This window comes from Telmatherina bonti (genome assembly GCF_933228915.1).
Source record: "Telmatherina bonti genome assembly, chromosome: 8".
NCBI classification, from domain to species: domain Eukaryota; kingdom Metazoa; phylum Chordata; class Actinopteri; order Atheriniformes; family Telmatherinidae; genus Telmatherina; species Telmatherina bonti.
Genome location: NC_136626.1, coordinates 39,593,223 through 39,664,629, shown reverse-complemented (window position 1 = coordinate 39,664,629; position 71,407 = coordinate 39,593,223). Strand labels below are relative to the sequence as shown.

Below are 71,407 nucleotides of genomic sequence, written 5' to 3'. Positions count from 1 at the left end.
GTCGAACGGAACAGCTGTTGCAAGAAGAAGTCGAAGGAAAAAGCCTTTCCCCTCTGATGGAAATGCCAAAGGCGACGGCGGGAAGGTAAAGCCTGACTGTTGGTTCAGCGGAGTTTGTGTGGGTTCAGACCAGCTTGCAGAGAGTGTTGACAACGGAGTTCTCTACCTGAACCCTCACACACCAAACTGGTCTCTGGTGGAAAGGTTCGCTGGGCTTTCACCGCCAGGAGAAGCAGAGAAAGATGATGAAGAAGTCTACGGCAGAGCTTTGCTGCATTGCACTAAACACTGGGAGAGCAACATGGATGACCGTAAGGATACGCTGCTGGATGCTTTGCAGCAGACAGGAGGAAGCCATGTCCCAGCCAATCAGAAAACATCAAATATCAACCAGCTCAAATTTGAGGAGTATTCTCCAAATGAGTTTGGGATTATGATTAAAAAGGAGAGTGGAGAGCGTCCGCCTGTGAAGAATTCACTTCAGAAGCCTGAAACTGACAAAGTGCCTCGACTTCTAGTTGCGATGAAGAAACGGAGTGCGGTCAATGTCGAGGACCGTCCCTTCAAATGTCCACACTGCCATTGGGCTTTCAAGAAGCTCTGCAACCTGCAGAGTCATCTGCAAACACACAGTGGCTTGAAGCCACATGTGTGTGATGTATGTGGGAAGGCTTACTCCCACCAGGGTACGCTGCAGCAACACAAGCGCCTCCACACGGGTGAGAGGCCGTATCACTGCCCCTTCTGTGTGAAAACATACATCTGGTCCTCAGATTACCGCAAGCACATCCGCACACACACTGGTGAGAAGCCCTACATCTGCGCCACCTGCGGTAAGGATTTCATCCGCTCCTCTGACCTCCGGAAGCATGAAAGGAACATGCACACCAATGACAAGCCATTCCCATGCACACACTGCGGCAAAACCTTCAACAAAGCCCTGGCCCTGAAGCGCCATGAGCGAAAGCACCTGGGAGAACGGCCCTTCTCCTGCTCGGACTGCGGAAAGTGTTTCGCCCTGGCCAGCCGCATGGCCGAGCACCAGAAGATCCACAGAGGAGTGCGGCCATATATCTGCTCTGTGTGCTCTAAAAGTTTCACCAAATCCTCCAACCTGACGGAGCACGAGGCCATTCACAGTGGCGTGCGGCCCTACAAGTGCTCCGAGTGCGGCGTGGCGTTTGCCATGGTTTCCCGCCTGGTTCGCCACCAGCTCGTCCACAACAAACAGAAGCTTCACAGCTGCACGGTGTGCAGCAAGAACTTCACCCACATGGCACAGCTGCAGGTGCACCAGGAGCACAGCTGCTCCGGGAGGATCTTCGTCTGCGTGCAGTGTGACAAGTCGTTCCAGTGTGCTTCGAAGCTAGCACAGCATGTGTTAAAACACAGCGAGAAAAGCGTGTGAAGGTTTTTAAACTCACGTATTCCCGGTGATGGAGGTGAAATGCAGCTCAGGAATATTTCATTAGTCCACATTCTGGCCGAGCAGGCCATGTATGTGAACATATACTGTGTGATGGAGGGTAAGGTGGTGCCAAGCCGGTGCTGAGTTCTCGACCAGCGCAGCATTGATACTGGAGCGGACCGGTCCAAGGTGGGATACGAGGCCCGGAGGTAAAAACCGGAACAACAGAGCATGCAGGCGAGGCTCACCACTTCTGTCCCAGTTAGTCTGACTGGCCAACAGACTGGGACGCGGTTCCCACTTCAGGACAGGTGTTTCTAAAGCTCATTACTTCCTAATGCCCGATTTCTACACACAGAATGAAATCTCTGCTCTGGCATCAACTCGATGACAGGCGAGGTGTGCAGTTCAGATGCAGGCAGCATTTTGTTCTAGATGACGTCTCAGCTGCTATCCCACCCGATGGGTGACTAGCTCGAATCCCACAAAGATGCTGGTGCAGAACGTCGCCTGACAAGAAACAAAATGGAAGGTGTGGGAGTGCCCTCATTTAGCAGGATCAAAGCCACGTTGCATCACTGACTGTACATATAAACTTTCAGATCAGGCCGTGAAACAACAGATCATCAGAACTCAGCTGCGTTCCATCATCTCTCCTGAACATGAACAAACCAGTCCAGTTCAAACTGGTTTTTCCTCTTCATCTTGTTGCATCTTTGTTGTTTTATGTACTTTCCACTCAGTAAATCGAGCTGAAACAATCTGTGACTTTTAAAGCTTCTCGTGACTAAACTCTCATGGCATGTTTGGTTTTATGCAGACGTGATCATGTGACCACGTAAAAATGTGACCACGTGATCATGTGACCACGTGATCATGTGACCACATGATCATGTGACCACATGATCATGTGAACATGTGATGACATGAACATATGACCACGTGAACATGTGAACATGTGACCACGTGACCATGTTCACATGTGACCACGTGACCATGTGAACATGTGATCATGTGACCACGTGATCATGTGACCACATGATCATGTGAACATGTGATGACATGAACATATGACCACGTGAACATGTGAACATGTGACCACGTGACCATGTTCACATGTGACCACGTGACCATGTGAACATGTGATCATGTGACCACGTGAAAATGTGACCACGTGATTATGTGACCACGTGATCATTAGAACACGTGATCATTAGAACACGTGATCATGTGACCAAGTGATCATGTGACCACATGATCATGTGACTACGTGATCATGTGACCACGTGATCATTAGAACACGTGATCATTAGAACACGTGATCATGTGACCACGTCACCGTAAATGTTTGTGTCAATAAACGCTTTTTACAAAGTGCTTTAAAGAGTCGCCCCAATATGAAGGATGGTTTTCAGTGTGACAATATGGACCGTTAATAAATCTGTCCACGCTGCTGATGCTGAGGCTGATCCCCGGCGAACACAGCTGCTGTGTCTTTGGGTGTGTGTGTGTGTGTGGGTGTGTGTGTGTGTGTGTTGGGTTTCCTGCTCGGTGTCCCGCTCACAGCTTCTGCAAACTAATCGTAAAAGGAGACGTCAGCTGCCATGTTGTCACTTCAGTGAGAGGCCCAGACTGGAATCACAGCTATGTGCTGGCAAAGATCTATCCATTCAACATGTCTTCAGCATTTTCTGTTGCCACGGCAACTGATAATGAATCAACAACCATGTGGAAGACCAAACTTTATAGGAGTTTAGATTCTTGTGGGGTACAACCGCTGATGTGGACGTTTGATGAGCTGGGAAACGAGGAGCATCCAGGAGTCTTTACAAGGTGGAGCGACAATGAGAAGGCTGAGGGGGGGGGGGGGGGGGGGGATCTACTGGGAAGTGCAGGGTTTACTGGCTGTCAGCCTGAGCGTCTTTCCTGGCCCCTCCTCCTCGGAACATGTGGCATCATCAATCATGGCCGACATGAGAACTTCTAGAAACTTTAGAACAGTTTGTAAATAATTCCAGCATTTATTCCCATTACTCCCATTATTCCCATTACTCTCATTATTCCCATTACTCCCATTATTCCCATTATTCCCATTACTCCCATTATTCCCATTATTCCCATTACTCCCATTATTCCCATTTCTCCCATTACTCTCATTATTCCCATTATTCCCATTACTCCCATTATTCCCATTATTCCCATTACTCCCATTATTCCCATTATTCCCATTACTCCCATTATTCCCATTTCTCCCATTACTCTCATTATTCCCATTACTCCCATTATTCCCATTATTCCCATTACTCTCATTATTCCCATTACTCCCATTATTCCCATTATTCCCATTACTCCCATTATTCCCATTACTCCCATTATTCCCATTACTCTCATTATTCCCATTACTCCCATTATTCCCATTACTCTCATTATTCCCATTACTCTCATTACTCCCATTATTCCCATTACTCCCATTATTCCCATTACTCCCATTACTCCCATTATTCCCATTACTCCCATTATTCCCATTATTCCCATTACTCCCATTATTCCCATTACTCCCATTATTCCCCAGTTGTTTCATCGAAATGTGACGGAGCTGGTGTTCACCTCCGTGTCGGCAAGAGACGACCCCTCCAACTCCCTCCGGCGGGACGGAGGGAGTTGGAGGGGGATGGTGGAACGGCAGGGGATGGTGGGGGATGGCGGGGGATGGCGGGAGCTGGAAGAGTTTAAAGGGGCGCCCCCCTAAAAAAGACTGTTGCGAGTAAGCAACAGTCTTTTTTAGACTGTTGACACGTCCTGCTGCTTCCTGCTTCATCAGGATCCTGCAACACATTTCATAACTGGGAGGATTTTTCATCATATCTGGGAGAAAGTTTCATCTCAGAACGTACCTGTCAGAGAGCTGCTGGTCCTCCAGCTGCTGCCCTGAACGAACGAACGAACGAACGAACGAACGAACGAACGAACGAATTACTGAATCAATGAATGAACTAACAAATCAATGATGAATGAATGACAATGGAAATGAAGACGTTAGATCAGGGGCGCCCAAGTCCAGTCCTGGAGATCTCCCATCCTGCAGCCTTTAGATGCAACCCCTGTCCAGCACAGCTGAGTCAAACAGCTGAATTCCTCTTCTGCATGTCGTCCAGCTCTGCAGAGGTCAGCTGACGAGACACTCATTAGATTCAGGTGTGTTGGAGAAGGGTTGCACCTAAAAACAGCAGGATGGTGGATTTCGAGGACCGAACTTGGGCACCCCTGCGTTAAATCAACCCGGGAATGACAGCACTAAACCATCACTGGCTGGACACTGTGGTCAGTCACACACAAGACTCTGCAGTCTCTCTAGTTAAAGGTGAGGTTTAACCTTGACGGGACCTTACAGCCTGAGCCGGACCTGAAGGTCCTGAAGGTTCCCTCTGGATGCCCTTGGCTTTGGATCTGAACCAGCCGCTGAACCATGCCGTGTCGCTCTGTTTGCAGATGAAGGTAAAGCCTTCATCTGCAAACAGGTTGAAGATTCTGTGGTTTTCATTTTAAATTAAGGGGGGGGGGGGGGGGGGGGGGGGCACCCACCTGCTTAGAGTGAAGCTGCGACTCATACAGACCCCCCCACAGTCGGAAGGAGGACTTTGGGCATCTTTTCAGCAGTTTTGCGGAGAAATGCAGAAACAAAGAAAGATTTAAGAAAGATTTGAATGATGTCATCATGACATCACATCTCACCGTTCTCACTTCAGAAGACACGTCGGCGTCTGTGGGAGATAAAAAAGCAACGTTACACTGGAGCCGCCTGGTTGCAGAAATATCACTGACAAGCTTTTGTCAATATGGCATCTTTTCCTCATGCTGCTGACGTCACATTACCAGGAGCATAATTCGACACGGCGCGTTTGACTTCAGCGCTATCCGTGTTACGACCAGTGGCGGTTTGGCTGGACGCCTCTGTGTGCGCTGGGGGAACTTCCACAGTCGTTCCTGGCATGGTGGGACAGGTGGCACGTGTCCTGGACAGACATTACAGAACATGTGAAGGTTTCCATTGGAGAGAAATGAATATGTTTTATACTTCGTAAACGGGTCAAAACAAGGAGCTTGAGCTCTTTAGATGTCCAGATATGCTAAATAACGCAGGGACTCTGCAGAGCGGACAGAGTTTGGGAGATCATTCCACCATCGTGGCACAACAGAGGAAAAGAGTCTGGCTGGTGATTTAGTCCCACGTTGTGGTGGTAACACTTTCACTGGTGGAACGTAGCTGTGGAGAGGGAGTGTAGGTCTGGATTAGGGAGTGAAGGTAGACGGGAGCCGTTTGAGTTGTTGTTTTGTAAGCCAGAAGCAAAGCTTTGAATTTGATGCGTGCAGCGACTGTAAATTAGTGAAGTGTGATTAGCAGCGGAGTGACATGAGCCTGTTTGGGTTGGTTGAAGACCAGATGTGCTGCTGGTTCTGGATCATCTGCAGAGGTTTAACCAGCATGCAGGCAGACCTGCCAGTAGGGAACTGCAGTAATCGATGTGTGAGATGACCAGAGCCTGAACCAGAAGCTAGGTCGTGTTTCTGTCAGGTACGTCTGATTCTCTTGATGTTGTAGAGAGCATATCGACAGGTACGGGCAACCGAGGCAACATGGACCTTAAAGGTCAGCTGGTCCTACATGTATGTCTACACATGTTTAACTGTAGATAAATGAGTTTACAGTTTACAAAATATATCTGCTAACAAGAGGAACCATTGCTAACATGTCAACCTTGGTGGGTTTTTTCTGCAAAGTCAAACAGCTAATTCTAGTTGGTTTATGAGATCAGATACATTTTTGTTTTCTTTTGTTTGTGTTTTTTCTGAAGTATCAGGCAAAACAAAAGCATCCTGGTAGCGTCTATGTCGGTTTTCCAACTTTGTCAGCTTGGTTAAGACATCCTTACCAGTTCTGACCTCACAGAATTACACGGTAGCGGTAGAGAGCTGCTTTGCTTCAGGCGATAAGAATTCTGGGAAAAGTATGCTTTCAGCCAGCTCTGTTACTGCTGATGAGGCTGATGTTACAGCTTCTTTATTTGCACAATATATGAAAAACATATTGTACTCATCTATGTAGCTTCAGGTTTATGAACTGTGCTCAATAGATATTAAATAAAAGCAAACACAAGTCATGTTTCAGAGGGCTCAACGTTCAAAGATCTGAATATCGTACCAGTCCTGAGCGCCGCTGTCGCTGAAACACAACGCTGGCATTTCATCAGGCCGTCCACTGCCGGGGTTCAGAAGGCTGTCTTGGTCTTCACAGCCTCCATAATAAAGGAGTTCCGGCTCTGGATGCTGGACATCACAGGATAAATCATCTATATCAGATTCTGGGGATATAAAAAGATGGATTTGTCACATAGAATAATACAAGAAACATGTAGAAAGAAGCCATGAAGACACCACCTGACGTGAAGAAAAGATTCACCTGGACACATTCTGCTGACCTGACGGGCCAAATCTCTGCTGACGGCAGCCGGTCGGTGTGTTTCAGAGAAGTCAAAGCTCCCCGCATGAACATATAAACAATAATAAATAATATTATTTAATAAATAAGGATAATAAATAAGAACAAATAAATAATTGAGTTCACGAAGCTCAGAAAAATAATTAAATTTAATAAAAAGTTTTATTTGTTTCACAAATTTAATCACGGTTTAAACTAAAACACATTTACAATGAAAACATCTTTTCTATTATGGATAAAAAATGGAAACACATTTAAATTTACATTTTTACATTTCATATGTGCCCAAGTGTAAATAAAGAGTGTTCAGCTACAAGCAGCTGTTTCACATGGCAACTGACAGGAAACCAGGTTCAGCTGGGAGCCAGAAAAAACTGGGAGGGTTGGGAAAGGAAACGTACAGGTTGGCAGAGGAAGATGTCAAAACGTCAGGACAGAAAACTGATTAACGAGACTGAAAACAGAAAATGTCCAAGAACAATGAAAAGCAGGCATGTGGTTTTGGTCCAATGAGGGCAGAAAGATAAGCGAGTAAAGACAAGCTCTGCATTTCCTCCATCACTGATGATCGGATTGTTTGTATCCAGTCTCAGAGCGCCATTTTAGCCCTGAGAACTTGTGAATGTAGTCTGACTGTAAAACTTTAGAATCAACTTTCTCCAGTGTGACACTCCAGATGTTTCCGACCTGCAGAGGAGGAGTTTGGAGATTCTGTAGAGGCTAGACAGAAGTGCACAGACGTTCCAGGGGCAGATGGATGTTTCAGCTTTGTTTGACCACAAGAAGAAGCTGATTAAGTGGTATCGTTTGGACACAGCGGCAGGAGCAGGGCTTACGGGGGGCTGGGAGGTCAGCCCGCATGTAGGTGTAACGTCTTCTCTTCCTTCCCTCCAAAGCTCCGCATCACCAGCCTACTAATCCCCAGTCTGCAGCCTGATACCGAACACCTGTGTACCGGTGCATCCTTTTCACCTGTTCACAGCCCTACATCACAGCCTGCCATCTCAGCGTGGGTTCACTGCGGACCAGCCAGCACGCTCCACAGATCCTTGTTGCTCTTCTTTTTGTGGATAAACTGCCACTACTCGCACCTGCATCCTTCTGCGTTCTCTCTGACATGGCAGTAGGACTTGGAGGAGTTGTACCCCTACAGTGGTTTGAGGAAGAAAACTGGTTTCCTCCATATTAATGCTCAGAGAGTATTTATTCACTCTAATGAAAACGCTGAGTCATGGTTGCAAAAAAAAAAAAAAAAAAAAAAAAAAAAACTTTACAAGACCAAGACTAGTCATGTCGTAAGTGTACAATATAGCGCTGATTTTGTCTCTGTGTGTATTGTGGGTAAAACTCTTCACCAACCGTCCACCAACGTCATCATCAGTCACTAGTCAGCAGATAGATGAATCATTTTTCTGGACCAACGTAACATAAGAGGAACTTCATAGAAGCAGAAAAGTTGAGTGACAAAGAGAAAAGGAAAGAAGCAGCAAGGAAAAGTTACAAAAGCTGGACACATTTTGTTTGTTGTCCTGGAGATGAACCCGACATGTTGGCAGTGATGCAGACCCGCCAAACCTGCCGGCACAGCCAGGGAGGAGCCAGGTTCATTTCAGGTAGCAATGCTAACAATCACCAAACACACTATTTTAGCTCAGCCACCTAGCTTATTTCCTTTATTTCTATCTTGGTAGTTTTTAAGTCAGGGACTCAGAAGTTGCTAGCTGTTTCAGGATAGATCCAGAACTGGTGGCTGACCAGCATCCCACCTCTTCACCTGTGCTGGACACTGGGAATGAAAGCAGCAGCAGGTCTCCTCCCACTACAGGTGGCAGGCAGACCGTGGATGATGAAAACCCTCCTCTGGCATGTTTTCTGACTGATTGGCCCAATTTTGCTGAAAACATCCAGGACGCTAACATTAAAAGATACATCCTTAAGATGGGTCCATGCAGACCCAAAGGTCCATTTCCCACTGATAAGGACAATCAGTGTTTTTCAGAAAGTTATTCCACCTCCACCACTAAAGTTGGGATGAAACTTCCCTGTAGCTGGATGTGCTATTCCCCCAAATTAGACTGCTGTTACTGCTGTTAGAAATGCCCCGTATTACAACAATGCATGGGTAAATGGTATAAAAGACTGGAAACATGTTTCTGCCAAAGTTGAGAAGCATGAATGTACACAAATACATCTTGGTGCATGCTTGGTCTATGAGCAGTGGAAACTCAGCAGCACAATAGAAGCTGAACTGGAGAGGAGGGTGTATGATGCAGCCTTGTTTTGGAGCCAACTGGAGTGCATTGTGAACGTCACTCCTACTCTGGCTTCACGCAATCTGCCGTTCAGGAGAGACAGGGAAGTTCTAGGTCAGGGACATGCTGGCATCTTTTGTTAATAATGGAGTTATTAGCTCATTATGACCCTGTTTTGAAAACGCTAATCAACTTTCTGAAGACAGCCGCCTCACCGATGCAGAGAGCGACTTTCAGGTTGTTGACGTTATCATCCAGGAACTGTCCCAAAGATTCACCAGCTTAAATGGAACTGTGAATTTGAGGCAGTTCACCCCAACACAGAGCTGCAAGCAGGAGATGAGGAGTTACACCACGCTGCCCGGCAGCTTAGAGAGCACTAGTCAGGACATCGGCCCCAGCTTCCCTGGCCGGCTGCTTTGCTTTAGAACGTCTTTCAGGAACCAGATAGCAAAGCAAAAGTCTTTTGTAGATCTGGCAAAAAATGCTCCTTGTCAGCCACGTTCAGTGAGGTTCGCAGCGCCCTCCTATTTTTGACTCTTCCCGTCACTATTGGAACCTCTGAGCGCTCATTCTCCAAGTTAAAACTGATTTAAAAAACCCCTTGAGGAGCTCAGTGGGACAGCAGAGTGGACCGACCATGTTGTCCATAGAGAAGGAGAGGGCAAAGAAAAAGGACATGCAGAGCATCGTGGACGAGTCGGTGCAGCGCTTGTCGTGTGGCCTTCAGATGGTGGTGAGGAGACCTAAAGTAGGCTACTTCATACCTTTATGCTGAAACTGTGTTTGTGATGATGTGTGCCACTAAACGTTATATTCAGCTTCCCGATTCAGGCTTGGTTCCGTTAAAGTGGTTGTCAAAGCAATGCAGTCGCTATCCGTGACATCTCGGTTTGTTGCTTCATGTCCGTTTGATGGACTTCAAAATGACCGAGTGACTCTCCGTGGTGCTGAAGCTTGGAAGCCCCGCTGTTGGGGGCATGTGTGTGTAAAATGATGTTATCATAGCAGGCCGGCCCGGTTCGGATCTGTTCCGCTAGTGCACAGCGGGTATCTTCTACAGCTGATGCACCACATTGTTTCCAAACAAATGGATTTTTACTTTAGGCTTTAAATGAAGGTGAAATTTTGGTAAACAAGGTGGATGAAGAATTTGTTTCATGACTTTATGTTGTGGATATAATTCGGGACGTCATCTCAGCAGACATGCAAAAGTATGTAATTTCCTTTAAGAGTTCAGTTTGGAACCATTTATTTACAAATGCTTGTATTTTTTATCATTTTGTTGCAATTAATGATTCATCGACACGTCTCTAAGATATCTCCATAAATGTGTGATTGATCAAGTCAAGCAATGTCTTCTAAAGGTCCTTTTATGGCACTAGTACTGTTGTAGGGCTGCTCAGACACTAAAAGTCTGAGGGAGACACTTTTAATGAGGGAGATTTGTAGTCATGATTGATCTCTTCGCAGTGCTCGTCGGAGTCTTTCTAAGACGATTGACAAATACGGTCCCTGGAGCTGAACTTGGAGCAGCAGAGATGTTGTTCAGGTGGACGCAGAAGGAGCTTGCCGTAAGCTCAGCTGATGTTCAGGATCAAAAAGCATCTCAACGACGAGACGCCATGTTAATAAGCTGAGAATCTAGACGTTGATGAAGGCTGATTTTATTACATTTCTACAGCGCCTCACATCGATTCCATTATTACCTATAACCCTTTCTTCGTATTAGACTGATGTGGAGAAGTGATGGAGGCATCTCCTCTCATGTCACCTGCAAGCTGTGGTGTCTTGAACGAAGACGTTGCAGCCATTCTGGTTCCGAACCAGCTCCACCAAGGCCAGCTTCTCTGAACTGATTATCCCAGTATCTGAGTCTGTCTGACAGCTGCAGGACAAAAGTTGCGTGATGCATTTCATTGACAGTCAGTCAAATGGTGACAGGTATGTTCCCTACCTTAACAAGCTCTGCTGTCAGTACAGAGCACGGCTTGTTCTGTCTGAGGACAGCCTCTCCTACCACCTCACAGTAATGGAAGGCCGAAGTCCAGCAGACGGCTGGCATACAGGAACTTATACACCTGACCGACAACAGCACATCAGTAGCATCATACACTGACTTTAAGTTAACATGAAAATTTCCAATTATTCAACCCAATTTAGCTTTACATAACAAAGGGGGGCGGGGGACATCAGAGCAGAACCTTTCAATCCCAGTCAGCATGCAGACGAGACGTTTCCACGGAAACGAGACGTTTCCACGGAGACATGACGTTTCCATGCAGACGAGACGTTTCCATGCAGATATAATTTTTCCATGTAATTTCCACATAGTTTTATGGAAACTGTCTGTAGATCTGGCAGAAGTGTAACTGTTGAACCAAGATGAAGGACCGATATAATTTCTCTGGCGAGTTTGGACTACCTGAAAGGACGGCATTGAAAAGAGTTTTCCTGTGAGTGTCTGGCTGTACTCGAACAGCTCCGTATACTGGATGGCAGGATTACAGGCAAAGCGCTGAAACCATTGTCTGCAGCAGAAGAAGCAGGATGAGGAGACATCCAGGTGTTTCAGTCATAAGTAGAGCTGCTTTAATGAGGAATGACAGGAAGTTGGAGGCTCAGCTCACCTGTGACTGCTGCCAAGAAGCACCAGTCTGTCTGCCGTCTGCGTGAACACCCCGAAGGGAATGCTGGCTGTCAAGTAACACAGATGAGCAGCATGTATGAGGCCTCTGGAGGCTGCAGAAGAAGAGCAACACCAAACATCAGCTTGTGTGTCTGAGAGTGACAACCTGTCAGTCAGTGCATCGTACCGAGAGAGTCTCCCATGGTGACGATGGCCTTCTGCTGTATGGCTGCATTTCCTGTCTCATTGGAGAGAATCACAGCCAGATGGAGCCTCCAATCTCCCCATTTTTCATTCCCATAGCTCTCTGCACATAATATCATTATCACAATCCCTCCTGGCTAACACTGAGAGTCCTGTAAGATTATTTCCAGTCCAATAATGTGATCCAGGACCACAGGTGTATAAAGTAGAAGTCCTGCCATGTTTTTGGATCTACCTGTGCATGTAGAACAGTTGTTTTCACCGAGCGGCAACCTCCGGTGATTACTAGTGAAGCCTACATAGAACTGCGTAAAACTGCAGTTCCCCCTTCATCCACTAGGGGCTGCAAAACAGAGCAAATCCCCATAGACTCCCATGTTAAAAAAACCAACTTCACAGCAGAAATAAACATGTTTACAGCAGGAATAAACATGTTTACAGCAGGAATAAACATGTTTACAGCAGAAATAAACATGTTTACAGCAGAAGTAAACATGTTTACAGCAGGAATAAACATGTTTAAGACAGAAATAAATATGTTTACAGCAGAAATAAACATGTTTACAGCAGGAATAAACATGTTTACAGCAGAAATAAACATGTTTAAGGCAGAAATAAACATGTTTACAGCAGGAATAAACATGTTTACAGCAGAAATAAACATGTTTACAGCAGAAGTAAACATGTTTACAGCAGGAATAAACATGTTTACAGCAGAAATAAACATGTTTACAGCAGAAGTAAACATGTTTACAGCAGGAATAAACATGTTTAAGGCAGAAATAAACATGTTTACAGCAGGAATAAACATGTTTACAGCAGGAATAAACATGTTTAAGGCAGAAATAAACATGTTTACAGCAGGAATAAACATGTTTACAGCAGAAATAAACATGTTTACAGCAGAAGTAAACATGTTTACAGCAGGAATAAACATGTTTAAGGCAGAAATAAACATGTTTACAGCAGGAATAAACATGTTTACAGCAGGAATAAACATGTTTAAGGCAGAAATAAACATGTTTACAGCAGGAATAAACATGTTTAAGGCAGAAATAAACATGTTTACAGCAGAAATAAACATGTTTACAGCAGGAATAAACATGTTTACAGCAGAAATAAACATGTTTACAGCAGGAATAAACATGTTTAAGGCAGAAATAAACATGTTTACAGCAGGAATAAACATGTTTAAGGCAGAAATAAACATGTTTACAGCAGGAATAAACATGTTTAAGGCAGAAATAAACATGTTTACAGCAGGAATAAACATGTTTACAGCAGAAGTAAACATGTTTACAGCAGGAATAAACATGTTTAAGGCAGAAATAAACATGTTTACAGCAGAAATAAACATGTTTACAGCAGGAATAAACATGTTTACAGCAGGAATAAACATGTTTAAGGCAGAAATAAACATGTTTACAGCAGAAATAAACATGTTTACAGCAGGAATAAATATGTTTACAGCAGGCATAAACATGTTTACAGCAGGAATAAACATGTTTACAGCAGGAATAAACATGTTTAAGGCAGAAATAAACATGTTTACAGCAGAAATAAACATGTTTACAGCAGGAATAAATATGTTTACAGCAGGTATAAACATGTTTACAGCAGGAATAAACATGTTTACAGCAGGAATAAACATGTTTAAGGCAGAAATAAACATGTTTACAGCAGAAATAAACATGTTTACAGCAGGAATAAACATGTTTACAGCCTGGTTCAAAAATCCATTTTAGGTTTAATAGGTCAGGTTTTCCTTCATGACAACTGTGGGGGGAGTGAATTTTTTTCTAACTCGCCCGTTTAAAAGTAATTTAGTCTCGAAGTTCGGCATATTTAGGGGCGTGTCCTTTTGATTGATAGGTACCTGATCTCCCGCTTCAAGTCAGAAGAACGTAGAACAACCGCGGTTTTTAGCCGGTTAACAACTTGACTTAGCTTTAGCTCGCTTACCTCCGTTAGCTGGTTAGCTCCTGTTATCTCCGGGTTAGCTCGGTTAGCTCTTAGCTACAGAAAGCTCAGAGTTTGCTCGATGTCAATCATCCACCATGACGCTCACAGCCCCCCTCTCAGCTCCACCTCTTTGCCCATATTTGTATTTTCCGGGCGAGATGACACGCATGCCCCTGCCAAGATGGCGATGGTAGGAACCGCCCACCGAGCTTCAATTCAGCTCTTCAGAAACCTACGGGTGACGTCACGGAGGCTCCGCCCATCTTTTATATACAGTCTATGGTTTTCACCAACAGGCTCGTCTACCTGCAGTGGAGCTGAACTGGTTTAGTGATGGTTGGAAAGAGCTGTCAGAGAGCTTCTACTTCTACTTTATACACCTCTGTCCAGAACAGGTGTTACTTTCATTTGTTCGGGATGTGTTACCATAGAAACAGTGGGGATCCTCCCAGACAGCAGCTGGAAGAGAGTCTGAAGGGGATCGTTGACCATTAGCTGGCTTGTAAACCTGCCAACAGAACACTATGTGTCATGTCACATCTTAACCAAGGCCAGTCGCAGGACCAGCATCCTAAAACAGAAACCATCCTATTTAAAGAGCTTCCCTGTACAGAAGTGGCATGCCACACTGACGGCTCAAATTCTGCGCCGCTTGTCAATCACTGATCTTTATCAGGTATCAGCCAGTCCTCCGCAGACTTTCCTTCACCGGCAACCTGACATATGCTCCTGATTCGCCAGCCAGCCAGCCAGCCAGGACTCTTGACGACATATTAAAACCTGGTGTCTATCAGGACCAGCAGGGTCCACATAGCAGCGATCCGTCTCCGTCAGACCACAGCGTCTACATTTAGTCACTTTTTCACACATTAGTGCTGCAACAGAGTTGTGTTCCGTCTCCCAGCTGTCGCGCTTCTCACCTGTTTAGGACGGTGGTGTATGACCTGTTGCCCATTTTGATGGACAGAAACAGAGAGTGTCCTCACAATCCGCTGCTCATCGCTGCCTCCAGGGCCTCCTGGAAAGCCCATGGACCATCCTGTTATATCCTGTTTACCTGCTTCCTGTGTGGAAAACTCCAGCAAGTTGTTTCAGTTTCATGAGACTGGTCACATAAACGGGTTCCTATCGCTGGGGTTATATACGGTGGCCCTGAAGGGTCCCAGGAAAACAAAAGCTACAACAATAATAACATAAATAAAATCATTTGAATAAAGGTTTATTCATTTCAGCATACCCTCTTATAATAGTGTTAACTGTGACATGTAAACCGTAACAGGGCTGTGTCTGAATGTGCACACTATTCCCTGAAAATATTCTATTTACTTTAATGTTTCTGTGTTGCATATCTATTCAATAAAACAATTAATAAACGCAGTAGGCTATCTATAGTTTCTCGCCGTTCGATAAGCTTGCCGCCTTCATTGCAGCATTTTGAGTTCCTGTCTCCATTCATTGTGATCTATTTAACCGTCCAGAGACTGTCGATGCTCACTAATGTCCAGTTTACGCTGTAATCTATCACATACAGTATTTGACTTTCTGGACATTGGGATGAGGCCGATGTAGCGCAATATTCTAGTACATTTTCACATTCTAGCCAAATCATTTTTAAGCTATCAAAAATAAGACCAGTCCGGGAAAAAGAAGACGTCGCCCTGAAGTCAGTAAAGGTCTGTTTTTTGTTCACCATTTTGCCAAAACCAAAATTTTCTGTTTCTGGGTACTTTATCGTGGCACAACATGCTGAGACGGTCAGTTTGGTCAAAGTAAATACCCACATGCAATAACTCTATTTACTTATCACAGTTGACACAATAATTATGGCGAATACACAATCCATTTTATTCATTTTTATTTTTATCTTTTTTTTTCCCCTATCGGTGGTTTATTCATGTGGTAGATGGCTCATTGTGTTGTGTTGTGGCTAAATGTGTTGTGGCTAGGGATAAAATCAAATCCAACTTTATTTCTACAACATTTTTCATACAAAAGTGTGTCAAAGTGCTTAACATAAAAAACAGTTTAACACCTAAAAACACAAACACACATACACACACACACAGACTGGGGCAGGCTTGGGTCCACACCACAGCCAAATGGCTGCAGTGTAGACCCCCCACCAAAACCTCCACTAGGAAGACCCCCGCCACACAGACCCCAAAGGTGCGGACCATTAAACTGTTCCAAAGGCGAAGATCACAAAACTTTTTCAAAGGCGATGACAATAAAAATGTTCAAAAGTTGAGAACCACAAAACTGTTCCAAAGGCGTGGACCATAAAACTGTTCCAAAGGCAGGACCATAAAACTGTTCCAAAGGTGAAACCATAAAACTGTTTTAAAAGCGGGACCATAAAACTGTTCCTAAGGTAAGAACTGTAAAAGTGTTACAAAGGTAAGAACTATAAAACTGTTCCAAAGGCAAGGACCATAAAACTTTTCCAAACGCGAGGACCATAAAACTGTTTCAAAAGCGGGACCATAAAACTGTTCCAAAGGCAGGACCATAAAACTGTTCCATAGGTGAGGACCATAAAACTGTTTCAAAGGCTTTGTACCATGAAACTGTTCCAAAGGCGAGGACCATGAAACGTTTCCAAAGGCAAAGACCAAAAAACTGTTCCGAAGGTGAGGACCATAAAACTGGTCCAAAGGTGAAACCATAAAACTGTTTTAAAAGCGGGACCATAAAACTGTTCCAAAGGCGGCGACCATAAAACTGTTCCAAAGGTGCGGACCATAAAACTGTTCCAAAGCCGAGGACCATAAAACTGTTCCAAAGGTGCGGACCATAAAACTGTTCCAAAGCCGAGGACCATAAAACTGTTCCAAAGGAGAAGATCGCAAAACTTTTCCAAAGGCGATGACAATGAAAATGTTCAAAAGTTGAGAAACACAAAACTGTTCAAAAGGCGAGGACCATAAAACTGTTGCAAAGGTGAGGACCATAAAACTGTTCCAACGGCAAGGACCATAAAACAACTGTTCCAAAGACAAGGACCATGAAACTGTTCCAAATGTGAAGACCATAAAACTGTTCCAAAGGTGATGACAATAAAAATGTTCAAAAGTTGAGAACCATAAAACAGTTCCAAAGGCGAGGACCATAACACTGTTCCAAAAGGCGGGGACCATGACACAACTGTTCCAAAGGTGAGTAACATAAAACAGTTCCAAAGGCAGGACCATTAAACTGTTCCATATGTGAGGACCATAAAACTGTTCCAAGGGCGAAGACCATAAAACTGTTCCAAAGGCCGAACCATAAAACTACTGTTCCAAAGGGGAGAACCATAAAACTGGTCAAAAGGCGAGGACCATAAAACTGTTTCAATGGTGCGGACCATAAAACTGTTACAAAGCCGAGGACCATAAAACTGTTCCAAAGGCAAAGATCAGAAAACTTTGCCAAAGGCGATGACAATAAAAATGTTCAAATGTTGAGAACCACAAAACTTTTCCAAAGGTGAGGACCATAAAACTGTTCCATATGTGAAGACTATAAAACTGTTACAAGGGCGAAGACCATTAAACTGTTCCAAAGGGAGGACCATAAAACTGTTACAAAGGTAAGAACCATAAAACTGTTCCAAAGGCACGGACCATAAAACTGTTTCAAAGGTGCGGACCATAAAACTGTTACAAAGCCGAGGACCAAAAAACTGTTCCAAAGGCAAAGATAACAAAACTTTTCCAAAGGCGATGACAATGAAAATGTTCAAAAGTTGAGAACCACAAAACATTTCCAAAGGTGAGGGCCATAAAACAGTTTTAAAAGCGGGACCATAAAACCGTTCCAAAGGTGAGGACCATAAAACTGTTTCAAAGGTAAGAACTATAAAATTGTTCCAAAGGTGAGGACCATAAAACTGTTCCAAAGGTAAGAACTATAAAATTGTTCCAAAGGTGAGGACCATAAAACTTTTCCAAACGCGAGGACCATAAAACTGTTCCAAAGGCTGAAACACAAAACTGTTCCAAAGGCCGAACCATAAAACTACTGTTCCAAAGGTGAGAACCATAAAACTGTTCAAAGTCAGGACCATAAATCTGTTCAAAAGGCTTTGTACCATAAAACTACTGTTCCAAAGGCGAGGACCATAAAACATTTCTGAAAGCAGGACCGTAAAACTGTTCCATATGTGAGGACCATAAAAACTGTTCCAAAGGTGAGAACCATAAAACTGTTCAAAGGCAGGACCATAAATCTGTTCCAGAGGCGAGGACCATAAAACTGTTACAAAGGTAAGAACTATAAAACTGTTCCAAAGGCGAGGACCATAAAACAACTGTTCTAAAGACAAGGACCATGAAATTGTTCCAAATGCAAGGACCATATAACTGTTCCAAAGGTGATGACAATAAAAATGTTCAAAAGTTGAGAACAGTAAAACAGTTCCAAAGGCAAGGACCATAAGACTGTTCCAAAGGTGAGGACCATAAAACTGTTCCGAAGGCGAGGACCATAAAACCGTTCCAAAGGCAAGGAGCATAAAACTGTTGCAAAGGCGAGGACCATAAAACTGTTTCAAAGAGAAGAACCATAAAACTGTCCCAAAGAGTAGCACCTTAAAGATTTCCCCAAGGGGAGGACCATAAAACCGGAAAGCGGTCTCGCTGTATGTTTTAGTTCCAACTTTTGGTATATTTAAAAGGTCGGTCCCAGAAGACCTCAGTGTCTGTTGTGGCCTATTGTGTTGTGTTGCTGCTTATTATGTGGTGTTGCTTATTGTGTTGTGTTGCTGCTCATTGTGTCATGTTGCTTATTGTCTCGTGTTGCTGCTAATTTTGTCATGTTGCTGCTAATTGTGTCGTGTTGCTGCTTATTGTGTCGTCTTGCGGCTTATTGTGCCATGTTAATGCAAATTGTGTCGTGTTGCGGCTTATTGTCTCGTGTTGCTTATTGTGTCGTGTTGCTGCTTATTGTGTCGTCTTGCTGCTTATTGTGCCATGTTAATGCTTATTGTGTCGTGTTGCGGCTTATTGTCTCGTGTTGCTTATTGTGTCGTGTTGCTGCTTATTGTCTCGTGTTGCTTATTGTGTCGTGTTGCTGCTTATTGTGTCGTCTTGCTGCTTATTGTGCCATGTTAATGCTTATTGTGTCGTGTTGCGGCTTATTGTCTCGTGTTGCTTATTGTGTCGTGTTTCTGCTTATTGTGTCCTGTTGCTGCTTATTGTGTCGTGTTGCAGCTTATTTTGTCGTGTTGCTGCTTATTGTGTCGTGTTGTTGCTTATTGAGTGATGTTGCAGCTTATTGTGTCGTGTTGCTGCTTTTTGTGTCGTGTTGTTTCTTATTAAGTGATGTTGCTTAGTGTTTTGTGTTGCTTATTGTGTCGTGTTGCTGCTCGTTGTGTCGTGTTGTCGCTCGTTGTGACGTGTTGCTGCTTAGTGTGTCGTGTTGTTGCCATTTGTGTCGTGTTGTGGCTTATTTTCTCGTGTCGCTGCTTATTGTGTCACATTGCGACTTATTGTTTCGTGTTGTTGCTTATTGTCTCATGTTACTTTTTGTGTCGTGTTGCTGCTTATTGTGTTGTGTTGCTGCTTATTGTGTCGTTTTGCTGCTTATTGTTTCGTGTTGCTGCTTATTGTGTCGTGTTACTTTTTGTCTCGTGTTGCTCGTTGTGTCGTGTTGTCGCTCGTTGTGACGTGTTGCTGCTTATTGTGTCGTGTTGCTGTTTATTGTTCCGTGTTGCTGCTTATTGGGTCGTGTTGTTGCTTAGTGTGTCGTGTTGCCGCTAATTGTGTCGTGTTGCTGTTTATTGCTTCGTGTTTCTTATTGTGACATGTTGCTGCTAATTGTGTTGTGTTGCTGCTTATTGTGTGGTTTTGCTGCTTATTGTGTCGCGTTGCAGCTCATTGTGTCGTGGTGCTGCTTATTTTGTCAATTTGCTTATTGTCTCGTGTTGCTTGTTGTGTCGTGTTGTTGCTTATTGTGTCGTGTTGCTGCTTATTGTGTCGTGTTGCTTCTTATTGTGTCATGTTGCTTATTGTCTCGTGTTGCGCACTATTGTCTTGTGTTGTTGCTTATTGTGTCGTGTTGTTGCGTATTGTGTCGTGTTGTTGCTTATTGTGTTGCTGCTTATTGTGTCGTCTTGTTACTTATTGGGTCTTGTTGTTGCTTAGTGTGTCGTGTTGCTTCTAATTGTGTCGTGTTGCTGTTTATTGCTCCGTGTTTCTTATCGTGTCGTGTTGCTGCTTATTGTGTCGTGTTGCTGCTTATTGTGGCGTGTTGTTGCTTTTTCTGTTGTGTTGCTTATTGTCTCTTGTTGCGCAATCTTGTCTCGTGTTGTTGCTTATTGTGTCGTGTTCCTGCTTATTGTTTCGTGTTGTTGCTTATTGTCTTGTGTTGCTGTTTATTGTGTCGTGTTGTTGCTTATTGTCTCGTGTTGCTTATTAGATCGTGTTGCTGCTTATTGTCTCGTGTTGTTCCTTATTTTGTCATGTTGCTCATTGTCTCGTGTTGCACACTATTGTCTTGTGTTGTTGCTTATTGTGTCGTGTTGTTGCTTATTGTGTCGTGTTGCTGCTTATTGTCTCGTGTTGCTTATTGTGTCGGGTTGCTGCTTATTGTCTCGTGTTGCTGCTTATTGTGTCGTGTTGCTGCTTTTTGTGTCGTGTTGTTTCTTGTTGACTCGTATTGCTGCTTATTGTGTCTTGTTGTTCATTATTGTGTCGTGTTGTTGCTTATCGTCTCGTGTTGTTAATTATTGTGTCGTATTGCTGCTAATTGTGTCGTGTTGCTGTTTATTGCTTCGTGTTTCTTATTGTGTCATGTTGCTGCTAATTGTGTCATATTGCTGTTTATTGCTTCGTGTTGCTGCTTATTGTGTCGCGTTGCAGCTTATTGTGTCGTGTTGTTGCTTATTGTGTTGTGTTGCTGCTTATTGTGGCATGTTGTTGCTTTTTTTGTTGTGTTGCTTATTGTCTCGTGTTGCGCAATATTGTCTCGTGTTGTTGCTCATTGTGTCGTGTTCCTGCTTATTGTTTCGTGTTGTTGCTCATTGTGTTGTGTTGCTGCTTATTGTGTCGTGTTGTTGCTTATTGTCTCTTGTTGCTTATTGTATCGTGTTGCTGCTTATTGTCTCGTGTTGTTCCTTATTTTGTCTTGTTGCTTATTGTCTCGTGTTGCGCACTATTGTCTTGTGTTGTTGCTTATTGTGTCGTGTTGTTGCATATTGTGTCGTGTTGTTGCTTATTGTGTTGCTGCTTATTGTGTCGTCATGTTGCTTATTGGGTTTTGTTGTTGCTTAGTGTGTCGTGTTGCTTCTAATTGTGTGGTGTTGCTGTTTAGTGCTTCGTGTTTCTTATCGTGTCGTGTTGCTGCTTATTGTGTCGTGTTGCGGCTTATTGTGTCGTGTTGTTGCTTATTGTCTCATGTTGCTTATTGTGTCGTGTTGCTGCTTATTGTGGCGTGTTGTTGCTTTTTCTGTTGTGTTGCTTATTGTCTCTTGTTGCGCAATCTTGTCTCGTGTTGTTGCTTATTGTGTCGTGTTCCTGCTTATTGTTTCGTGTTGTTGCTTATTGTGTTGTGTTGCTTCATATTGTGTCGTGTTGTTGCTTATGTGTTGCTGCTTATTGTGTCGTCTTGTTGCTTATTGGGTCGTGTTGTTGCTTAGTGTGTCGTGTTGCTTCTAATTGTGTCGTTTTTCTGTTTATTGCCTCGTGTTTCTTATCGTGTCGTATTGCTGCTAATTGTGTTGTGTTGCAGCTTATTGTGTCGTGTTGCTGCTTATTGTGTCGTGTTGCGGCTTATTGTGTTGTGTTGTTGCTTATTGTCTCATGTTGCTTATTGTGTCGTGTTGCTGCTTATTGTGGCGTGTTGTTGCTTTTTCTGTTGTGTTGCTTATTGTCTCATGTTGCTTATTGTGTCGTGTTGCTGCTTATTGTGGCGTGTTGTTGCTTTTTCTGTTGTGTTGCTTATTGTCTCTTGTTGCGCAATCTTGTCTCGTGTTGTTGCTTATTGTGTCGTGTTCCTGCTTATTGTTTCGTGTTGTTGCTTATTGTGTTGTGTTGCTTCATATTGTGTCGTGTTGTTGCTTATGTGTTGCTGCTTATTGTGTCGTCTTGTTGCTTATTGGGTCGTGTTGTTGCTTAGTGTGTGGTGTTGCTTCTAATTGTGTCGTTTTTCTGTTTATTGCCTCGTGTTTCTTATCGTGTCGTATTGCTGCTAATTGTGTTGTGTTGCAGCTTATTGTGTCGTGTTGCTGCTTATTGTGTCGTGTTGCGGCTTATTGTGTTGTGTTGTTGCTTATTGTCTCATGTTGCTTATTGTGTCGTGTTGCTGCTTATTGTGGCGTGTTGTTGCTTTTTCTGTTGTGTTGCTTATTGTCTCTTGTTGCGCAATCTTGTCTCGTGTTGTTGCTTATTGTGTCGTGTTCCTGCTTATTGTTTCGTGTTGTTGCTTTTTGTGTTGTGTTGCTGCTTATTGTGTCGTGTTGTTGCTTATTATCTCGTGTTGCTTATTGGATCGTGTTGCTGCTTATTGTCTCGTGTTTTTCCTTATTTTGTCATGTTGCTCATTGTCTCGTGTTGCACACTATTGTCTTGTGTTGTTGCTTATTTTGTCGTGTTGTTGCTCATTGTGTCGTGTTGCTGCTTATTGTCTCGTGTTGCTTATTGTGTCGTGTTGCTGCTTATTGTCTCGTGTTGTTGCTTATTGTGTCGTGTTATTGCTTATTGTGTCGTGTTGCTGCTTATTGTGTTGTGTTGCTGCTTATTGTGTCGTGTTGCTGCTTTTTGTGTCGTGTTGCGGCTTTTTGTGTCGTGTTGTTTCTTGTTGACTCGTATTGCTGCTTATTGTGTCTTGTTGTTCATTATTGTGTCGTGTTGTTGCTTATCGTCTCGTGTTGTTAATTATTGTGTCGTATTGCTGCTAATTGTGTCGTGTTGCTGTTTATTGCTTCGTTTTTTTTATTGTGTCATGTTGCTACTAATTGTGTTGTGTTGCTGTTTATTGCTTCGTGTTGCTGCTTTTTGTGTCGTGTTGCTGCTTATTGAGGCATGTTGTTGCTTTTTTTGTTGTGTTGCTTATTGACTCGTGTTGCGGAATATTGTCTCGTGTTGCTTATTGTGTCGTGTTGCTTCTTATTGCGCCGTGTTATTGCTCATTGTCTCGTGTTCCTTTTTGGATCGTGTTGCTGCTTATTGTCTCGTGTTTTTCCTTATTTTGTCATGTTGCTCATTGTCTCGTGTTGCACACTATTGTCTTGTGTTGTTGCTTATTTTGTCGTGTTGCTGCTTATTGTTTCGTGTTGTTGCTTATTGTGTTGTGTTGCTGCTTATTGTTTCGTGTTGTTGCTTATTGTGTTGTGTTGCTCATTGTCTCGTGTTGCGCACTATTGTCTCGTGTTGTTGCTTATTGTGTCGTGTTGCATCTTATTGTGTCGTGTTGTTGCTTATTGTGTCGTGTTGCTGCTTATTGTTTTGTGTTGTTGCTTATTGTGTTGTGTTGCTGCTTATTGTGTCGTGTTGTTTCTTATTGTGTTGTGTTGCTGCTTATTGTTTCGTGTTGTTGCTTATTTTGTCGTGATGCTCATTGTCTCGTGTTGCGCACTATTGTCTCGTGTTGTTGCTTTTTGTGTTGTGTTGCTGCTTATTGTGTCGTGTTGTTCCTTATTTTGTCATGTTGCTCATTGTCTCGTGTTGCGCACTATTGTGTCGTCTTGTTGCTTATTGTGTCGTGTTGCTGCTTATTGTCTCATGTTGTTGCTTATTGTGTTGTGTTGTTGCTTATTGTGTCGTGTTGTAACTTATTGTGTCGTGTTGCTGCTTATTGTGTTGGATTGCTGCTTATTGTGTCGTGTTGCTGCTTATTCTGTCGTTTTGTTGCTTGTTGAGTCGTATTGGTGCTTATTGTGTTTTGTTGTTGCTTATTGTGTCGTTTTGCTGCTCATTGTCTTGTGTTGTTGCTTAGTGTGTCGTGTTGCTGCTTTATGTGTCGTGTTGCTGCTTATTGTGTCGTGTTGTAACTTATTTTGTCGTGTTGCTCATTGTCTCGTGTTGCGCACTATTGTCTCGTGTTGCTGCTTATTGTGGCATGTTGCTGCTTATTGTGTCGTGTCTCTTATTGTCTCGTGTTGTTGCTTGTTTTGTATTGTTGCTTATTGTCTCGTGTTGCTCGTTGTGTCGTGTTGCTGCTTATTCTGTCGTGTTTTTGCTTATTGAGTGATGTTGCAGCTGATTGTGTCGTTTTGCTGCTTTTTGTGTCGTGTTGTTGCTTATTGAGTGATGTTGCTTAGTGTTTCGTGTTGCTTATTGTGTCGTGTTGCTGCTTATTGTGTCGTGTTGCTGCTTAATATGTCGTGTTGCTAATTATTGTTTCGTGTTGCTGCTTATTGTGTCGTATTCTGGCTTTTTGTGCCGTTTTGCTGCCTATTGTGTCGTGTTGCTTTTTGTCTCGTGTTGCTCGTTGTGTCGTGTTGTTGCTTATTGTGTTGTGTTGTTGCTTACTGTGTCGTGTTGCTGCTTATTGTGTCGTGTTGTTGCTTATTGTGTCGTGTTGCTGCTTATTGTGTCGTGTTGTTGCTTATTGTGTTGTGTTGCTGCTTATTGTGTCGTGTTGCTGCTTATTGTGTCGTGTTGCAGCTTATTTTGTCGTGTTGCTGCTTATTGTGTCGTGTTGCAGGTTATTGTGTCATGTTGCTGCTTATTGTGTCGTGTTGTTGCTTATTGAGTGATGTTGCAGCTTATTGTGTCGTGTTGCTGCTTTTTGTGTCGTGTTGTTTCTTATTGAGTGATGTTGCTTAGTGTGTCGTGTTGCTTATTGTGTCGTGTTGCTGCTTATTGTGTCGTGTTGCTGCTTAGTGTGTCGTGTTGTTGCCAATTGTGTCGTGTTGTGGCTTATTTTCTCGTGTTGCTGCTTATTGTGTCATATTGCGACTTATTGTTTCGTGTTGTTGCTTATTGTCTCGTGTTACTTATTGTGTCGTGTTGCTGCTTATCGTGTCGTGTTGTTGCTTATTGTGTTGTGTTGCTGCTTATTGTGTCGTGTTGCTGCTTATTGTTTCATGTTGCTGCTTATTGTGTCGTATTCTGGCTTTTTGTGCCGTGTTGCTGCTTATTGTGTCGTGTTACTTTTTGTCTCGTGTTGCTCGTTGTGTCGTATTGTTGCTTATTGTGTCATGTTGCTGCTTTTTGATGTCGTGTTGCTTATTGTCTCGTGTCCCTCGTTGTGACGTGTTGCTGCTTATTGTGTCGTGTTGCTGTTTATTGTTTCGTGTTGCTGCTTATTGTGTCATGTTGTTGCTTATTGTGTCGTGTTGCTATTTATTGTCTCGTGTTGCTTATTGTGTCGTGTTGTTGCTTATTGTGTCGTGTTGCAGCTTATTTTGTCGTGTTGCTGCTTATTGTGTCGTGTTGTTGCTTATTGAGTGATGTTGCAGCTTATTGTGTCGTGTTGCTGCTTTTTGTGTCGTGTTGTTTCTTATTAAGTGATGTTGCTTAGTGTTTTGTGTTGCTTATTGTGTCGTGTTGCTGCTTATCGTGTCGTGTTGCTGCTTAGTGTGTCGTGTTGTTGCCATTTGTGTCGTGTTGTGGCTTATTTTCTCGTGTCGCTGCTTATTGTGTCACATTGCGACTTATTGTTTCGTGTTGTTGCTTATTGTCTCATGTTACTTTTTGTGTCGTGTTGCTGCTTATTTTGTCGTGTTGTTGCTTATTGAGTGATGTTGCAGCTGATTGTGTCGTTTTGCTGCTTTTTGTGTCGTGTTGTTGCTTATTGAGTGATGTTGCTTAGTGTTTCGTGTTGCTTATTGTGTCGTGTTGCTGCTTATTGTGTCGTGTTGCTGCTTAATATGTCATGTTGCTAATTATTGTTTCGTGTTGCTGCTTATTGTGTCGTATTCTGGCTTTTTGTGCCGTTTTGCTGCCTATTGTGTCATGTTGCTTTTTGTCTTGTGTTGCTCGTTGTGTCGTGTTGTTGCTTATTGTTTTGTGTTGCTGCTTACTGTGTCGTGTTGCTGCTTATTGTGTCGTGTTGCTGCTTATTGTGTCGTGTTGCAGCTTATTGTGTCGTGTTGCTGCTTATTGTGTCGTGTTGCTGCTTATTGTGTCGTGTTGCTGCTTATTGTGTCGTGTTGCAGCTTATTTTGTCGTGTTGCTGCTTATTGTGTCGTGTTGCAGGTTATTGTGTCATGTTGCTGCTTATTGTGTCGTGTTGTTGCTTATTGAGTGATGTTGCAGCTTATTGTGTCGTGTTGCTGCTTTTTGTGTCGTGTTGTTTCTTATTGAGTGATGTTGCTTAGTGTGTCGTGTTGCTTATTGTGTCGTGTTGCTGCTTAGTGTGTCGTGTTGTTGCCAATTGTGTCGTGTTGTGGCTTATTTTCTCGTGTTGCTGCTTATTGTGTCATATTGCGACTTATTGTTTCGTGTTGTTGCTTAGTGTGTCGTGTTGCTTATTGTGTCGTGTTGCTGCTTAGTGTGTCGTGTTGTTGCCAATTGTGTCGTGTTGTGGCTTATTTTCTCGTGTTGCTGCTTATTGTGTCATATTGCAACTTATTGTTTCGTGTTGTTGCTTATTGTCTCGTGTTACTTATTGTGTCGTGTTGCTGCTTATCGTGTCGTGTTGTTGCTTATTGTGTTGTGTTGCTGCTTATTGTGTCGTGTTGCTGCTTATTGTTTCATGTTGCTGCTTATTGTGTCGTATTCTGGCTTTTTGTGCTGTGTTGCTGCTTATTGTGTCGTGTTGTTCCTTATTTTGTCATGTTGCTCATTGTCTCGTGTTGCGCACTATTGTGTCGTCTTGTTGCTTATTGTGTCGTGTTGCTGCTTATTGTCTCATGTTGTTGCTTATTGTGTTGTGTTGTTGCTTATTGTGTCGTGTTGTAACTTATTGTGTCGTGTTGCTGCTTATTGTGTTGGATTGCTGCTTATTGTGTCGTGTTGTTGCTTATTGTGTCATGTTGCTGCTTAATGTGTCGTGTTGCTGCTTATTGTTTCGTGTTGTTGCTTATTGTGTTGTGTTGCTGCTTATTGTGTCGTGTTGTTGCTTATTGTCTCGTGTTGCGGAATATTGTCTCGTGTTGTTGCTTATTGTATCGTGTTGCTGCTTATTGTTTCGTGTTGTTGCTTATTGTGTTGTGTTGCAGCTTTTTGTGTCGTGTTGTTCCTTATTTTGTCGTGTTGCTCATTGTCTCGTGTTGCGCACTATTGTCTCGTGTTGTTGCTTATTGTGTCGTGTTGCATCTTATTGTGTCGTGTTGTTGCTTATTGTGTCGTGTTGCTGCTTATTGTTTCGTGTTGTTGCTTATTGTGTTGTGTTGCTGCTTATTGTGTCGTGTTGTTTCTTATTGTGTTGTGTTGCTGCTTATTGTTTCGTGTTGTTGCTTATTTTGTTGTGTTGCTGCTTATTGTTTGGTATTGTTCCTTATTTTGTCGTGATGCTCATTGTCTCGTGTTGCTTATTGTCTCGTGTTGCTGATTATTGTGTCATGTTGCTGCTAATTGTGTCGTGTTGCTGCTTATTGCTTCGTTTTTCTTATTGTGTCACGTTGCTACTAATTGTGTCATGTTGGTGTTCATTGCTTCGTGTTGCTGCTTTTTGTGTCGTATTGTTCCTTATTTTGTCGTGTTGCACACTATTGTCTTGTGTTGTTGCTTATTGTGTCGTGTTGTTGCTTATTGTCTCCTGTTGCTTATTGTGTCATGTTGCTGCTTTTTGTGTCGTATTGTTCCTTATTTTGTCGTGTTGCACACTATTGTCTTGTGTTGTTGCTTATTGTGTCGTGTTGTTGCTTATTGTCTCCTGTTGCTTATTGTGTCATGTTGCTGCTTATTGTCTCGTGTTGCTTTTTGTGTCGTGTTACTGCTTAATGTGTCGTGTTGCTGCTTATTGTGTCGTGTTGCTGCTTATTGTGTCGTGTTGCTGCTTATTGTGTCTTGTTGTTGCTTATTGTGTCGTGTTGTTGCTTATCATCTCGTGTTGCTGATTATTGTGTCATGTTGCTGCTAATTGTGTCATATTGCTGTTTATTGCTTCGTGTTGTTGCTTATTGTGTCGTGTTGCTGCTTATTGTCTCATGTTGTTGCTTATTGTGTCGTGTTGTTGCTTATTGTGTCGTGTTGTAACTTATTGTGTCGTATTGGTGCTTATTGTGTTTGATTGTTGCTTATTGTGTCGTGTTGCTGCTTATTCTGTCGTTTTGTTGCTTAGTGTGTCGTGTTGCTGCTTTATGTGTCGTGTTGCTGCTTATTGTGTCGTGTTGTAACTTATTTTGTCGTGTTGCTCATTGTCTCGTGTTGCGCACTATTGTCTCGTGTTGCTGCTTATTGTGGCATGTTGCTGTTTATTGTGTCGTGTCTCTTATTGTCTCGTGTTGTTGCTTATTTTGTATTGTTGCTTATTGTCTCGTGTTGCTCGTTGTGTCGTGTTGCTGCTTATTCTGTCGTTTTGTTGCTTAGTGTGTCGTGTTGCTGCTTTATGTGTCGTGTTGCTGCTTATTGTGTCGTGTTGTAACTTATTTTGTCGTGTTGCTCATTGTCTCGTGTTGCGCACTATTGTCTCGTGTTGCTGCTTATTGTGGCATGTTGCTGCTTATTGTGTCGTGTCTCTTATTGTCTCGTGTTGTTGCTTATTTTGTATTGTTGCTTATTGTCTCGTGTTGCTCGTTGTGTCGTGTTGCTGCTTATTCTGTCGTGTTTTTGCTTATTGTCTCGTGTTGCTTATTGTCTCGTGTTGCTCGTTGTGTCGTGTTGTCGCTTATTGTGTCGTGTTGCTGCTTATTGTGTCGTGTTGTTGCTTATTGTGTCATGTTGCTGCTTAATGTGTCGTGTTGCTGCTTATTGTTTCGTGTTGTTGCTTATTGTGTTGTGTTGCTGCTTATTGTGTCGTGTTGCTGCTTATTGTCTCGTGTTGTTCCTTATTTTGTCTTGTTGCTCATTGTCTCGTGTTGCACACTATTGTCTTGTGTTGTTGCTTATTTTGTCGTGTTGTTGCTTATTGTCTCGTGTTGCTGATTATTGTGTCATGTTGCTGCTAATTGTGCCGTGTTGCTGTTTATTGCTTCGTTTTTCTTATTGTGTCACGTTGCTACTAATTGTGTCGTGTTGCTGTTCATTGCTTCGTGTTGCTGCTTTTTGTGTCGTGTTGCTGTTTATTGCTTCGTATTGTTCCTTATTTTGTCGTGTTGCTCATTGTCTCGTGTTGCACACTATTGTCTTGTGTTTTTGCTTATTGTGTCGTGTTGTTGCTTATTGTCTCCTGTTGCTTATTGTGTCATGTTGCTGCTTATTGTCTCGTGTTGCTTTTTGTGTCGTGTTACTGCTTAATGTGTCGTGTTGCTGCTTATTGTGTCGTGTTGTTGCTTATTGTGTCTTGTTGTTGCTTATTGTGTCGTGTTGTTGCTTATCATCTCGTGTTGCTGATTATTGTGTCATGTTGCTGCTAATTGTGTCGTGTTGCTGTTTATTGCTTTGTGTTTCTTATTGTGTCATGTTGCTGCTAATTGTGTCATATTGCTGTTTATTGCTTCGTGTTGTTGCTTATTGTGTCGTGTTGCTGCTCATTGTGGCGTGTTGTTGCTTTTTTTGTTGTGTTGCTTATTGTCTCGTGTTGCGCAATATCGTCTCGTGTTGTTGCTTATTGTGTCGTGTTGCTGCTTATTGTTTCGTGTTGTTGCTTATTGTGTTGTGTTGCTGCTTATTTAGTCGTGTTGTTCCTTATTTTGTCGTGTTGCTCATTGTCTCGTGTTGCGCACAATTGTCTCGTTTTGTTGCTTATTGTGTCGGGTTGCTGCTTATTGTGTCGTGGTTTTGCTCATTGTGTCGTGTTGTTGCTTATTGTGTCGTGTTGCTGCTTATTGTTTCGTGTTGTTGCTCATTGTCTCGTTTTGCGCACTATTGTGTCGTCTTGTTGCTTATTGTTTTGTGTTGCTGCTTATTGTGTCATGTTGTTGCTTATTGTTTTGTGTTGTTGCTTATTGTGTCATGTTGTTGCTTAGTGTGTCGTGTTGTTGCTTATTGTGTCGTGTTGTAACTTATTGTGTCGTGTTGCTGCTTATTGTGTCGGATTGCTGCTAATTGTGTCGTGTTGCTGTTTATTGCTTGTGTTTCTTATTGTGTCGTGTTGCTGCTAATTGTGTCATATTGCTGTTAATTGCTTCGTGTTGCTGCTTATTTTGTCGCGTTGCAGCTTATTGTGTCGTGTTGTTGCTTATTGTGTCGTGTTGCTGCTTATTGTGGCGTGTTGTTGCTTTTTTTGTTGTGTTGCTGCTTATTGAGTCGTGTTGTTCCTTATTTTGTCGTGTTGCTCATTGTCTCGTGATGCGCACAATTGTCTCGTGTTGTTGCTTATTGTGTCGTGTTGCTGCTTATTTTGTCGTGTTGTTGCTCATTGTGTCGTGTTGCTGCTCATTGTTTCGTGTTGTTGCTCATTGTGTCGTGTTGCTGCTCATTGTTTCGTGTTGTTGCTTAGTGTGTTGTGTTGCGGCTTATTGTGTCGTGTTGTTCCTTATTTTGTCGTGTTGCTCATTGTCTCGTGTTGCTCACTACTGTCTCGTGTTGTTGCTTATTGTGTTGTGTTGCTGCTTATTGTGTCGTGTTGTTACTTATTTTGTCGTGTTGCTCATTGTCTCGTGTTGCTGCTTATTGTCTCATGTTGTTGCTTATTGAGTCGTGTTGTTGCTAATTGTGTCGTGTTGCTGCTTAATGTGTCGTGTTGCTGCTTAATGTGTCGTGTTGCTGCTTATTGTGTCGTGTTGTAACTTATTGTGTCGTGTTGCTGCTTATTGTGGAATGTTGCTGCTTATTGTGTCGTATTGCTGTTTTTTTCTTCGTTTTTCTTATTGTGTCATGTTGCTGCTAATTGTGTCGTGTTGCTGTTTATTGTTTCGTGTTTTTGCTTATTGTCTCCTGTTGCTGCTTATTGTGTCGTGTTTCTGCTTATTGTGTCGTGTTGCTGCTTATTTTTTCGTGTTGTTGCTTATTGTGTTGTGTTGCTGCTTATTGTGTCGTGTTGTTGCGTATTGTCTCGTGTTGCTTATTGTGTCGTGTTGCTGCTTATTGTCTCGTGTTGTTCCTTATTTTGTCGTGTTTCTCATTGTCACGTGTTGCTGCTTATTGTGTCGTGTTGTTGCTTGTTTAGTCGTATTACTGCTTATTGTGTCGTGTTGCTGGTTATTGCTTCGTTTTTCTTATTGTGTCATGTTGCTGCTAATTGTGTCGGGTTGCTGTTTATTGCTTCGTGTTGCTGCTTATGTTGTCGTGTTGCTGTTTATTGCTTCGTGTTTCTTATTGTGTCATGTTGCTGCTTATTGTGTCGTGTTGTTGCTTATTGTTTCGTGTTGCTGCTTAATGTGTCGTGTTGCTGCTTATTGTTTCGTGTTGTTGCTTATTGTCTCGTGTTGCTTATTTTGTCGTGTTGCTGCTTACTGTCTCGTGTTGCTTATTGTGTCGTGTTGCTGCTTATTGTCTCGTGTTGTTGCTTATTGTATCGTGTTTCTGCTAATTGTCTCGTGTTGTTCCTTATTTTGTCGTGTTGCTCATTGTCTCGTGTTGTTGCTTATTGTGTCGTGTTGCTGCTTATTGTGTCGTGTTGTTGCTTGTTGAATCGTATTGCTGCTTATTGTGTTTTGCTGTTGCTTATTGTCTCGTGTTGCTTATTGTGTCTTGTTGTTGCTTATTGTGTCGTGTTGTTGCTTATTGTCTCGTGTTGCTGATTATTGTGTCGTGTTGCTGCTAATTGTGTCGTGTTGCTGTTTATTTTTTCGTTTTTCTTATTGTGTCATGTTGCTGCTAATTGTGTCGTGTTGCTGTTTATTGCTTCGTGTTTCTTATTGTGTCATGTTGCTGCTAATTGTGTCGTGTTGCTGTTTATTGCTTCGTGTTGCTGCTTATTGTGTCGCGTTGCAGCTTATTGTGTCGTGTTGTTGCTTATTGTGTCGTGTTGCTGCTTATTGTGTCATGTTGCTGCTAATTGTGTCGTGTTGCTGTTTATTGCTTTGTGTTTCTTATTGTGTCATGTTGCTGCTAATTGTGTCATATTGCTGTTTATTGTTTCGTGTTGGTGCTTATTTTGTCGCGTTGCAGCTTATTGTGTCTTCTTGTTGCTTATTGTGTCGTGTTGCTGCTTATTGTGGCGTGTTGCTGCTTATTGTGTCGTGTTGTAACTTATTGTGTCGTGTTGCTGCTTATTGTGGAATGTTGCTGCTTATTGTGTCGTGTTGCTGTTTTTTTCTTCGTTTTTCTTATTGTGTCATGTTGCTGCTAATTGTGTCGTGTTGCTGTTTATTGTTTCGTGTTTTTGCTTATTGTCTCCTGTTGCTGCTTATTGTGTCGTGTTTCTGCTTATTGTGTCGTGTTGCTGCTTATTTTTTCGTGTTGTTGCTTATTGTGTTGTGTTGCTGCTTATTGTGTCGTGTTGTTGCGTATTGTCTCGCGTTGCTTATTGTGTCGTGTTGCTGCTTATTGTGTCGTGTTGTTGCTTGTTTAGTCGTATTACTGCTTATTGTGTCGTGTTGCTGGTTATTGCTTCGTTTTTCTTATTGTGTCATGTTGCTGCTAATTGTGTCGGGTTGCTGTTTATTGCTTCGTGTTGCTGCTTATGTTGTCGTGTTGCTGTTTATTGCTTCGTGTTTCTTATTGTGTCATGTTGCTGCTTATTGTGTCGTGTTGTTGCTTATTGTTTCGTGTTGCTGCTTAATGTGTCGTGTTGCTGCTTATTGTTTCGTGTTGTTGCTTATTGTCTCGTGTTGCTTATTTTGTCGTGTTGCTGCTTACTGTCTCGTGTTGCTTATTGTGTCGTGTTGCTGCTTATTGTCTCGTGTTGTTGCTTATTGTATCGTGTTTCTGCTAATTGTCTCGTGTTGTTCCTTATTTTGTCGTGTTGCTCATTGTCTCGTGTTGTTGCTTATTGTGTCGTGTTGCTGCTTATTGTGTCGTGTTGTTGCTTGTTGAATCGTATTGCTGCTTATTGTGTTTTGCTGTTGCTTATTGTCTCGTGTTGCTTATTGTGTCTTGTTGTTGCTTATTGTGTCGTGTTGTTGCTTATTGTCTCGTGTTGCTGTTTATTGTGTCGTGTTGCTGCTAATTGTGTCGTGTTGCTGTTTATTTTTTCGTTTTTCTTATTGTGTCATGTTGCTGCTAATTGTGTCGTGTTGCTGTTTATTGCTTCGTGTTTCTTATTGTGTCATGTTGCTGCTAATTGTGTCGTGTTGCTGTTTATTGCTTCGTGTTGCTGCTTATTGTGTCGCATTGCAGCTTATTGTGTCGTGTTGTTGCTTATTGTGTCGTGTTGCTGCTTATTGTGTCATGTTGCTGCTTATTGTGTCGTGTTGCTGTTTATTGCTTTGTGTTTCTTATTGTGTCATGTTGCTGCTAATTGTGTCATATTGCTGTTTATTGTTTCGTGTTGGTGCTTATTTTGTCGCGTTGCAGCTTATTGTGTCTTCTTGTTGCTTATTGTGTCGTGTTGCTGCTTATTGTGGCGTGTTGTTGCTTTTTTTGTTGTGTTGCTTATTGTCTCATGTTGCGCAATATCGTCTCGTGTTGTTGCTTATTGTGTCGTGTTGCTGCTTATTGTTTCGTGTTGTTGCTTATTGTGTTGTGTTGCTGCTTATTGAGTCGTGTTGTTCCTTATTTTGTCGTGTTGCTCATTGTCTCGTGTTGCGCACTATTGTCTCGTGTTGCTGCTTATTGTTTCGTGTTGTTGCTTATTGTGTCGTGTTGCTGCTTATTGTTTCGTGTTGTTGCTTAGTGTGTTGTGTTGTGGCTCATTGTGTAATGTTGTTCCTTATTTTGTCGTGTTGCTCATTGTCTCGTGTTGCGCACTATTGTCTCATGTTGTTGCTTATTGTGTCGTGTTGCTGCTTATTGTTTCGTGTTGTTGCTTATTGTGTTGTGTTGCAGCTTATTGTGTCGTGTTGTTCCTTATTTTGTCGTGTTGCTCATTGTCTCGTGTTGTTGCTCATTGTGTCGTGTTGCGCACAATTGTCTCGTTTTGTTGCTTATTGTGTCGGGTTGCTGCTTATTGTGTCGTGTTGTTGCTCATTGTGTCGGGTTGCTGCTTATTGTCTCGTGTTGTTGCTCATTGTGTCGTGTTGCTGCTTATTGTGTCGTGTTGTTGCTTATTGTGTCGTTTTGCTGCTTATTGTTTCGTGTTGTTGCTCATTGTCTCGTTTTGCGCACTATTGTGTCGTCTTGTTGCTTATTGCTTCGTGTTTCTTATTGTGTCATGTTGCTGCTAATTGTGTCGTGTTGCTGTTTATTGCTTCGTGTTGCTGCTTATTGTGTCGCGTTGCAGCTTATTGTGTCTTGTTGTTGCTTATTGTGTCGTGTTGCTGCTTATTGTGGCGTGTTGTTGCTTTTTTTGTTGTGTTGCTTATTGTCTCGTGTTGCGCAATATCGTCTCGTGTTGTTGCTTATTGTGTCGTGTTGCTGCTTATTGTTTCGTGTTGTTGCTTATTGTGTTGTGTTGCTGCTTATTGAGTCGTGTTGTTCCTTATTTTGTCGTGTTGCTCATTGTCTCGTGTTGCGCACAATTGTCTCGTTTTGTTGCTTATTGTGTCGGGTTGCTGCTTATTGTGTCGTGTTGTTGCTCATTGTGTCGTGTTGCTGCTTATTGTTTCGTGTTGTTGCTTAGTGTGTTGTGTTGTGGCTTATTGTGTCGTGTTGTTCCTTATATTGTCGTGTTGCTCATTGTCTCGTGTTGCGCACTATTGTCTCGTGTTCTTGCTTATTGTGTCGTGTTGCATCTTATTGTGTCGTGTTGTTGCTTATTGTGTCGTGTTGCTGCTTATTGTTTCATGTTGTTGCTTATTGTGTTGTGTTGCTGCTTATTGTGTCGTGTTGTTTCTTATTGTGTTGTGTTGCTGCTTATTGTTTCGTGTTGCTGCTTATTGTATCGTGTTGTTGCTTATTGTGTCGTGTTTCTGCTTATTGTTTCGTGTTGTTGCTCATTGTCTCGTTTTGCGCACTATTGTGTCGTCTTGTTGCTTATTGTGTTGTGTTGCTGCTTATTGTCTCATGTTTTTGCTTAGTGTGTCGTGTTGCTGCTTATTGTGTCACGTTGCAGCTTATTGTGTCGTGTTGTTGCTTATTGTGTCGTGTTGCTGTTTATTGTGGCATGTTGTTGCTTTTTTTGTTGTGTTGCTTATTGTCTCGTGTTGCGCAATATTGTCCCATGTTGTGGCTTATTGTGTCGTGTTGCTGCTTATTGTTTCGTGTTGTTGCTTATTGTGTTGTGTTTCTGCTTATTGTCTCGTGATGCTTACTGTGTCGTGTTGCTGCTTATTGTCTCGTGTTGTTGCTTATTGTGTTGTGTTGCTGCTTATTGTGTCGTGTTGTTACTTATTTTGTCTTGTTGCTCATTGTCTCGTGTTGCGCACTATTGTCTCGTGTTGCTGCTTATTGTCTCATGTTGTTGCTTATTGTGTCGTGTTGTTGCTAATTGTGTCGTGTTGCTGCTTATTGTGTCGTGTTGCTGCTTATTGTGTCGTGTTGCTGTTTATTGCTTTGTGTTTCTTATTGTGTCATGTTGCTGCTAATTGTGTCGTGTTGCTGTTTATTGCTTCGTGTTGCTGCTTATTGTGTCGCGTTGCAGCTTATTGTGTCGTGTTGTTGCTTATTGTGTCGTGTTGCTGCTTATTGTGTCGCGTTGCGGCTTATTGTGTCGTGTTGTTGCTTATTGTGTCGTGTTGCTGCTTATTGTGGCATGTTGTTGCTTTTTTTGTTGTGTTGCGTATTGTCTCGTGTTGATGTTTATTGCTTCGTGTTGCTGCTTATTGTGTCGCGTTGCTGCTTATTGTGTCGTGTTGTTGTTTAATGTGTCGTGTTGCTGCTTATTGTGGCATGTTGTTGCTTTTTTTGTTGTGTTGCTTATTGTCTCGTGTTGCGCAATATTGTCTCATGTTGTTGCTTATTGTGTCGTGTTGCTGCTTAATGTGTCATGTTGCTGCTTACTGTCTCGTGTTGCTTATTGTGTCGTGTTGCTGCTTATTGTCTCGTGTTGTTGCTTATTGTATCGTGTTTCTGCTTATTGTCTCGTGTTGTTGCTTATTGTATCGTGTTTCTGCTTATTGTGGCATGTTGTTGCTTTTTTTGTTGTGTTGCGTATTGTCTCGTGTTGATGTTTATTGCTTCGTGTTGCTGCTTATTGTGTCGCGTTGCTGCTTATTGTGTCGTGTTGTTGTTTAATGTGTCGTGTTGCTGCTTATTGTGGCATGTTGTTGCTTTTTTTGTTGTGTTGCTTATTGTCTCGTGTTGCGCAATATTGTCTCATGTTGTTGCTTATTGTGTCGTGTTGCTGCTTAATGTGTCGTGTTGCTGCTTACTGTCTCGTGTTGCTTATTGTGTCGTGTTGCTGCTTATTGTCTCGTGTTGTTGCTTATTGTATCGTGTTTCTGCTTATTGTCTCGTGTTGTTGCTTATTGTATCGTGTTTCTGCTTATTGTCTCGTGTTGTTCCTTTTTTTGTCATGTTGCTCATTGTCTCGTGTTGCTGCTTATTGTGTCGTGTTGTTGCTTGTTGAGTCGTATTGCTGCTTATTGTGTTTTTCTGTTGCTTATTGTCTCGTGTTGCTTATTGTGTCTTGTTGTTGCTTATTGTGTCGTGTTGTTGCTTATTGTCTCGTGTTGCTGATTATTGTGTCGTGTTGCTGCTAATTGTGTCGTGTTGCTGTTTATTTCTTCGTTTTTCTTATTTTGTCATGTTGCTGCTAATTGTGTCGTGTTGCTGTTTATTGCTTCGTGTTGCTGCTTATTGTGTCGTGTTGCTGTTTATTGCTTCGTGTTTCTTATTGTGTCATGTTGCTGCTAATTGTGTCGTATTGCTGTTTATTTCTTCGTGTTTCTTATTGTGTCATGTTGCTGCTAATTGTGGCATGTTGTTGCTTTTTTTGTTGTGTTGCTTATTGTCTCGTGTTGCGCAATATTGTCTCATGTCGTGGCTTATTGTGTCGTGTTGTTGCTTATTGTTTCGTGTCTGCTTATTGTGTTGTGTTGCTGCTTATTGTGTCGTGTTGTTGCTTATTGTCTCGTGTTGTTGCTTATTGTGTCGTCTTCCTGCTTATTGTTTCGTGTTGTTGCTTATTGTGTTGTGTTGCTTCTTATTGTCTCGTGTTGTTGCTTATTGTTTCGTGTTGCTGCTTATTGTGTCGTGTTGTTGCTTATTGTCTCATGTTGCTTATTGTGTCGTGTTTCTGCTTATTGTATCGTGTTTCTGCTTATTGTCTCATGTTGCTTATTGTGTCGTGTTGCTGCTTATTGTGTCGTGTTGCTGCTTATTGTGTCGTGTTGTTGCTTATTGTGTCGTGTTGCTGCTTTTTGTGTCGTGTTGCCCCCTTTTTGTTTTGTGTTGCTGTTTATTGCCTCGTGTTGCTTATTGTGTCATGTTGCTTCTGATTGTGTCATGTTGTTGCTTATTGTGTCGTGTTGTTGCTTATTGTGTCGTGTTGTTGTTTATTGTGTCGTGTTGTTGTTTATTGTGACGTGTTGTTGCTTTTATGTCGTGTTGCTGCTTATTGTTTCGTGTTGCTTATTGTGTCGTGTTGCTCGTTGTGTTATATTGCTCTTTATTGTGTCGTGTTGCTGCTTATTATGTCGTGTTGCTGCTAATTGTGTCGTGTTGCTGTTTATTGCCTCGTGTTCCTTATTGTGTCATGTTGCTTCTGATTGTGTCGTGTTGTTGCTTATCGTGTCGTGTTTTTGCTGATTGTTTCATGTTGTTGCTTTTGTGTCGTGTTGCTGCTTATTGTGTCGTGTTGCTGCCTATTGTGTCGTCTTGCTGCTCATTGTGTTGTGTTGCTTATTGTCTCGTGTTGTTTTTGTGTCGTGTTGCTTATTGTCTCGTGTTGCTCGTTGTATCATGTTGCTTCTGATTGTGTCGTGTTGCTGCTTATAGTGTCGTGTTGCTTATTGTGTCGTGTTGCTGTTCATTGTGTCGTGTTGCTTATTGTCACGTGTTGCTCGTTGTGTCATGTTGTTGCTTATTGTGTCGTGTTGCTGCTTAATGTGTCGTCTTGCTGCTTATTGTGTCGTCTAGCTGCTTATTGTGTTGTGTTGCTTATTGTCTCGTGTTGTTAATGTGTCGTGTTGCTTATTGTCTCGTGTTGCTCGTTGTGTCATGTTGCTTCTGATTGTGTCGTGTTGTTGCTTATTCTGTTGTGTTTTTGCTTATTGTGTCGTGTTGCTGCTCATTGTGTCATGTTGCTTATTTTCTCTTGTTGCTCGTTGTGTCGTGTTGTTGCTTATTGTGTCGTGTTGTTGTTTATTGTATCTTGTAACTGCTTATTGTGTCATGTTGTTGCTCGTTGTGTCGTGTTGCTGCTTATAGTGTCGTGTTGCTGTTTATTGCCTCATGTTATACATTGTGTCGTGTTGCTGCTTATTGTGTCGTGTTGTTGCTTATTGTGTCGTGTTGTTGCTTATTGTGTCGTGTTGCTGCTTATTGTCTCGTGTTGTTGCTCGTTGTGTCATATTGCTCTTTATTGTGTCGTGTTGCTACTTATTATGTCATGTTGCTGCTAATTGTGTCATGCTGCTGTTTATTGCCTCTTGGTGCTTATTGTGTCATGTTGCTTCTGATTGTGTCGTGTTGCTGCTTATTGTTTCGTGTTGTTGCTTTTGTGTCGTGTTGCTGCTTATTGTATCGTGTTGCTGCTTATTGTGTCGTCTTGCTGCTTATTGTGTCGCGTACTGGATAATTGTGTCGTGTTGCTGCTTACTGTGTCGTGTTGCTTATTGTCTCGTGTTGCTCATTGTCTCCTGTTGCGGACTATATTCTCGTGTTGTTGCTCATTGTGTCTTGTTGCTGTTTATTGCCTCATGTTGCATATTGTGTCATGTTGCTGCTTATAGTTTCGTGTTGCTTATTGTGTCGTGTTGCTGCTCATTGTGTCGTGTTGCTTATTGTCTCGTGTTGCTTGTTTTGTCATGTTGTTGCTTATTGCGTCGTGTTGTTGCTTATTGTGTCGTGTTGCTGCTTCTTGTGTCGTGTTGTTGCTTATTGTGTCGTGTTGCTGCTTATTGTGTTGTGTTGCCGTTTATTACCTCGTGTTGCTTATTGTGTCACGTTGCTGCTCATTGTCCCGTGTTTTTGCTTATTGTGTCGTGTTGCTGCTTATTGTGTCGTGTTGTAGCTTATTGTGTCGTGTTGTTGCTTATTGTGTCGTGCTGCTGCTTATTGTGTCGTGTTGCTGCCTATTTGTTTTCTGTTGCTGTTTATTGCCTCTTGTTGCTTATTGTGTCATGTTGCTTCTGATTGTGTCGTGTTGTTGCTTAATGTGTCATGTTGCTTCTGATTGTGTCGTGTTGCTGCTTATTATGTCGTGTTGCTTATTGTCTCGTGTTGCTCGTTGTGTCATATTGCTCTTTATTGTGTCGTGTTGATGCTTATTATGTCCTGTTGCTGCTAATTGTGTCGGGTTGCTGTTTATTGCCTCATGTTGCTTATTGTGTCATGTTGCTTCTGATTGTGTTGTGTTGTTGTTTATTGTGTCGTGTTTTTGATTATTGTTTCGTTTTGTTGCTTTTGTGTCATGTTGTGCTTATTGTGTCGTGTTCTGGCTTATTGTGTCATGTTGGTGCTTACTGTGTCGTGTTGCTTTTTGTGTCGTGTTGCTGCTCATTGTGTCATGTTGCTTATTGTCTCGTGTTGCTCGTTGTGTAATGTTGTTGCTTATTTTGTCATGTTGTTGCTTATTGTGTCGTGTTGCTGCTTATTGTGTCGTGTTGCTGCTTATTGTCTCGTGTTGCTGCTTATTTTGTCGCGTTGCGGCTTATTGTGTCGTGTTGCGGACTATTGTCTCGTGTTGTTGCTCATTTTGTCGTGTTGCTGCTTCTTGTGTCGCATTGCTGTTTATTGTGTCGTGTTGCTGCTCATTGTGTCGTGTTGCTTATTGTCTCATGTTGCTCGTTGTGTCGTGTTGTTGCTCATTGTGTCGTGTTGTTGCTTATTGTGTCGTGTTCTTGCTTCTTTTGTCGTGTTGTTGCTTATTGTGTCGTGTTGTTGCTCGTTGTGTCGTGTTCTTGCTTATTTTCCCGTGTTGTTGCTTATTGTGTCGTGTTGCTTATTGTCTGGTGTTGCTCGTTGTGTCATATTGCTCTTTATTGTGTCGTGTTGCTGCTTATTATGTCGTGTTGCTGCTAATTGTGTCGTCTTGCTGTTTATTGCCTCTTGGTGCTTATTGTGTCATGTTGCTTCTGATTGTGTCGTGTTGTTGCTTTTTGTGTCGTGTTTTTGCTTATTGTGTCGTGTTCTGGCTTATTGTTTCATGTTGCTGCTTACTGTGTCGTGTTGCTTATTGCCTCATGTTGCAAATTGTGTCGTGTTGCTGCTTATAGTGTCGTGTTGCTCATTGTGTCGTGTTGCTTATTGTGTCGTGTTGCTCGTTGTGTCATGTTGAAGCTCATTGTGTCGTGTTGCTTATTCTCTCGTGTTGCTCGTTGTGTCGTGTTGTTGCTTATTGTGTCGTGTTGTTGCTTATTGTGTCGTGTTGTTGCTTATTGTGTCGTGTTGCTGCTCAATGTGTCGTGTTGCTTATTGCCTTGTGTTGCTCGTTGTGTCATGTTGTTGCTTATTGTGTCGTGTTGTTGCTTATTGTGTCGTGTTGCTGCTTATTGTCTCGTGGTGCTGCTTATTTTGTCGCGTTGCGGCTTATTGTGTCGTGTTGCTTATTGTCTCGTGTCGCTTATTGTGTCGTATTGTGGACTATTGTCTCGTGTTGTTGCTCATTTTGTCGTGTTGCTGCTTCTTGTGTCGCGTTGCTGTTTATTGTGTCGTGTTGCTGCTCATTGTGTCGTGTTGCTTATTGTCTCGTGTTGCTCCTTGTGTCGTGTTGTTGCTTATTGTTTCGTGTTGTTGCTTTTGTGTCGTGTTGCTGCTTTATGTGTCGTGTTGCTGCTTATTGTGTCGTCTTGCTGTTTATTGTGTCGTCTTGCTGCTTATTGTGTCGTGTACTGGATTATTGTGTCGTGTTGCTCGTTGTGTCATATTGCTCTTTATTGTGTCTTGTTGTTGCTTATTGTGTCGTCTTCTGGCTTATTGTGTCATGTTGCTGCTTACTATGTCGTGTTGTTTATTGTCTCATGTTGCTTATTGTCTCGGTTTGCGGACTATCTTCTCGTGTTGCTGCTTATTATGTCGTGTTGCTGTTACTTGTGTCGTGTTGCTGTTTATTGCCTCGTGTTGCTTATTGTGTCATGTTGCTTCTGATTGTGTCGTGTTGTTGCTTATTGTGTCGTGTTTTTGATTATTGTTTCGTGTTGTTGCTTTTGTGTTGTACGGCTGCTTATTGAGTCGTGTTGCTGCTTATTGTGTCGTGTTCTGGCTTATTGTGTCAAGTTGCTGCTTACTGTGTCGTGTTGCTTATTGTCTCGTGTTGCTGTTTATTGCCTCATGTTGCAAATTGTGTCGTGTTGCTGCTCATAGTGTCGTGTTGCTTATTGTCTCGTGTTGCTCGTTGTGTCATGTTGTTGCTTATTGTGTCGTGTTGCGGCTTATTGTGTCGTGTTGCTTATTGTCTCGTGTTGCTCGTTGTGTCGTGTTGTTGCTTATTGTCTCGTATTCTTGCTTATTTTGTCGTGTTGTTGCTTATTGTCTCGTGTTGTTGCTTATTGTGTAGTGTTTTTGCTTATTGTGTCGTGTTGCTGCTTATTGTCTCGTGTTGCTGCTTATTTTGTCGCGTTGCGGCTTATTGTGTCGTGTTGCTTATTGTCTCGTGTTGCTCGTTGTGTCGTGTTGCTGCTTATTGTGTCGTGTTGTTGCTTATTGTCTCGTATTCTTGCTTATTTTGTCGTGTTGTTGCTTATTGTGTCGTGTTGTTGCTTATTGTGACGTGTTGTTGCTTATTGTTTCATGTTGTTGCTTTTGTGTCGTCTTGCTGCTTATTGTGTTGTGTTGCTCGTTGTGTCATATTGCTCTTTATTCTGTCTTGTTGTTGCTTATTGTGTCTTGTTCTGGCTTATTGTGTCATGTTGCTGCTTACTGTGTCGTGTTGCTTATTGTCTCGTGTTGCTTATTGTTTCGTGTTGCAGACTATCTTCTCGTGTTGCTGCTTATTGTGTCGTGTTGCTGTTTATTGCCTCATGTTGCATATTTTGTCGTGTTGCTGCTTTTAGTTTCGTGTTGCTTATTGTGTCGTGTTGCTGCTCATTGTGTCGTGTTCTTGCCTATTTTGTCGTGTTGTTGCTTATTGTCTCGTGTTGTTGTTTATTGTGTCGTGTTGCTTATTGTCTCGTGTTGCGGACTATCTTCTCGTGTTGCTGCTTATTATGTCGTGTTGCTGCTACTTGTGTCGTGTTGCTGTTTATTGCCTCGTGTTGCTTATTGTGTCATGTTGCTTCTGATTGTGTCGTGTTGTTAATTATTGTGTCGTGTTTTTGCTTATTGTTTCGTGTTGTTGCTTTTGTGTCGTGCGGCTGCTTATTGTTTCGTGTTGCTGCTTATTGTGTCGTGTTCTGGCTTATTGTGTCATGTTGCTGCTTACTGTGTCGTGTTGCAAATTGTGTCGTGTTGCTGCTAATAGTGTCGTGTTGCTTATTGTGTCGTGTTGCTGCTCATTGTGTCGTGTTGCTTATTGTCTCGTGTTGCTGCTTATTTTGTCGCGTTGCGGCTTATTGTGTCGTGTTGCTTATTGTCTCGTGTTGCTGCTTATTTTGTCGCGTTGCTGCTTATTGTCTCGTGTTGCTTATTGTGTCGTGTTGCGGACTATTGTCTTGTGTTGTTGCTCATTTTGTAGTGTTGCTGCTTCTTGTGTCGCGTTGCTGTTTATTGTGTCGTGTTGCTGCTCATTGTGTCGTGTTGCTTATTGTCTCGTGTTGCTCGTTGTGTCGTGTTGTTGCTTATTGTGTCGTGTTGTTGCTTATTGTGTCGTGTTCTTGATTATTTTGTCGTGTTGTTGCTTATTGTGTCGTGTTCTTGCTCATTTTGTCGTGTTGTTGCTTATTGTGTCGTGTTGTTGCTTATTGTGACGTGTTGTTGCTTATTGTGTCGTGTTGTCACTCATTGTGTCGTGTTGTTGCTTATTGTGTCGTGTTGCTGCTTATTGTGTCGTGTTGTTGCTCATTGTGTCGTGTTGCTGCTTATTGTGTAGCGTTGCTGCTTATTGTGTCGTGTTGCTGCTTACTGTGTCATGCTGCTTATTGTCTGGTGTTGCTTATTGTCCCGTGTTGTTATTGTGTCGTGTTGCTGCTCATTGTGTCGTGTTGCTTATTGTCTCGTGTTGCTCGTTGTGTCATGTTGCTGCTTATTGTGTCGTGTTGTTGCTTATTGTGTCGTGTTGTTGCTTATTGTGTCGTGTTGCTGCTTATTGTGTTGTGTTGTTGTTTATTACCTCGTTTTGCTTATTTTGTCACGTTGCTCCTTATTGTGTTGTGTTGCTGTTTATTACCACGTGTTGCTTATTGTGTCATGTTGCTTCTGATTGTGTCATGTTGTTGCTTATTGTTTCGTGTTCTGGCTTATGGTGTTGTGTTGCTGCTTATTGTGTCGTGTTGCTTATAGTCTCGTGTTGCTTATTGTCTCGTGTTGCGGACTATCTTCTCGTGTTGTTGCTTATTGTGTCGTGTTGCTGCTCATTGTGTTGTGCTGCTTTTTGTCTCGTGTTGTTATTGTGTCGTGTTGCTGCTTATAGTGTCGTGTTGCTTATTGTGTCGTGTTTCTTCTCATTGTGTCGTGTTGCTTATTGTCTCGTGTTGTTCGTTGTGTCATGTTGTTGCTTATTGTGTCGTGTTGCTGCTTATTGTGTTGTGTTGCTGTTTATTACCCCGTGTTGCTTATTGTGTCACGTTGCTCCTCATTGTCCCGTGTTGTTGCTTATTGTGTTGTGTTGTTGCTTATTGTGTCGTGTTGTTGCTTATTGTTTCGTCTTTTAGCTTTTGTGTCGTGTTGCTGCTTAATTTGTCGTGTTGCTGCTTATTGTGTCGTGTTCTTGCTCATTTTGTCGTGTTGTTGCTTATTGTGTCGTGTTGTTGCTTATTGTGACGTGTTGTTGCTTATTGTGTCGTGTTGTCACTCATTGTGTCGTGTTGTTGCTTATTGTGTCGTGTTGCTGCTTATTGTGTCGTGTTGTTGCTCATTGTGTCGTGTTGCTGCTTATTGTGTAGCGTTGCTGCTTATTGTGTCGTGTTGCTGCTTACTGTGTCATGCTGCTTATTGTCTGGTGTTGCTTATTGTCCCGTGTTGTTATTGTGTCGTGTTGCTGCTCATTGTGTCGTGTTGCTTATTGTCTCGTGTTGCTCGTTGTGTCATGTTGCTGCTTATTGTGTCGTGTTGTTGCTTATTGTGTCGTGTTGTTGCTTATTGTGTCGTGTTGCTGCTTATTGTGTTGTGTTGTTGTTTATTACCTCGTTTTGCTTATTTTGTCACGTTGCTCCTTATTGTGTTGTGTTGCTGTTTATTACCACGTGTTGCTTATTGTGTCATGTTGCTTCTGATTGTGTCATGTTGTTGCTTATTGTTTCGTGTTCTGGCTTATGGTGTTGTGTTGCTGCTTATTGTGTCGTGTTGCTTATAGTCTCGTGTTGCTTATTGTCTCGTGTTGCGGACTATCTTCTCGTGTTGTTGCTTATTGTGTCGTGTTGCTGCTCATTGTGTTGTGCTGCTTTTTGTCTCGTGTTGTTATTGTGTCGTGTTGCTGCTTATAGTGTCGTGTTGCTTATTGTGTCGTGTTTCTTCTCATTGTGTCGTGTTGCTTATTGTCTCGTGTTGTTCGTTGTGTCATGTTGTTGCTTATTGTGTCGTGTTGCTGCTTATTGTGTTGTGTTGCTGTTTATTACCCCGTGTTGCTTATTGTGTCACGTTGCTCCTCATTGTCCCGTGTTGTTGCTTATTGTGTTGTGTTGTTGCTTATTGTGTCGTGTTGTTGCTTATTGTTTCGTCTTTTAGCTTTTGTGTCGTGTTGCTGCTTAATTTGTCGTGTTGCTGCTTATTGTGTCGTGTTGCCTTTTGTCTCGTGTTGCTCGTTGTGTCATATTGCTCTTTATTGAGTCGTGTTGCTGCTTATTATGTTGTGTTGCTGCTAATTGTGTCGTGTTGCTGTTTATTGCCTCGTGGTGCTTATTGTGTCATGTTGCTGCTTATTGTGTCGTGTTGCTGCTTATTGTGTTGTCTTGCTGTTTATTACCTCGTGTTGCTTATTGTGTCACGCTGCTGCTCATTGTCCCGTGTTGTTGCTTATTGTGTCGTGTTGCTGCTTATTGTGTCGTGTTGTTGCTTATTGTGTCGTGTTGCTGCTTATTGTGTCATGTTGCTTCTGATTGTGTCGTGTTGTTGCTTATTGTGTCGTGTTGTTGCTTATTGTTTCGTCTTGTTGCTTTTGTGTCGTGTTGCTGCTTATTGTGTCATGTTGCTTCTGATTGTGTCGTGTTGTTGCTTATTATGTCCTGTTTTTGCTTATTTTTTCGTGTTGTTGCTTCTGTGTCGTGTTCTGGCTTATTGTGTCATGTTGCTGCTCACTGTGTCGTGTTGCTTATTGTCTCGTGTTGCTGTTTATTGTCTCATGTTGCAAATTGTGTCGTATTGCTGCTCATTGTGTCGTGTTGCTTATTGTCTCGCGTTGCTCGTTGTGTCATGTTGTTGCTTATTCTGTCGTGTTTTTGCTTATTGTGTCGTGTTGCTGCTTATTGTGTCGTGTTGCTAGTTATTGTCTCGTGTTGCTGCTTATTTTGTAGCTTTGCGGCTTATTGTGTCGTGTTGCTTATTGTCTTGTCTTGCTTATTGTGTCGTGTTGCTTATTGTGTCGTGTTGCGGACTATTGTCTTGTGTTGTTGCTCATTTTGTCGTGTTGCTGCTTCTTGTGTCGCGTTGCTGTTTATTGTGTCGTGTTGCTGCTCATTGTGTCGTGTTGCTTATTGTCTCGTGTTGCTCGTTGTGTCGTGTTGTTGCTTATTGTGTCGTGTTGTTGCTTATTGTGTCGTGTTCTTGATTATTTTGTCGTGTTGTTGCTTATTGTGTCGTGTTCTTGCTCATTTTGTCGTGTTGTTGCTTATTGTGTCGTGTTGTTGCTTATTGTGACGTGTTGTTGCTTATTGTGTCGTGTTGTCGCTCATTGTATCACGATCGCTGCTTACTGTCCCATGTTGTTGCTTATTGTGTCGTGTTGTTGCTTATTGTGTTGTGTTGCTGCTTATTGTGTCGTGTTGCTGCTTATTGTGTCGTGTTGCTGCTTATTGTGTCGTGTTGCTGCTTATTATGTCGTGTTGCTGCTAATTGTGTCGTGTTGCTGTTTATTGCCTCGTGGTGCTTATTGTGTCATGTTGCTTCTGATTGTGTCGTGTTGTTGCTTATTGTGTCGTGTTTTTGTTTATTGTTTCGTGTTGTTGCTTTTGTGTCGTGTTGCTGCTTATTGTGTTGTGTTGCTGCTTATTGTGTCGTCTTGCTTATTGTGTCGTGTTCTGGACTATTGTGTCGTGTTGCTCGTTGTGTCATATTGCTCTTTATTGTGTCGTGTTGTTGCTTATTGTGTTGTGTTGTTGCTTATTGTGTCGTGTTGTTGCTTATTGTTTCGTGTTGTTGCTTTTGTGTCGTGTTGCTGCTTAATGTGTCGTGTTGCTGCTTACTGTGTCGTGTAGCTTATTGTCTCATGTTGCTCATTGTGTCATATTGCTCTTTATTGTGTCGTGTTTCTGCATATTATGTCGTGTTGCTGCCACTTGTGTCGTGTTGCTGTTTATTGCCTCGTGGTGCTTATTGTGTCATGTTGCTTCTGATTGTGTCGTGTTGTTGCTTATTGTGTTGTGTTTTTGCTTATTGTTTCGTGTTGTTGCTTTTGTGTCGTGTTGTTGCTTTTGTGTCGTGTTGCTGCTTATTGTCTCGTGTTGCTGCTTATTGTGTCTTGTTGCTTATTGTGTCGTGTTGCGGACTATTGTATCGTGTTGTTGCTCATTTTGTCGTGTTGCTGCTTCTTGTGTCGCGTTGCTGTTCATTGTGTAGTGTTGCTGCTCATTGTGTCGTGATGCTTATTGTCTCGTGTTGCTCGTTGTGCCGTGTTGTTGCTTATTGTGTCACGATCGCTGCTCATTGTGTCGTGTTGCTTATTGTCTCGTGTTGCTCGTTGTGCCGTGTTGTTGCATATTGTGTCGTGTTGCTGCTTATAGTGTCGTGTTGCTCATTGTTTCATGTTGCTGCTTATTGTCTCGTGTTGCTGCTTATTGTGTCGTGTTGCTTATTGTGTCGTGTTGCGGACTATTGTCTCGTTTTGTAGCTCATTTTGTCGTGTTGCTGCTTCTTGTGTCGCGTTGCTGTTTATTGTGTCGTGTTGCTGCTCATTGAGTCATGTTGCTTATTGTCTCGTGTTGCTCGTTGTGCCGTGTTGTTACTTATTGTGTCGTGTTCTTGCTCATTGTATCACGATCGCTGCTTACTGTCCCATGTTGTTGCTTATTGTGTCGTGTTGCTGTTTATTGTCTCGTGTTGTTGCTTATTGTGTTGTGTTGCTGTTTATTACCACGTGTTGCTTATTGTGTCATGTTGCTTCTGATTGTGTCGTGTTTTTGCTCATTGTTTCGTGTTGTCGCTTTTGTGTCGTGTTGTTGTGGTTTTTGTGTCGTGTTGCTGCTTATTGTGTCGTGTTGCTGCTTATTGTCTCGTGTTGCTGCTTATTGTGTCGTGTTGCTTATTGTGTCGTGTTGCGGACTATTGTCTCGTGTTGTTGCTCATTTTGTCGTGTTGCTGCTTCTTGTGTCGTGTTGCTGCTCATTGTGTCGTGTTGCTTATTGTCTCGTGTTGCTCGTTGTGCCGTGTTGTTGCTTATTGTGTCGTGTTGCTGCTTATTGTGTGATGTTGCTGCTTATTGTCTCGTGTTGCTGCTTATTGTGTCGTGTTGCTTATTGTGTCGTGTTGCGGACTATTGTCTCGTGTTGTTGCTCATTTTGTCGTGTTGCTGCTTCTTGTGTCGTGTTGCTGCTCATTGTGTCGTGTTGCTTATTGTCTCGTGTTGCTCGTTGTGCCGTGTTGTTGCATATTGTGTCGTGTTGCTGCTTATAGTGTCGTGTTACTCATTGTGTCATTTTGCTGCTCATTGTGTTGTGTTGCTTATTGTCTCGTGTTGCTCGTTTTGCCGTGTTGTTGCTTATTGTGTCGTGTTATTGCTTATTGTGTCATGTTGCTGCTCATTGTGTTGTGTTGCTTATTGTCTCGTGTTGTCATTGTGTCGTGCTGCTGCTTATTGTGTCGTGTTGCGGACTATTGTCTCGTGTTGTTGCTCATTTTGTCGTGTTGCTGCTTCTTGTGTTGCGTTGCTGTTCATTGTGTCGTGTTGCTGCTCATTGTGTCGTGTTGCTTTTTGTCTCGTGTTGCTCGTTGTGCCGTGTTGTTGCTTATTGTGTCGTGTTGTTGCTTATTGTGTCGTGTTCTTGCTCATTGTATCACAATCGCTGCTTACTGTCCCATGTTGTTGCTTATTGTGTCGTGTTGTTGCTTATTGTGTTGTGTTGCTGCTTATTGTGTCGTGTTGCTGCTTATTGTGTCGTGTTGCTGCTAATTGTGTCGTGTTGCTGCTTATTGTGTTGTGTTGCTGTTTATTGTGTCGTGTTGCTGCTCATTGTGTCATGTTGCTTATTGTCTCGTGTTGCTCGTTGTGCCGTGTTGTTGCTTATTGTGTCGTGTTGTTGCTTATTGTGTCGTGTTGTTGCTTATTGTTTCGTGTTCTTGCTCATTGTATCACGATCGCTGCTTACTGTCCCATGTTGTTGCTTATTGTGTCGTGTTGCTATTTATTGTCTCGTGTTGTTGCTTATTGTGTTGTGTTGCTTCTGAATGTGTCGTGTTTTTGCTTATTGTTTCGTGTTGTTGCTTTTGTGTCGTGTTGTTGCTTTTGTGTCGTGTTGCTGCTTATTGTGTCGTGTTGCTGCTTATTGTCTCGTGTTGCTGCTTATTGTGTCGTGTTGCTTATTGTGTCGTGTTGCTGCTTCTTGTGTCGTGTTGCTGCTCATTGTGTCGTGTTGCTTATTGTCTCGTGTTGCTCGTTGTGCCGTGTTGTTGCTTATTGTGTCGTGTTGCTGCCTATTGTGTCATGTTGCTGCTTATTGTCTCGTGTTGTTGCTCATTTTGTCGTGTTGCTGCTTCTTGTGTCGTGTTGCTGCTCATTGTGTCGTGTTGCTTATTGTCTCGTGTTGCTCGTTGTGCCGTGTTGTTGCATATTGTGTCATGTTGCTGCTCATTGTGTTGTGTTGCTTATTGTCTCGTGTTGTCATTGTGTCGTGCTGCTGCTTATTGTGTCGTGTTGCGGACTATTGTCTCGTGTTGTTGCTCATTTTGTCGTGTTGCTGTTTCTTGTGTTGCGTTGCTGTTCATTGTGTCGTGTTGCTGCTCATTGTGTCGTGTTGCTTATTGTGTCGTGTTGCTGCTCATTGTGTCGTGTTGCTTTTTGTCTCGTGTTGCTCGTTGTGTCGTGTTGTTGCTTATTGTGTTGTGTTGCTGCTTATTGTGTCGTGTTGCTGCTTATTGTGTCGTGTTACTGCTTATTGTGTCGTGTTGTTGCTTATTGTGTTGTGTTGCTGCTTATTGTGTCGTGTTGCTGCTTATTGTGTCGTGTTACTGCTTATTGTGTCGTGTTGTTGCTTATTGTGTCGTGTTGCTGCTTATTGTGTCGTGTTGCTGCTTATTGTGTCGTGTTGCTGCTTATTGTGTCGTGTTGCTGCTTATTGTGTTGTGTTGCTGCTTATTGTGTCATGTCGGCTCAGTATTTTTGTTTTGCTGTGACACTTCAGGTCCACCGTAGTTAGGGTTACCAGAGACGTTGCTAGACAGAGCTGTGCTGGGGTCCGGGCCCCCATGACTCCGACACACGTTGTGATGATGCTGCTGTGTTGTTGAGATGGACGACATGAACTTGTTGTGCTTTTGCTGTTTCGGTATCGAAAGCCGATTTGGATGGGTACGGGTGAGCACGCCTCCATAATGCGCCCCCGAGCACGCACCCAGCGCATGTTACGAATGTGTTCAGATGCACACCCTGAAGAACCCCCAACACCCACAAGGCTCCACAAGGCCAGGCAGGTACGCCCCCTGCTGAGACCACGCTGAAGCTATTTCAATCGTTCACAAGAACCGAGAACTTTGTTTTTGCTTCTCAAGGCTGCAAGTTGAAGAAAAATTTTGTTTTTCATCTGATCCATTGCTCCTTCCGGAGAAGCTCCGCCTGCAGCGTGGAGGAGACGCTGCCATGTCTGCTTCATGTGGCTTCTTGTTTAAACACCACATGGAAACATGTTTTTATAACCACCTCCATCAGCTGATTGATCAAAGCAATCTGTTTTACCTGCGCGGAAGCGGCATGTTTCTGCTTCATGTTTTTCCGTGTTAACCACACCCACCTCAAACGTCCAACCAATCACACGATACTTCCAAAAGCCCAGCAAGAAAAATCTTCTGCCAGGCTGGTTGTGTTGAAAACTGTCTTCCATCACGTCTGCGAGAGCAAAATGGAAACATTTTCTTCTCGAGGCCTCAAGAACAAGAACAAAGTTCTGGTTATGTGGAGGATACAGCAGGCTTTACTGCTGCTGACACTCCAACCCCACCTGGTTTAACAAACAGAAAATATGATCCTCCTTTCAAAGTAAATATGGGGAATTTAGAATCTGATCTGATTATTCATGAATATGGATTTAACTTATAAAATGGGTGAGGATAGCCTGAACCTTCTTTCTTCCAGCCAGCAGTAGTTGGGTGTAGGACTGCAGGGTCTTCTCCGAGTTCCAGATGTTTGGTTCTCCTGTCAGCAGGTCGTCTCCTGCTTCCGTCTGGATGAGAACCCTGCATCAGCAGTTCGGCGATGTCTGAGCCCACTATTTGCTGAGACAACAGGAACAAGGTGAGGGAAACCCTGACGATATAATTTAACAGAAAAAGAGAGGCGTCACAAAAACACTAACTCCGTTCTGCCTCCAGAGCAATACCAGCAGCTTCCACAGGAGGGCAGCAGAGCTCTTGTTGCGCAGCCTTTCATCGCTCATGCAGCCTCCTGCTCTCTGCTGAGCAAACTCCATGGCATTAGCTTTGTGCAAATCTTTCCTAAAAACAGACAAAAAGAAGCAGGCAGACGATTAAACACACAAATCTAAAGTATTTTAACTATTTTTCAGAGTAGCTCCGCCAGCAGTACCTGGCTAGAGATCCTGGGAAGTTTCTTATCTCTTGCTGCGCCTGACTTTCACTCAGAATCACCTGCAGAGAGAGATGAACATGCTTCTCCCAAAACCGCAATATCTCTGGAATAATTTCATAAGTTGTGCGTTTAGTTCTGATAATGCAGGTAAAAGTTCAGGTGAACACAACTATAAAGTTCCCCAAAACACACCCACCCCCAATCCACCCCATACACCCCGTAAAACACCACAATCCACCACATACACCCTGTATAACAACTGAATCCACCCCATACACCCCGTATAACAACTGAATCCACCCCATACACCCCGTATAACACCCCAATCTACGCATACACCCTGTATAACACCCCAATGCACCCCATACACCCCGTATAACACCCCAATATACCCATACACCCCATATAGCACCCCAATACACCCCATACACCCCATATAACACCCCAATCCACCCCATACACCCCGTATAACACCCCAATCCACCCATACACCCCCAATAAGACCCCAATCCACCACATAAACCTCATATAACACCCCATTCCAACACATACACCCCATATAACACCCCAATCCACCCATACACCCCGCATAACAAACCAATCCACCACATACACCCCGTATAACACCCCAATCTACGCATACACCCTGTATAACATCCCAATGCACCCCATAAACCCCGTATAACACCCCAATCCACCCCATACACCCCGTATAACACCCCAATCCACCAATACACCCCGTGTAACACCCCAATTCACCCATACACCCTGTATGACACCCCAATCTACCCATACACCCCATGTAACACCCCAATCTTTCCATACACACGGTATAACACCCCAATCTAACACATACACCCCGTATAACACCCAAATCCACCCATACACCCCCTAAAACACCCCAATCCACCCCATACACCCAGTATAACACCCCAATCCACCGATACAACCTGTATGACACCCTAATCTACCCATACATCCCTTAAAACACCCCAATCTAACCAAACACCCTGTATAAAACCCCAATCCACCCAATACACCCCGTATAACACCTCAATCCACCCCATACACCCTGAATAACACCTGAATCCACCTCATACACCCCGTATAACACCCCAATCGACCCATACACCCCGTATAACACCCCAATCCACCCATACACCCTGTATAACACCCCAAACCACCACATACACCCTGTATAACACCCGAATCCACCCCATACACCCCGTAAAACACCCCAATCGACCCATACACCCTGAATAACACCTGAATCCACCCCATACACCCCGTATAAAACCCCAATCGACCCATACACCCCGTATAACACCCCAATCTACCCATACACCCTGTATAACACCCCAATCCACCCATAAACCCCGTATGACACCCCAACCCACCCCATACACCCTGTATAAAACCCCAATCCACCCATAAACCCCGTCTGGCACCCCAATCCACCCCATACACCCCGTATAACACCCCAATCCAACCCATACACCCCGTATAACACCCCAATCTAACCATACACCCTGTATAACACCCCAATGCACCCCATACACCCCGTATAACACCCCAATCTACCCATACACCCTGTATAGCACCCCAATACACCCCATACACCCCGTATAACACACCAATCTACCCATACACCCCATATAACACCCCAATCCACCCCATACACCCCGTATAACACCCCAATCCAACCATACACCCCGCATAACAAACCAATCCATCACATACACCCCGTATAACAACTGAATCCACCCCATACACCCCGTATAACACCCCAATCCACCCCATACACCCCATATAACACCCCAATCCACCCCATACACCCCGTATAACACCCCAATCTACGCATACACCCTGTATAACATCCCAATCTAACCATACACCCTGTATAGCACCCCAATACACCCCATACACCCCGTATAACACCCCAATCTACCACATACACCCCATACACCCCTTATAACACCCCAATCCACCCCGAATAGCATCCCAATCCACCCATACACCCCCAATAAGACCACAATCCACCCCATACACCCCGTATAACACCCCAATCCACCCCATACACCCCGCATAACAAACCAATCCACGCATACACCCTGTATAACACCCCAATGCACCCCATAAACCCCGTATAACACCCCAATCCACCCCATACACCCCGTATAACACCCCAATCCACCAATACACCCCGTGTAACACCCAATCCACCCATACACCCTGTATGACACCCAAATCTCAGACATACACCCCGTATAACACCCCAATCCACCCATACACCCCCTATAACACCCCAATCCACCCATACACCCCCTAAAACACCCCAATCCACCCATACACCCTGTGTAACACCCCGATCCACACATACACCCTGTGTAACACCCCAATCCACCCATACACACTGTGTAACACCCCAATCCACCCATATACCCTGTATGACACCCCAATCTACCCCATACACCCTGTATGAAACCCAAATCTACCCATGCACCCCATATAACACCCAAATCTCCAACATACACCCCCTAAAACAACCCAATCCACCCATACACCCCCTATAACACCCCAATCCACCAATTCACCCCGCATAACAAACCAATCCACCACATACACCCCGTATAACAACTGAATCCACCCTATTCACCCCCTAAAACACCCCAATCCACCAATACACCCCGTGTAAAACCCAATCCAACATACACCCTGTATAACTCCCCAATCCACCCATGCACCCCGTGTAACACCCCAATCCACCCATACACCCTGTATGACACCCCAATCTACCCATACACCCCAATCTACTCATACACCCCGTGTAACACCCCAATCTATCCATACACACCATATAACACCCCAATCTAACAATACACCCTGTATAATAACCCAATCCACCCCATACACCCGGTATAACACCCCAATCCACCGATACACCCTGTATGACACCTTAATCTACCCATACACCCCGTGTAACACCCCAATCTAACCATACACCCCGTATAAAACCCCAATCCACCCCATACACCCCATATAACACTCCAATCTACCCATACACCCCTTAAAACACCCCAATCTACCCATACACTCCGTATAACACCCAAATCCACCCCATACACCCCGTATAACACCCCAATCCACCCATACACCCTGTATAACACCCCAATCCACCACATACACCCTGTATAACACCCCAATCCACCCCATACACCCCGTATAACACCCCAATCGACCCATACACCCCGTATAATCCAAACCAGAGTTCAGACTAGAGTCCAGACCAGAATCCAAACCAGAGTTCAGACCAGAGTCCAGACCAGACTCCTGACCAGAGTCCAAACCAGATTCCAGATCAGAGTCCAGTCCAAAATCCAGAGCCGAACCCAAACCAGAATCCAGACCAGAGTCCAGAGCAGAATCCAAACGAGAATCCAGACCAGAGTTCAAAACAGACTCCAAACCTGAGTCCAGAGCAGAATCCAAACGAGAATCCAGACCAGAGTTCAGAACAGAGTCCAGACAAGAGTCCAGACCAGAATCCAAACCAGAGTATAGACCAGAGTCCAGTCCAAAATCCAAACCAGAATACAGACCAGAGTCCAGACCAAAATCCAGACCAGAGTCCGGACCAGAATCCAAACCAGAGTCCAGACCAGAGTCCAGAGCAGAATCCAAACGAGAATCCAGACCAGAGTTCAAAACAGACTCCAAACCAGAGTCCAGAGCAGAATCCAAACGAGAATCCAGACCAGAGTTCAGAACAGAGTCCAGACCAGAATCCAAAAAAGAATCTATACCAGACTCCACACCAGAGTCAGGAGCAGAATCCAAACCAGAATCCAAACCAAAATACAGACCAGAGTCCAGACAAAAATCCAAAAAAGAATCTAGACCAGAGTCCAGACCAGTGTCAAGACCAGTGTTCAGACCAGAGTCCAGACCAAATTCCAAACCCGAATCCAAACCAGAGTATAGACCAGAGTCCAGTCCAAAATCCAAACCAGAATACAGACCAGAGTCCAGACCAGAGTTCAGACCAGAGTCCGGACCAGAATCCAAACCAGAGTTCAGACCAGAGTCCAGACCAGAATCCAAACCAGAATCCAAACCAGAATACAGACCAGAGTCCAGACCAGAATCCAAACCAGGATCCAGAACAGAGTCCAGACCACAGTCCAGAGTTCTGACCAGAGTCCAGACAAGAATCCAAAAAAGAATCTAGACCAGAGTCCAGACCACAGTCAAGACCATTGTTCAGACCAGAGTCCAGACCAGATTCCAAACCAGAATCCAAACCAGAGTACAGACCAGAATCCAGACCAGGATCCAAACTAGAATCCAGACCCAAGTCCATACCAGAGTTCAGACCACACTCCAGACCAGAGTCCAGAGCAAAATCCAAACCAGAATCCAAACCAAACTACAGACCAGAGTAAAGTCAAAATTCCAAACCAGAATACAGACCAGAGTCCAGACCAGAATCCAAACCAGAGTTCAGACTAGAGTCCAGACCAGACTACAAACCAGAGTTCAGACCAGAGTCCAGACCAGAATCCAAACCAGAATCCAAACCAGAATACAGACCAGCATCCAGACCAGAATCGAGACCAGGATCCAGACCAGAGTTCAGACCACAGTCCAGAGTTCTGACCAGAGTCCAGACCAGAATACAGACCAGAATCCAGACAAGAGTCCAGACTAGAATCCAAACCATGGTCCAAAGTCCAGACAAGATGCTAGGCCGAAATCCAGACCAGAGTCCAGACCAACTATCATTTCAGAGTCCAGACCAGAGTCCAGACTAGAGTCCATACCAGAATCCAAAAAAGAATCCAGACCAAAATCCAGACCAGAGTCCAGACCAGAATCCAGACTAGAATCCAGACCAGAATCCAGACTAGAGTTCAGACCAGAATCCAAACTACAGTCCGGACCACAGTCAAGACCAGAGCTCAGACCAGAATCCAGACTAGAATCCAGACTAGAGTCCAGTCCACAGTCCAGACCCGATCAAAGACCAAAGTCCAAATGAGAATCCAGACTAGAGTCTATACCAGAATGCAGACCAGAATCCAGACTAAAGTCCAGACCAGAATCCAGACCAGAATCCAGACCAGAGTCCAGAGCAGAATCCAAACGAGAATCCAGACCAGAGTTCAGAACAGAGTCCAGACCAGAATCCAAAAAAGAATCTATACCAGACTCCAGACCAGAGTCAGGAGCAGAATCCAAACCAGAATCCAAACCAAAATACAGACCAGAGTCCAGACCAGAGTCCAGACCAGAGTCCAGACCAGAATCCAAAAAAGAATCTAGACCAGAGTCCAGACCAGAGTCAAGACCATTGTTCAGACCAGAGTCCAGACCAGATTCCAAACCAGAATCCAAACCAGAGTACAGACCAGAGATCGGACCAGAGGTCAGACCAGAGTCCACACCAGAATCCAAACTAGAATCATGTCCAGAATACAGACCAGAGTCCAGACCAAAATCCAGACCAGGGTCCAGACCAGAGTCCAGAGCAGAATCCAAACAATAATCCAGACCAGAGTTCAAAACAGACTCCAGACCAGAGTCCAGAGCAGAATCCAAACGAGAATCCAGACCAGAGTTAAGAACAGAGTCCAGACCAGAGTCGAGACCAGAATCCAAAAAAAGAATCTAGACCAGAGTCCAGACCAGAGTCAAGACCATTGTTCAGACCAGAGTCCAGACTAGATTCCAAACCAGAATCTAGACCAGAGTCCAGACCAGAGTCAAGACCATTGTTCAGACCAGAGATCGGACCAGAGGTCAGAACAGAATCCAAACAAGACTCCAAACCAAAATACAGAACAGAGTCCAGACCAGACTCCAGACCAGAGACCAAACCAGAGTACAAACCAGAGTCCAGACCAGAATCCAGACCAGGGTCCAGAGCAGAAACCAAACTAGAATCCAGAACAAAGGCCAGACCTGAGTCCAGACCAGAATCCAAAAAAGAATCTAGACCAGATTCCAGACCAGAGTCAGGAGCAGAATCTAAACCAGAATCCAAACCAAAATACAGACCAGAGTCCAGACCAGGATCCAAACTAGTATCCAGACCAGAGTCCATACCAGAGTTCAGACCAAACTCCAGACCAGATTCCAGACCAGAGTCAGGAGCAGAATCTAAACCAGAATCCAAACCAAAATACAGACCAGAGTCCAGTCCAGAGTCCAGACCAGAATCCAGACCAGAGTCCAGACCAGAGTCCAAACCAGAGTACAAACCAGAGTCCAGACCAGACTACATACCAGGGTCCAGAGCAGAATCCAAACCAGAATCCAGACGAGAGTTGAGACCAGAGCCCAGACCAGAATCCAAACCACAATCCAAACCAGAATACAGACCAGAGTTCAGACCAGACTCCAGACCAGAATCCAGACCAGAGTTGAGACCAGAGTCCAGACCAGAATCCAAACCACAATCCAAACCAGAATAAAGACCAGAGTTCAGACCAGACTCCTGACCAGAGTCCAGACCATAGTCCAGACCAGAGACAACACCAGTGTCCAGACCAGAATCCAGAGCCGAACCCAAACCAGAATCCAGACCAGAGTCCAGAGCAGAATCCAAACGAGAATCCAGACCAGAGTTCAAAACAGACTCCAAACCAGAGTCCAGAGCAGAATCCAAACGGGAATCCAGACCAGAGTTCAGAACAGAGTCCAGACCAGAATCCAAAAAAGAATCTAGATCAGACTCCAGACCAGAGTATGTAGCAGAATCCAAACCAGAATCCAAACCAAAAAAAAAAGACCAGAGTCCAGACAAGAATCCAAAGAAGAATCTAGTCCAGAGTCCAGACCAGTGTTCAGACCAGAGTCCTGACCAGATTCCAAACCAGAATCCAAACCAAAGTACAGACCAGAGATCGGACCAGAGGTCAGACCAGAGTGTACACCAGAATCTAAACTTGAATCCAGACCAGAGTACAGACCAGAATCCAGGCCAGGATCCAAACTAGTATCCAGACCAGACTCCAGACCAGAGTCCAGAGCAAAATTCAAACCAGAATCCAAACCAAAATACAGACCAGAGTCCAGACCAGAGTCCAGACCAGAATCCAAACCAGAATCCAGACCAGAGTCCAGACCAGAGTCCAAACCAGAGTACAAACCAGAGTCCAGACCAGACTACATACCAGGGTCCAGAGCAGAATCCAAACCAGAATCCAAACCAGAATCCAGACCAGAGTTGAGACCAGAGTCCAGACCAGAATCCAAACCACAATCCAAACCAGAATAAAGACCAGAGTTCAGACCAGACTCCTGACCAGAGTCCAGACCATAGTCTAGACCAGAGACAACACCAGTGTCCAGACCAGAATCCAGAGCCGAACCCAAACCAGAATCCAGACCAGAGTCCAGAGCAGAATCCAAACGAGAATCCAGACCAGAGTTCAAAACAGACTCCAAACCAGAGTCCAGAGCAGAATCCAAACGAGAATCCAGACCACAGTTCAGAACAGAGTTCAGAGCAGAATCAAAAAAAGAATCTAGACCAGACTCCAGACCAGAGTCAGGAGCAGAATCCAAACCAAAATACAGACCAGAGTCCAGACAAGAATCCAAAAAAGAAACTAGACCAGAGTCCAGACCAGTGTCAAGACCAGTGTTCAGACCAGAGTCCAGACCAGATTCCAAACCAGAATCCAAACCAGAGTACAGACCAAAGATCGGACCAGAGGTCAGACCAGAGTGCACACCAGAATCTAAACTAGAATCCAGACCAGAGTACAGACCAGAATCCAGACCAGGATCCAAACTAGTATCCAGACCAGAGTCCATACCAGAGTTCAGACCAGACTCCAGACAAGAGTCCAGACCAGAGTTCAGACCAGAGTCTATACCATAGTCCAGACCAGAGTCCACACCAGAGTTCAGACCAGACTCCTGACCAGAGTCCAGACCAGAGTTCAGACCAGAGTCCATACCAGAGTCCAGAGCAGAATCCAAACGAGAATCCAGACCAGAGTTCAAAACAGACTCCAAACCAGAGTCCAGAGCAGAATCCAAACGAGAATCCAGACCACAGTTCAGAACAGAGTTCAGACCAGAATCAAAAAAAGAATCTAGACCAGACTCCAGACCAGAGTCAGGAGCAGAATCCAAACCAAAATACAGACCAGAGTCCAGACAAGAATCCAAAAAAGAAACTAGACCAGAGTCCAGACCAGTGTCAAGACCAGTGTTCAGACCAGAGTCCAGACCAGATTCCAAACCACAATCCAAACCAGAATCCAGACCAGAGTTGAGACCAGAGTCCAGTCCAGAATCAAAACCACAATCCAAACCAGAATAAAGACCAGAGTTCAGACCAGACTCCTGACCAGAGTCCACACCAGAGTTCAGACGAGAGTCCATACCATAGTCCAGACCAGAGTCCACACCAGAGTCCAGACCAGAATCCAGACCAGAATCCAAACCAGATTCCAGACAAGAGTCCAGTCCAAAATCCAGAGCCGAACCCAAACCAGAATCCAGACCAGAGTCCAGACCAGAATCCAAACCAGATTCCAGACCAGACTCCAGACCAGAGTCCAGAGCAAAATCCAAACCAGAATCCAAACCACAAATACAGACCAGAGTCCACACCAGAGTCCAGACCAGAGTCCACACCAGAGTCCAGACCAGACTCCAGACCAGGGTCCAGAGCAGAATCCAAACCAGAATCCAGACCAGAGTTGAGACCAGAGTCCAGACCAGAATCCAAACCACAATCCAAACCAGAATCCAGACCAGAGTTGAGACCAGAGTCTAGTCCAGAATCCAAACCACAATCCAAACCAGAATAAAGACCAGAGTTCAGACCAGACTCCTGACCAGAGTCCAGACCAGAGTTCAGACCAGAGTCCATACCATAGTCCAGAACAGAGTCCACACCAGAGTCCAGACCAGAATCCAGACCAGAATCCAAACCAGATTCCAGACCAGAGTCCAGTCCAAAATCCAGAGCCGAACCCAAACCAGAATCCAGACCAGAGTCCAGACCAGAATCCAAACCAGATTCCAGACCAGAGTCCAGACAAGAATCCACACCAGAGTCCAGAGCAGAATCCAAACCAGAATCTAGACCAGAGTCAAGACCAGTGTCAAGACCACTGTTCAGACCTGAGTCCAGACCAGATTCCAAACCAGAATCCAAACCAGAGTACAGACCAGAGATCGGACCAGAGGTCAGACCAGAGTCCACACCAGAATCTAAAATAGAATCCAGACCAGGATCCAAACTAGTTTCCAGTCCAGGGTCCATACCATAGTTCAGACCAGACTCCAGACCAGAGTACAAACCAGACTCCAGACCAGACTCCAGACCAGGGTCCAGAGCAGAATCCAAACCAGAATCCAGACCAGAGTTGAGACCAGAGTCCAGGCCAGAATCCAAACCAATATCCAAACCAGAATCCAGACCAGAGTTGAGACCAGAGTCCAAACCAGAATCCAAACCACAATACAAAATAGAATAAAGACCAGAGTTCAGACCAGACTCCTGACCAGAGTCCAGACCAGAGTTCAGACCAGAGTCCAGACCAGACTCCAGACCAGGGTCCAGAGCAGAATCCAAACCAGAATCCAGACCAGAGTTGAGACCAGAGTCCAGACCAGAATCCAAACCACGATCCAAACCAGAATCCAGACCAGAGTTGAGACCAGAGTCTAGTCCAGAATCCAAACCACAATCCAAACCAGAATAAAGACCAGAGTTCAGACCAGACTCCTGACCAGAGTCCAGACCAGAGTTCAGACCAGAGTCCATACCATAGTCCAGAACAGAGTCCACACCAGAGTCCAGACCAGAATCCAGACCAGAATCCAAACCAGATTCCAGACCAGAGTCCAGTCCAAAATCCAGAGCCGAACCCAAACCAGAATCCAGACCAGAGTCCAGACCAGAATCCAAACCAGATTCCAGACCAGAGTCCAGACAAGAATCCACACCAGAGTCCAGAGCAGAATCCAAACCAGAATCTAGACCAGAGTCCAGACCAGTGTCAAGACCACTGTTCAGACCAGAGTCCAGACCAGATTCCAAACCAGAATCCAAACCAGAGTACAGACCAGAGATCGGACCAGAGGTCAGACCAGAGTCCACACCAGAATCTAAAATAGAATCCAGACCAGGATCCAAACTAGTTTCCAGTCCAGGGTCCATACCATAGTTCAGACCAGACTCCAGACCAGAGTACAAACCAGACTCCAGACCAGACTCCAGACCAGGGTCCAGAGCAGAATCCAAACCAGAATCCAGACCAGAGTTAAGACCAGAGTCCAGGCCAGAATCCAAACCAATATCCAAACCAGAATCCAGACCAGAGTTGAGACCAGAGTCCAAACCAGAATCCAAACCACAATACAAAATAGAATAAAGACCAGAGTTCAGACCAGACTCCTGACCAGAGTCCAGACCAGAGTTCAGACCAGAGTCCAGACCAGACTCCAGACCAGGGTCCAGAGCAGAATCCAAACCAGAATCCAGACCAGAGTTGAGACCAGAGTCCAGACCAGAATCCAAACCACAATCCAAACCAGAATCCAGACCAGAGTTGAGACCAGAGTCTAGTCCAGAATCCAAACCACAATCCAAACCAGAATAAAGACCAGAGTTCAGACCAGACTCCTGACCAGAGTCCAGACCAGAGTTCAGACCAGAGTCCATACCATAGTCCAGACCAGAGTCCACACCAGAGTCCAGACCAGAATCCAGACCAGAATCCAAACCAGATTCCAGACCAGAGTCCAGTCCAAAATCCAGAGCCGAACCCAAACCAGAATCCAGACCAGAGTCCAGACCAGAATCCAAACCAGATTCCAGACCAGACTCCAGACAAGAATCCACACCAGAGTCCAGAGCAGAATCCAAACCAGAATCTAGACCAGAGTCCAGACCAGTGTCAAGACCACTGTTCAGACCAGAGTCCAGACCAGATTCCAAACCAGAATCCAAACCAGAGTACAGACCAGAGATCGGACCAGAGGTCAGACCAGAGTCCACACCAGAATCTAAAATAGAATCCAGAGCAAAATCCAAACCAGAATCCAGACCAGAGTTGAGACCAGAGTCCAGGCCAGAATCCAAACCAATATCCAAACCAGAATCCGGACCAGAGTTGAGACCAGAGTCCAAACCAGAATCCAAACCACAATACAAACCAGAATAAAGACCAGATTTCAGACCAGACTCCTGACCAGAGTCCAGACCAGAGTTCAGACCAGAGTCCATACCAGAGTCCAGAGCAGAATCCAAACGAGAATCCAGACCAGAGTTCAAAACAGACTCCAAACCAGAGTCCAGAGCAGAATCCAAACCAGAATCCAGACCAGAGTTGAGACCAGAGTCCAGACCAGAATCCAAACCACAATCCAAACCAGAATAAAGACCAGAGTTCAGACCACACTCCAGACCAGAGTCCACACCAGAGTCCAGACCAGAATCCAGACCAGAATCCAAACCAGATTCCAGACAAGAGTCCAGTCCAAAATCCAGAGCCGAACCCAAACCAGAATCCAGACCAGAGTCCAGACCAGAATCCAAACCACAAATACGGACCAGAGTCCAGACCAGAGTCCAGACCAGAATCCAGACCAGAGTCCAGACCAGAGTACAAACCAGACTCCAGACCAGACTCCAGACCAGGGTCCAGAGCAGAATCCAAACCAGAATCCAGACCAGAGTTGAGACCAGAGTCCAGGCCAGAATCCAAACCAATATCCAAACTAGAATCCAGACCAGAGTTGAGACCAGAGTCCAAACCAGAATCCAAACCACAATACAAACCAGAATAAAGACCAGAGTTCAGACCAGACTCCTGACCAGAGTCCAGACCAGAGTTCAGACCAGAGTCCATACCAGAGTCCAGAGCAGAATCCAAACGAGAATCCAGACCAGAGTTCAAAACAGACTCCAAACCAGAGTCCAGAGCAGAATCCAAACCAGAATCCAGACCACAGTTCAGAACAGAGTTCAGACCAGAATCCAAAAAAGAATCTAGACCAGACTCCAGACCAGAGTCAGGAGCAGAATCCAAACCAGAATCCAAACCAAAATACAGACCAGAGTCCAGACAAGAATCCAAAAAAGAAACTAGACCAGAGTCCAGACCAGTGTCAAGACCAGTGTTCAGACCAGAGTCCAGACCAGATTCCAAACCAGAATCCAAACCAGAGTACAGACCAGAGATCGGACCAGAGGTCAGACCAGAGTGCACACCAGAATCTAAACTAGAATCCAGACCAGAGTACAGACCAGAATCCAGACCAGGATCCAAACCAGATTCCAGACCAGAGTCCAGACAAGAATCCACACCAGAGTCCAGAGCAGAATCCAAACCAGAATCTAGACCAGAGTCCAGACCAGTGTCAAGACCAATGTCCAGACCAGAGTCCAGACCAGATTCCAAACCAGAATCCAAACCAGAGTACAGACCAGAGATCGGACCAGAGGTCAGACCAGAGTCCACACCAGAATCTAAAATAGAATCCAGACCAGGATCCAAACTAGTTCCCAGACCAGAGTCCATACCATAGTCCAGACCAGAGTCCACACCAGAGTCCAGACCAGAGTCCAGACCAGAATCCAAACCAGATTCCAGACCAGAGTCCAGACAAGAATCCACACCAGAGTCCAGAGCAGAATCCAAACCAGAATCTCGACCAGAGTCCAGACCAGTGTCAAGACCACTGTTCAGACCAGAGTCCAGACCAGATTCCAAACCAGAGTCCACACCAGAATCTAAAATAGAATCCAGACCAGGATCCAAACTAGTTTCCAGACCAGAGTCCATACCAGAGTTCAGACCAGACTCCAGACCAGAGTCCAGAGCAAAATCCAAACCAGAATCCAAACCACAAATACAGACCAGAGTCCAGACCAGAGTCCAGACCAGAGTAAAAACCAGACTCCAGACCAGACTCCAGACCAGGGTCCAGAGCAGAATCCAATCCAGAATCCAGAGTGGAGTTGAGACCAGAGTCCAGGCCAGAATCCAAACCAATATCCAAACCAGAATCCAGACCAGAGTTGAGACCAGAGTCCAAACCAGAATCCAAACCACAATACAAACCAGAATAAAGACCAGATTTCAGACCAGACTCCTGACCAGAGTCCAGACCAGAGTTCAGACCAGAGTCCATACCAGAGTCCAGAGCAGAATCCAAACGAGAATCCAGACCAGAGTTCAAAACAGCTTCCAGACCAGAGTTCAGACAAGAATCCAGACCAGAGTCCAGAGCAGAATCCAAACCAGAATCTAGACCAGAGTCCAGACCAGTGTCAAGACGAGTGTTTAGACCAGAGTCCAGACCAGATTCCAACCAGAATCCAAACCAGAGTACAGACCAGAGATCGGACCAGAGGTCAGAACAGAATCCAGACCAGAGTCCAGACCAGACTACATACCAGGGTCCAGAGCAGAATCCAGAGCCGAACCCAAACCAGAATCCAGACCAGAGTCCAGAGCAGAATCCAAACGAGAATCCAGACCAGAGTTCAAAACAGACTCCAAACCAAAGTCCAGAGCAGAATCCAAACGAGAATCCAGACCAGAGTTCAGAACAGAGTCCAGACCAGAATCCAAACCACAATCCAAACCAGAATACAGACCAGAGTTCAGACCAGACTCCAGACCAAAATCCAGACCAGAGTTGAGACCAGAGTCCAGACCAGAATCCAAACCACAATCCAAACCAGATTCCAGACCAGAGTTCAGACAAGAATCCAGACCAGAGTCCAGAGCAGAATCCAAACCAGAATCTAGACCAGAGTCCAGACCAGTGTCAAGACCAGTGTTTAGACCAGAGTCCAGACCAGAATCCAAACCACAATCCAAACCAGATTCCAGACCAGAGTTCAGACAAGAATCCAGACCAGAGTCCAAAGCAGAATCCAAACCAGGATCCAAACTAGTATCCAGACCAGAGTCCATACCAGAGTTCAGACCAGACTCCAGACCAGAGTCCAGACCAGAGTTCAGACCAGAGTCTATACCATAGTCCAGACCAGAGTCCACACCAGAGTCCAGACCAGAATCCAGACCAGAATCCAACCCAGAGTCTATACCACAGTCCAGACCAGAGTCCACACCAGAGTCCAGACCAGAATCCAGAGCAGAATCCAAACCAGAATCTAGACCAGAGTCCAGACCAGTGTCAAGACCAGTGTTCAGACCAGAGTCCAGACCAGATTCCAAACCAGAATCCAAACCAGAGTACAGACCAGAGATTGGACCAGAGGTCAGACGAGAGTCCACACAAGAATCTAAACTAGAATCCAGACCAGGATCCAAACTAGTATCCAGACCAGAGTCCATACCATAGTTCAGACCAGACTCCAGACCAGAGTCCAGAGCAAAATCCAAACCAGAATCCATACCAAAATACAGACCAGAGTCCAGACCAGATTCCAGACCAGAGTCCAGACCAGAGTCCAAACCAGAGTACAAACCAGAGTCCAGACCAGACTCCAGACCAGGGTCCAGAGAAGACTCCAAACCAGAATCCAGACCAGAGTTGAGACTAGAGTCCAGATCAGAATCCAAACCACAATCCAAACCAGAATACAGACCAGAGTTCAGACCAGACTCCAGACCAGAGTCCAGACTAGATTTCAGACCAGAGTCCATACCATGGTCCAGACCAGAGTCCACACCAGAGTCCAGACCAGAATCCAGACCAGAATCCAAACCAGATTCCAGACCAGAGTCCAGACAAGAATCCAGACCAAAGTCCAGAGCAGAATCCAAACCAGAATCCAGACCAGAGTTCAGAACAGAGTCCAGACCAGAATCCAAAAAAGAATCTAGACCAGACTCCAGACCAGAGTCAGGAGCAGAATCCAAACCAGAATCCAAATCAAAATACAGACCAGAATCCAAACCAGATTCCAGACCAGAGTCCAGACAAGAATCCAGACCAGAGTCCAGAGCAGAATCCAAACCAGAATCTAGACCAGAGTCCAGACCAGTGTCAAGACCAGTGTTTAGACCAGAGTCCAGACCAGAATCCAAACCACAATCCAAACCAGATTCCAGACCAGAGTTCAGACAAGAATCCAGACCAGAGTCCAAAGCAGAATCCAAACCAGGATCCAAACTAGTATCCAGACCAGAGTCCATACCAGAGTTCAGACCAGACTCCAAACCAGAATCAAGACCAGAGTTGAGACTAGAGTCCAGACCAGAATCCAAACCACAATCCAAACCAGAATACAGACCAGAGTTCAGACCAGACTCCAGACCAAAATCCAGACCAGAGTTGAGACCAGAGTCCAGACCAGAATCCAAACCACAATCCAAACCAGATTCCAGACCAGAGTTCAGACAAGAATCCAGACCAGAGTCCAGAGCAGAATCCAAACCAGAATCTAGACCAGAGTCCAGACCAGTGTCAAGACCAGTGTTTAGACCAGAGTCCAGACCAGAATCCAAACCACAATCCAAACCAGATTCCAGACCAGAGTTCAGACAAGAATCCAGACCAGAGTCCAAAGCAGAATCCAAACCAGAATCCAAACTAGTATCCAGACCAGAGTCCATACCAGAGTTCAGACCAGACTCCAGACCAGAGTCCAGACCAGAGTTCAGACCAGAGTCTATACCATAGTCCAGACCAGAGTCCACACCAGAGTCCAGACCAGAATCCAGACCAGAATCCAACCCAGAGTCTATACCACAGTCCAGACCAGAGTCCACACCAGAGTCCAGACCAGAATCCAGAGCAGAATCCAAACCAGAATCTAGACCAGAGTCCAGACCAGTGTCAAGACCAGTGTTCAGACCAGAGTCCAGACCAGATTCCAAACCAGAATCCAAACCAGAGTACAGACCAGAGATTGGACCAGAGGTCAGACGAGAGTCCACACAAGAATCTAAACTAGAATCCAGACCAGGATCCAAACTAGTATCCAGACCAGAGTCCATACCATAGTTCAGACCAGACTCCAGACCAGAGTCCAGAGCAAAATCCAAACCAGAATCCATACCAAAATACAGACCAGAGTCCAGACCAGATTCCAGACCAGAGTCCAGACCAGAGTCCAAACCAGAGTACAAACCAGAGTCCAGACCAGACTCCAGACCAGGGTCCAGAGAAGACTCCAAACCAGAATCCAGACCAGAGTTGAGACTAGAGTCCAGATCAGAATCCAAACCACAATCCAAACCAGAATACAGACCAGAGTTCAGACCAGACTCCAGACCAGAGTCCAGACTAGATTTCAGACCAGAGTCCATACCATGGTCCAGACCAGAGTCCACACCAGAGTCCAGACCAGAATCCAGACCAGAATCCAAACCAGATTCCAGACCAGAGTCCAGACAAGAATCCAGACCAAAGTCCAGAGCAGAATCCAAACCAGAATCCAGACCAGAGTTCAGAACAGAGTCCAGACCAGAATCCAAAAAAGAATCTAGACCAGACTCCAGACCAGAGTCAGGAGCAGAATCCAAACCAGAATCCAAATCAAAATACAGACCAGAATCCAAACCAGATTCCAGACCAGAGTCCAGACAAGAATCCAGACCAGAGTCCAGAGCAGAATCCAAACCAGAATCTAGACCAGAGTCCAGACCAGTGTCAAGACCAGTGTTTAGACCAGAGTCCAGACCAGAATCCAAACCACAATCCAAACCAGATTCCAGACCAGAGTTCAGACAAGAATCCAGACCAGAGTCCAAAGCAGAATCCAAACCAGGATCCAAACTAGTATCCAGACCAGAGTCCATACCAGAGTTCAGACCAGACTCCAGACCAGAGTCCAGACCAGAGTTCAGACCAGAGTCTATACCATAGTCCAGACCAGAGTCCACACCAGAGTCCAGACCAGAGTCAAGACCAGAGTCCAGAGCAGAATCCAAACCAGAATCTAGACCAGAGTCCAGACCAGTGTCAAGACGAGTGTTTAGACCAGAGTCCAGACCAGATTCCAACCAGAATCCAAACCAGAGTACAGACCAGAGATCGGACCAGAGGTCAGAACAGAATCCAGACCAGAGTCCAGACCAGACTACATACCAGGGTCCAGAGCAGAATCCAGAGCCGAACCCAAACCAGAATCCAGACCAGAGTCCAGAGCAGAATCCAAACGAGAATCCAGACCAGAGTTCAAAACAGACTCCAAACCAAAGTCCAGAGCAGAATCCAAACGAGAATCCAGACCAGAGTTCAGAACAGAGTCCAGACCAGAATCCAAACCACAATCCAAACCAGAATACAGACCAGAGTTCAGACCAGACTCCAGACCAAAATCCAGACCAGAGTTGAGACCAGAGTCCAGACCAGAATCCAAACCACAATCCAAACCAGATTCCAGACCAGAGTTCAGACAAGAATCCAGACCAGAGTCCAGAGCAGAATCCAAACCAGAATCTAGACCAGAGTCCAGACCAGTGTCAAGACCAGTGTTTAGACCAGAGTCCAGACCAGAATCCAAACCACAATCCAAACCAGATTCCAGACCAGAGTTCAGACAAGAATCCAGACCAGAGTCCAAAGCAGAATCCAAACCAGGATCCAAACTAGTATCCAGACCAGAGTCCATACCAGAGTTCAGACCAGACTCCAGACCAGAGTCCAGACCAGAGTTCAGACCAGAGTCTATACCATAGTCCAGACCAGAGTCCACACCAGAGTCCAGACCAGAATCCAGACCAGAATCCAACCCAGAGTCTATACCACAGTCCAGACCAGAGTCCACACCAGAGTCCAGACCAGAATCCAGAGCAGAATCCAAACCAGAATCTAGACCAGAGTCCAGACCAGTGTCAAGACCAGTGTTCAGACCAGAGTCCAGACCAGATTCCAAACCAGAATCCAAACCAGAGTACAGACCAGAGATTGGACCAGAGGTCAGACGAGAGTCCACACAAGAATCTAAACTAGAATCCAGACCAGGATCCAAACTAGTATCCAGACCAGAGTCCATACCATAGTTCAGACCAGACTCCAGACCAGAGTCCAGAGCAAAATCCAAACCAGAATCCATACCAAAATACAGACCAGAGTCCAGACCAGATTCCAGACCAGAGTCCAGACCAGAGTCCAAACCAGAGTACAAACCAGAGTCCAGACCAGACTCCAGACCAGGGTCCAGAGAAGACTCCAAACCAGAATCCAGACCAGAGTTGAGACTAGAGTCCAGATCAGAATCCAAACCACAATCCAAACCAGAATACAGACCAGAGTTCAGACCAGACTCCAGACCAGAGTCCAGACTAGATTTCAGACCAGAGTCCATACCATGGTCCAGACCAGAGTCCACACCAGAGTCCAGACCAGAATCCAGACCAGAATCCAAACCAGATTCCAGACCAGAGTCCAGACAAGAATCCAGACCAAAGTCCAGAGCAGAATCCAAACCAGAATCCAGACCAGAGTTCAGAACAGAGTCCAGACCAGAATCCAAAAAAGAATCTAGACCAGACTCCAGACCAGAGTCAGGAGCAGAATCCAAACCAGAATCCAAATCAAAATACAGACCAGAGTCCAGACAAGAATCCAAAAAAGAATCTAGACCAGACTCCAGACCAGTGAAAAGACTAGTGTTCAGACCAGAGTCCAGACCAGATTCCAAACCAGAATCCAAACCAGAGTACAGACCAGAGATCGGACCAGAGGTCAGACCAGAGTGCACACCAGAATCTAAACTAGAATCCAGACCAGAGTATAGACCAGAATCCAGACCAGGATCCAGAGCAAAATTCAAACCACAATCCAAACCAAAATACAGACCAGAGTCCAGACCAGACTCCAGACCAGAGTCCAGACTAGATTTCAGACCAGAGTCCATACCATGGTCCAGACCAGAGTCCAGACCAGAATCCAAACCAGATTCCAGACCAGAGTCCAGACAAGAATCCAGACCAAAGTCCAGAGCAGAATCCAAACCAGAATCCAGACCAGAGTTCAGAACAGAGTCCAGACCAGAATCCAAAAAAGAATCTAGACCAGACTCCAGACCAGAGTCAGGAGCAGAATCCAAACCAGAATCCAAATCAAAATACAGACCAGAGTCCAGACAAGAATCCAAAAAAGAATCTAGACCAGACTCCAGACCAGTGTCAAGACCAGTGTTCAGACCAGAGTCCAGACCAGATTCCAAACCAGAATCCAAACCAGAGTACAGACCAGAGATCGGACCAGAGGTCAGACCAGAGTGCACACCAGAATCTCAACTGGAATCAAGACCAGAGTACAGACCAGAATCCAGACCAGGATCCAAAGTAGTATCCAGACCAGAGTCCATACCAGAGTTAAGACCAGACTCCAGACCAGAGTCCAGAGCAAAATTCAAACCACAATCCAAACCAAAATACAGACCAGAGTCCAGACCAGAGTCCAGACCAGAATCCAGACCAGAGTTCAGACCAGAGTCCAGACCAGAATCCAAACCACAATCCAAACCAGAATAAAGACCAGAGTTCAGACCAGACTCCTGACCAGAGTCCAGACCAGAGACAACACCAGTGTCCAGAGCAGAATCCAGAGCCGAACCCAAACCAGAATCCAGACCAGAGTCCAGAGCAGAATCCAAACGAGAATCCAGACCAGAGTTCAGAACAGAGTCCAGACCAGAATCCAAAAAAGAATCTAGACCAGACTCCAGACCAGTGTCAAGACCAGTGTTCAGACCAGAGTCCAGACCAGATTCCAAACCAGAATCCAAACCAGAGTACAGACCAGAGATCGGACCAGAGGTCAGACCAGAGTGCACACCAGAATCTAAACTAGAATCCAAACCAGAGTACAGACCAGAGATCGGACCAAAGGTCAGACCAGAGTCCACACCAGAATCTAAACTAGAATCCAGACCAGAGTACAGACCAGAATCCAGACCAGGATCCAAAGTAGTATCCAGACCAGAGTCCATACCAGAGTTCAGACCAGAGTCCATACCAGAGTCCAGACCAGAATCCAGACCAGAATCCAAACCAGATTCCAGACCAGAGTCCAGTCCAAAATCCAGAGCCGAACCAAAACCAGAATCCAGACCAGAGTCCAGAGCAGAATCCAAACGAGAATCCAGACCAGAGTTCAAAACAGACTCCAAACCAGAGTCCAGACCAGAGTTCAGACCAGAGTCTATACCAAAGTCCAGACCAGAGTCCACACCAGATTCCAGACCAGAATCCAGACCAGAATCCAAACCAGATTCCAGACCAGAGTCCAGTCCAAAATCCAGAGCCGAACCAAAACCACAATCCAGACCAGAGTCCAGAGCAGAATCCAAACGAGAATCCAGACCAGAGTTCAAAACAGACTCCAAACCAGAGTCCAGACCAGAGTTCAGACCAGAGTCTATGCCAAAGTCCAGACCAGAGTCCACACCAGAGTCCAGACCAGAATCCAGACCAGAATCCAAATCAGATTCCAGACCAGAGTCTAGACCAGAG

General features: G+C 44.3%; 2 protein-coding genes across 2 annotated transcripts in view; one reads left to right on the top strand and one right to left on the bottom strand.

The window, feature by feature from the left end:
• znf648 (zinc finger protein 648) overlaps positions 1-2,744 on the top strand; it is a 2,973-nt gene extending 229 nt beyond the window's left edge. Inside the window, exon 2 of the mRNA XM_079244555.1 lies at positions 1-2,744. This exon is cut by the window's left edge and continues 2 nt beyond it. Coding sequence (XP_079100681.1) covers positions 1-1,408 — 1,408 coding nt within the window. The 3' untranslated portion in view covers positions 1,409-2,744.
• Positions 2,745-10,922: 8,178 nt separating this feature from the next.
• sec16b (SEC16 homolog B, endoplasmic reticulum export factor) lies at positions 10,923-52,392 on the bottom strand (the record flags this gene model as incomplete). Its single annotated transcript, XM_079245731.1, is given in 14 exon segments — positions 10,923-11,045; positions 11,115-11,202; positions 11,204-11,238; positions 11,583-11,688; positions 11,788-11,899; positions 11,974-12,091; positions 14,379-14,460; positions 14,873-14,934; positions 14,938-14,970; positions 50,524-50,617; positions 50,619-50,677; positions 50,758-50,896; positions 50,988-51,125; positions 52,388-52,392. Coding segments are annotated over 14 exon segments (1,194 nt in total).
• Positions 52,393-71,407: the final 19,015 nt, after the last annotated feature.